We start from the raw sequence: 70,413 nt of genomic DNA on the forward strand, positions 1-70,413 counted from the left end.
CTGTAGTCCATCCACACTCATCTGGTTCAGCAAACGCTGTTTCCTGCAACACAGGCAGTGTTGCTGCCTCTGCTGGACTACTCCCCAACCCTTATTCTCAAGTACAGTTTGCAAGGCCAGCTCCTTCTCATCAAGTAGGTTTCAGTTTAAGTTTCACCTTAGGCCTTTTTGAACCACAGAACCTAAAATAGGTCTCTTGTTATTTCTTTCCTGATTGTTTCCTTCATGTCCCTAATCACACCATGCAATTGGGATTCATATACATATATGAACTTATACTTACAACTCAATAGGTAGCTCATCATCATTTAAATTTGCATTTGATAACTAGTTAGGATTAACCATGTTTCCAAGTAATAGTTCTTAGCATGATCTCTTTTCACTTAGAGTCCCTACGTCTCTGGCCAGCTGGAACCCCACCCTGTTCACCTGTTTGGGGGCAATTTATTTTCCCAAGTTTCCTCAGGGAGTCACTGATAGATCATGATGACTATCTCTTGGCAGGAATTATTCCAAAACCCAACCCCCTTTAGAGGAAACTTTGTTTCACTTTGACATCACCAAGCTGTGAAAATGCGCAAGAATGCCGCATTTGAGTGGTGCCACGTACTCCCGTTACGCAGTTATTATCGTGCAATTATTAATATCACTAAATCATGCGTACAATGTAATGATGAATTACATTGAATATATCTATATAATATAGATCTATATTCTATCTATAATATATAGTATATATAGGCAAGGGAGGCAAGAGGAGCCCTGCGCATCACCTGCCCCTCTGCCTTTTCCAGGGGCCTCTCTATACAGAGCCAGGCAGATGGTCTAACTGGCCCCTCGAGATTTCCCACACCCGAGGCTGGCGAACTCGCGCAGGGCTGGGGGGCCAGAGCTTCGAGGTTCGTAGGTGGGGAAGGAGCGAGGGGCGTTCCGAAGACTCCAGCCAGGCCTCTTTCCCGAGCCCAGCCGAGATTACAGCTCATCTCGCGAGAGCCTGAGCAAGGCCCGGCTGCGGGCGGCGGGGGCGGGATGTTGGGGGAACACTCTAGACCGCGCCCCCTCTGGCGCAGCTGGCAGAGGCGCTGGCGGGAGCGGCCGGCGGCGCGCACGCGCAGGTGAGCCGGGAAGGAGCGGGGGCAAGAGGGCGGGGGGCGGGGCCTTGCGTCGCGCCGCGGGCACGTCTCTGCGCGTCCTCAGTATTTAATGTCTCTGTGCTCCACGGGTCTGGGCGAGCACGTGGGGGAGCGGCCGGAGTGCAACGCTGTGGGGCCGGCCTGGCAGAGGGGCAGAGGCGGGGGGGGGGCCGAGGGGCCGGGGGGCGGCGGCGGCGGCGGCGGCGGCGCGAGGACTCTGCATCCCGACGGTCGCCGAGGAGCTGGTAAGTTGGGGCCGCAGGGAGCGGCTGAACTGGGGACCACCTGCCGGGGCCCCGAGGGCGGCGCCGCTGGGGTGATGGTGAGCCTAGGGTGCAGGTGCAGGGTGCGTCGCGTGCTCCAGGACTCACGGGGTGCGAGGCTCCCGACGCTGAGGGCGTGCAGAGGGGTTCCGGCCCGTCGCCTGCTGTCAAGCAGGCCTTTTCTCTTTCGTCGCCTGCGCGCTCCCTCGTCCTTCTCCGCCGGGCTCTTGCTGACAAATCGCGTGTGCTTGGCTGGGGCCGCGCTCTGCAGCCGCGCGGTGTTCCCCACGCGCGTCACCATCCTCGGGGGCGGGAGGCGAGGGCGCGACGCCCGGGATACCCCTCTGCGGCTTAACTTTCCCCGAGCGCGCACACTCTCCCGAGAGACGGACCTGAGTGTGTTCCACCCAAGGTCGCCCAACCCCACACGCGTTTACTTTTCAAAGGTCGTGTGTACCCAGTCTGAGCCGGGAGAGGCGCCGGCGGGCGGGCTGTGGGCAGGGCCAGGTGCTCACAAGGGCGAGGAAGTGTCCCAAGGCCTGCGGGCACTCCTTCCCCTCTCCTGAGGGATTGGAGTTGAATTGGTCACTTCAGGAACCTCGCCCAACTTATGGGCCCCTTCATCTCGCCCGGGGGTGCTCCCCACCGAGGCCGGCGGTGGCACACCGGAGCTGGTAGCTCTGCCCCTGTGAGTTCAGTGCGGCGAACCAGGGGAAGGGGCTCGGTTTGCAGAACCGGGAGGATGAGCTAGGAGATAGGTCGTGATTGGAACCGTGTTGCGGGCGGAGGGAAACCGTTTGAACCGAGTTGCGGTCCCGATGTAAAAGGCTTGGTGTCTCTCAAGAGGATTAGCTTTTGCAGCCCCTTAAAGGGTGTCGGAGAGGCAGAGGCTGTCCTGTCCCGTGTGCCCGCTGACTTAATGCCCGCGGGCTTGTGGGTCACGTGTCGGGCTCCGCCTGCACCCACCTCCGGTCCTCGGGCCGGAGGGACCACGCTAGTTTCGGGGTTCCGGATCAAAGTGTGTTTGGGCAGGCCTGGGTCTGGACGCCTTGGGGGCGGGCTTTCACCAGTTTTACTATTTTGTGCCCTTGGGTGCGGTTCCTCCCATTTCCCCTCCAAGGAAGGCATGAGAGACGGGTAGGAGCTTTTGGTGGTGGGTGGTGCCGAATCGACCTGGGACTGCTTGGAAGCCCTGGGAGTTTCGCGGTCTCCCTTCTCCGCGGAGATGCAGAGGTTGGCCGGCGCCTTCTTGCTCCTCGGCCTCCGCTAACACAAACCCGGTGCACTTAACTCCAGGTGTGAGAGGAGGCCTCTCAAGTCGGGTAGGGTGTGTGGGCAGGACAATTAAGTTAAACTAGCCATCTTTCCCCTATGAAGTTCAGGCTGCATGGTGTTTAAATTTATTTCCTGCAGGGAAATCTGGGTTGCTGGACCCTTGGTACAGTCATATCTGTTGGTTGGTTTGCTATCGAAGCCCCCCACCCCCTTTGTCGAAATTATTGATCAAGAAACACCATTCACAAGAAGCTATTAATTCTGGCAACTAGTAACCTTACCTTGCTACCCTGTTATTGTAACTAAGACCTTCCCAAATTAGTTTTTTTTCTTAAATTCTATTTAGAAGTTTGGGCTCTTAGTAAGCGCCACCCACCCTCTTTGCTCTTAAAGGTACAGAGCATCTTTGAAATGCAGAGAGGGCAGCATGATTTGACCATTTATCAGATTCCTCTTTTCTTGAAGTTCAGGTGGTTCACCTGCTGATTATTTAAGACTTTCTCAGCACTGGAAACAAGTGAAGTAATTTTGGGGGAGCTTTTCTGACTTGTGTTGAACCTTTCCTCTTGAACCGCAAAACTAGTTTTGTGGGTTCTGGGTAGTAATTCCTGGGTATATTCTCGGATGAAGAATGGCCCTAGGCTAGAGTAGGTTCTCTGGGTCCTACAGGTATGCAAATCTTTGAAGCCTTTGTGCCTACCTGTATTAAATAGGCCCTATTGTCATATGTATTGTCAGGTGATGGCCCAGAAGTTGCAGGTAACTGATCCCCTCCCAGCCTGTGAGTGAGACTGGTCTACTGTCTAGCTGGAGCCCAGCTGGAGGAATATCATTTCCTCCTCCCAGCTGTTTCTAGGAAGTACACTCAAACTTGGCCACTGCAGGGTGACAGTGAAGGTGTCTGTTGGAAGTGGCTGCTCAGGTGCCAAGGGGATGTGTCTCCAGTATAAGGTTGCTCAGCATCAATATTTTAAAGTAATTTGTTTTGCTCTACCTGGTAACCCAGATTATTCTTGGGCTTTGAACCCAGGCCAGGTTGTAACCATTGTTTGTGGGTGAAGGCTAGTTTTAGGCTTTTCAGTGTTCTCTCATCCTAAAGACAAATTAAGATAATATTTGTGGCGCATGGCACTGTGCCTGGTACATGATGGGTGCTCAAGCATTGATTTTTGCCCCCCCCCTTCCTAAAGAGTCTCTGAGACTGACTTTAAGTTTCCCTTGAATCTGTTAAGTGAGTTGAATTTTAATAAAAGTACCCTACTCCCCAACCCCTGACCTGGAAACTTGGTTGGAAGGAGGGGGAAAACAAATTGGCTTCCCCACAGTTTGCCAGCCAGCCTCCTGGCTCAAGCCTACAACACCCCATGTGCCTGGTGAGCTGGTGCCTTCCAGCCCGGTCTCCCCAGGCTCCTCCTTCCTAATCTTCCCTGTGAGTCTAGAATGAGTGGGCTTCTCTGCAGTTTGACTGCTGTGCTCTTGTGGGGAAGTTTTGGGTGTGAGTTAATACCTTCAGCTTGCCTTTCTAGGGAGTTTTCCTCTGCTCTGGGCAGGTGGTGGTGGGTCCTTATGGGGCTCTTATCCCACTGAAATCATTTCATACTGTTTGAGTTGCTAATCTTTGTGGGATGTATTTTAATCCTAAACCTTCATTTCTAGGGCAGGTTGTTTCTTCCACATCCCTTTCTGGTGTAATGTCTCACACAGGTTTCACCTTTGATCATTTAACATCAAGTACCCATTGTGTGTGGCATTTCCGCCGAGCAAACCTGCTGGCCCTCGTACCTAGTTTTAAACTTGGGCCGTGTAAAACAGTGACAGTGTTTCGGGTAGGACAGAGTAGCTGCAGAAGTAGCTGGTGGGGACAAGGAAACTAAAATTTAGGGGACACCTCTTCCTTGATAGTTACTGTGGGAGGTGAGTTACAAGCAAACGCCTCCCTAATCCTTTAATCCTGACACCTCTGAGTGCAGTTGAGGAGGGTGAAGCTAGAGTTCATTCGGGATCGTTTCAATGACTAATAAAAAATACAAATAGAGGGATAGAGAAACCGACAAGTGTGGGTTTGGACTTAAACTAGGTCCTCTGGAGGGCTTTCGTGAGAAGGACAAGGAGTCATCAAGTCCATGGGCTTTTCACCTAATCTTTCTTTTGCTTTCTAAGCAGCTTGTTGCAGTAAAGGAATGTGTGTTATCATTCAGCATTCTGAGGACTGGCTTTCAGTTATAAGGAACTTTCGAGGTGTCCTTTTCCTCCTCCTAAATGGTTCTACTAAGTGGTCTTCGTTCTGTCCAGTTCTTGCCATCTGAATGTTTCCACAGCTCGGTTTGATAAGTTTGCAGCAGTTGACAGTAAACATTCTGTCCCCATCTGGTAGTACAGCGTGGCTGCCTTCACTTAGCCGGTCCTCACTGAGGCCCATGTACTTAGAACAAAGCAGGGCCCCAGAAGAGTTCTGGAAGTAAAAGTATGCAGTGCTGAGGGCTGATGAGGCTTGTTTCACCCTGGGCTTAGCAAGAGCCCTGGATTGGGGGTTGTGGGTGGGGTGGAGGTTGAGATCTGGGTGCCGCTTTCAGGGTTGAAACCTGGCTGGGGTTCCAGGCAGGTCTGTTGGCCCTCAAGGTCTTAGTTTCTTCAGCTGGTGAAAGAAGGTTGCTCAACATCAAAGGCATTCAGATTGTGCCCCTAAGAGCCCTGGAGTTAGTCAGCCCCTTAGGGCTGCTGGGAGGTAGAGTTTGCCTGCAGGGTTGGGTATGGGAGGCAGGGTGTGTTTGGGCTGGGGATGCCTGGGTAGTACCAGCCAAAGTCTAAGAAAAAAATGACAATCCACTGTTTTAGGTGCATTTGAAGTTCACTTAAATCTAAGGTGCTACTGTACTAAATATTTTTATTTTTTACAATATCTTTATTCTCCTAAATCTGTCTTTAGGGTTGAGGGTCTAGAGCTGCCTTGTCCTATAGGGTAGCTACTAGTTATGTGTAGCTAGTTAAATATAAATTTTTTAAAGCATTAAGTAAAATTAAAAAATTAGTTCCTTGGTGACAGTAGTCGCATTTCAAGTGCTCAGTAGCTTCATGTGGCCAGTGGCTGCAGTACTGGACAGTGCAGGTTCTGGAACATTTTCATCATCACAGAAAGCTCTGTTGGACAGCACTGGACTTAGTTCTTTGCCCAACTCTAAAAGCTTCATTGTCTCGCCTTGTAAAGCATCATGTGTTTGGGCTTAGTCTTCCATATTCCACAAACCCAAGAGCTTTGGTAACAAGTTATTTATCAGCTCTCTCCATGGCATGTTCAGAACAAGTTCCGGTCTGCCAGCTTGGAGGGCAGTGATCAATTATGAAACAGTTTGAGAAAGGAGTGTAGTGAGGGGTCTCGGGATGGGAGTGTGAAGTGAAGGGGCCAGATGCTAAGCCTTTGGAAAGCTGTTTTGGCTTGAGAGCCTGTTTATCAGTGTAAAGGTCCTCGCTGGTTCTCCAAGGCATGTGCTCACTGGCCTTGGTCGTTACGTCAGGAGACTTGCTATTTGGTCCTTCACTCACCTGATGACTTCCTGCAGGTCTTATTGTGGGCCCTGTGCTGAACCAGGTTGCAGACACCTTACGGACAAGCGTCGTTTTCATTCTGCTCCTCCAATCCATCTCAGTGTTAGGAGGCCTGGCTTTACTGAAGGCCTCGGGGAGAGTTGGTCCCCAGTGGGGATCCCGAAGTGTTGGTGTGGGGCCGGCTCTGGGTAGTGGGCTTTATTTCCAGATGCCCCTCATCTAGTCCTGGGTGTGCTTAGTTTGAACCCTGCTAGACTGGCCTTTGGCATATAATGTGAATTCTGTTTTTGGACCCCCAACAGCAGAAGATGCATAACAGACACTTATTGAGCACCTACCGTATACCTGATAACTTAGCAGGGTTTTTGCACGTTATTCCCTTTTTATTCTCTCTCAGTCCTATGAGGTTAAGAATTCCTAGTTTGTGGACTTCCCTGGTGGCGCAGTGGTTAAGAATCCGCCTGTCAATGCAGGGGACCGGCTTCGAGCCCTTGTCCGGGAAGATTCCACATGCTGAGGAGCAACTAAGCCCGTGCGCCACAACTACTGAGCCTGCGCTCTAGAGCCCGAGAACCACAACTACTGAAGCCCTCGCGCCTAGAGGCCGTGCTCTGCAACCAGAGAAGCCACTGCAATGAGAAGCCCGGGCACCGCAACGAAGAGTAGCCCCCGCTCGCCACAACTAGAGAAAGCCCGCATGCAGCAGTGAAGACCCAATGCAGCCAAAAATAAATTAATTAATTAAAAAAAAAAAGAATTTCTAGTTTGTGTATGTGGAAACGGAGGCCCTGAGGAAGGTAAGCTGATCCTAGGGCACAGGACTGGGCTGTCTTGGGGCTTAGATCAGGGTTCAGTATCTCTAGCTCCATGCGTAGAGGCTGTTTCTTGTTAACTGCCCCATTACCCCTCCATCCTCATCCAGAAAGTGAAACTGGGTTTTTAAAAGAATAAAATCCCACAAACTGAGTCAAACTGTTAGGTCATTACAGCCTCATTCAGCCCTAGGAGGGAGGTATTTGTATCCCATTTCTTTGGATGTTATCATTTTACAGGAAACAGAAGTTAAGGATCTTTAAGGCAGGTGTTTTATCAGAATTATGCAACTGTCCAGTGCCTTCAAGCTGCACAAGTAGTGACACCTGCACAAGTAGTGATTGTGACCAAGGGCAGACAGCCTCCTAGGCTATGTAACCATGCCTTAGGGCCTGGAAAACTGCTCTGAAGACTCTGGCTTAGTTTGGTCACCTGGTTGAAAAGGCAGCCTTGAAGTCACTCATTCCCTGGCTAATAATAGTGTGGCCTCTCAGACCTCACAGTGTTGCGAGACCATCCCCTGGAGACCATCCCCTGGCCTCAATGGGCCGTCGCCTGAGAGTAGCTCGGCTTGCTCCCTGTTGGAGCAGGCAGCAGGATCCTTCAAGCCCAGCCCTCAGCCCTCAGCCCTCAGCACGCTGCCCTGCCCCCCCCCCCCCCCCCCCCCCCCCCCCCCCCCCCCGCCCCTTCCCTCCAGCCTTGGCCGGGAAGACAGATCTCCTGCCCCTCCCCCCTTCCTGACCCTCCTGAGAGATAGGAGTGGCTCGCCCTGAGCTGCACTGGGATGGGCGTGAGCTCGGTCTCTAGTGAGGAGAGATCATGCTGAGACTAACCTCCTTGCTTTGTCCTTTGACTTTGGTGAGGCCCGCCCAGCCAAGCATGTGCTGTCCTGCTATTTTTAGCAGGTGGTATCCTTTAGGAGGGCCAAGTGCATGTGGCTTCAGTGTACGGGGCAGGTCCTGGTGCCAGAGCTGCTGCCTCTCCTAATCAGGGGAGGAAGGAGAATAAAGCCACCCTAGAGACTGTCATGGGGGATGTGTATGTGTGTGCGGCCACTTATGAGGTCCCTGGGCTGCCCTTTCTATCTGGACCTGTGGCAAGGACCCACCCCTGCCTCCTGGGCCAGGCAGGCATGTGACCAAGGCAGCCCAGTGAGCGGGCACTCCTAGGTCAGGATTGCTGTCCTAGGTAGGGAAGGACGACCCAGCAGCTGATTTCTCAGGAAAATCACATTAGTTCTGTCTTCATGGGAAGTCACCCAACCTGAGGACAGGCCACTAAAAACTCTGTAAAACTGTGAATCCGCGGCAGCCTTATAACTGGCATCCCCTGACTTAAGCCAAAATAAAACCACGAGAGAAGGCAAACCCATGCCCTTCAGGAGGAATTCTTACTGGGAAGCCACTGAGGCTGAAGAGATACGAAAAAGGGGTTTGACAAACAAGTTTTGTTCCTCGCTGCCCTCCTTTCTCCCCCCTTTCTTGTCCCTTCTTTTCTCTCACTTGGAGCTGCCAGCTCCAGCCCATCTCTCTTGTTTCTGATTAAGAAAGCTTAGAGCCATATAAGGTCCTCTGTTGCCTGTGGTTTATGTTGGCTGGAGAACAAGGTTGTTTTCGCAGAGTCCGATTCAAAGAAGTGGCAAGGACTTCTGTGGGGCTGTGTGTGTGTGTCTGTCTGTCTCTGTCCTCCATCCGCAACTGCCCCCCCCCCGGAGGGGGGCTGGGCCACCTTACTGAGACAGATTCATTTGAGGGTGTGGAGGCGCTGTGGGTGAGGGCTTAGCTGCGGTCCTCCAAGGCTGATGACCCCAGGGCTTCCTGGCAGATGCATTCTCTGAGAACTCAGGGGACCTCTGTTGGCTCACACAGTATGTACCCGTCATGCTACCAGCCACAGAGGCACTCTGTCCTGGAGTGGATGCTGCAGTCAACTTCTGTTTATTCAGAAACTACAGTCCCCTGGCTCTTGGGGCAAGTTGGTCCCCCTCTCTGGAGGGAGTTGGGTGAACCTGTTCTTCCAGGTTCTTAACCTTCAGCGTGGCTTCTGCGCAGTGGTGCCGGGGAGCAGTGTCTCTGGCAGCAGCCCTCCAGCCTCGTCTTTGCCTCCCCTTCTTGCTGTCTCTTGAGTCAGCCAGGCTTGTTTCTGCCTTAGGTTGCTGGCACGTCTTCTCCCAGCTGGAACTTTCTCCCCCTCTCCTTTCCGTGTCCTCTCAAGATCTTGGCAGAGCTGCTCCTTGCTGTTCACTCTCCTGCCACCTCTGCAGAGAGACCTTCCCTGACCATTCTGTCTAAAGCTCCTCCTCTCCCAGGCACACTTTATCCAGCCCCTTCGTCAGCCTGGGTTCCTTGTTTAATCTACACCACACGGAAAGTGATTTGCTTTCTCAGCTCTCCCAACTAGTACCGTTCTGGATGCACAGGAGTATGGTTAATTCATTACATGCAGGGGATGCCCGGGGCTCAGCTGTCTGAATCTGTTGAGAGAGGCTGCAGGTTCCGCGTCTTTGCGGTATTATCTCGTCATCTGAAATGTGACTCCCTACCCCTCCCTCCACCTTTGCTTCCGGAGGGCTCCCCCACCTCCCCGCCCCCAACCCCAGTGGAACCTGGCTCGCTGTGGGTATTAAAATCTTTATTAAATGGCTAGCCCTGGGGGGTTCTGCTGCCTGATGCTGGCGAGACCTCAGCGGGGTGGGGAGATCATACGCCTTGTCTCTGAAAGGGTCTAGCTGTCAGTAAGCTTGTTCTCTTTCTGATTGTTACTGTACGTCAGCAGGGCAGTTGGGGGTTTCTGAAGGAAGATTGGTATCAGTTATTATGGGAAAATAAAGCAGTATAAGTTTGTACATAGATGAATTGGCACTAATACATGTTTGTTATAATGGTTAACAAGAAACAAAGTTGTATGGTAGTAGAGCATCCATTGTAGTTAATACTTAAGAATGTATTTTTCTATCAAGGCGTTGCTTGTAGACAGATTTGACTTTTGACTCTGCTAAGGTTTGAAAGAACAGCCCTTTGCCCGGAGTGCTTCCGCACCCTGTCCTGTTCTCTTCTAGAGGCAGCCGTCCTCCCTGCCATTTACCTCTACACAGTTGTCTCTTGGTCTCCTGGGGGATTTGTTCCAGGACCCCTGCAGATACCAAAGTCTGTGGATGCTCAAATCCCTTACAGTCTCTATCCTTGGGTTCTGCATCCATAGATAGGGAGGACTGACTGTATTTCTAAATAGTATACTACTCCTTTTTTTCCTTCCTTCCTTATTTTTTTTTAATTTACTTTTTAAATTTATTTATTTTTATTTATTTTATGGCTGTGTTGGGTCTTCGTTTCTGTGCGAGGGCTTTCTCTAGTTGTGGCAAGCGGGGGCCACTCTTCATCGCAGTGCACGGGCCTCTCACTATCGCGGCCTCTCTTATTGCGGAGCACAGGCTCCAGACGCGCAGGCTCAGCAGTCGTGTCTCACGGGCCCAGTTGCTCCGCGGCATGTGGGATCTTCCCAGACCAGGGCACGAACCCGTGTCCCCTGCATTGGCAGGCAGATTCTTAACCACTGCGCCACCAGGGAAGCCTTCCTTCCTTCCTTTTTAAAAATATTATGTTTTGTTTTTCTGCTCTGGAAGATAAGGACTTGGCCCATTCCTACACTTTTTCCCCCCTCATCCTCTCAGTATAGAGGTAACCCAACATTTGGTTACATTACAGTGTTGTGATCTAAATATTGCTATGGCTGCAATCCATATTTCTTCTCTTGTCTCCCCCCTCCCTTCTCTTCTCCTAGTTAATTTCCTTTGTTTCCTTAGCTTGGTTTTCTTTGTATGTCTCACCAGTTCTCTGACTCTCCCCTGGGCCTTGGCCACTGCAGTCGATTGCCGGGAAGCTCCTCTCGTGCTTAAACTTACCGCAGACTCAGCAGTTCCGAGTCGCTCCTGGGAAGCGTCCCCGGTCCCCTGGCTCTGCTTCCCCTGCATCCTGGGACTTCCTTCTCCCCTTCTCTTGTGTTGCTTCCTGGATTGGTGCCCCCCTCCTTTCTTGTTTTACTCCCTCGTCTTGGTGAGAAAGTGTGCGAGGGTGGGCAGCCAACCAGAGGCACGCTGATCTGTGCCCAAGGACAAGCGTCTTTGAAGGCAGGGGTCGGAGCTGTGCAGCTGAAGGCGGAGGGTTGGTAGAAAGACGGCAGAGACAACCAGGCCCCCAGGTCCCTTCTGCCACACCAGCAAAAGGCCGGGCTTTACTTCAGGAGTAGTTGAAATGAGAGGGGATCTGGACCTGGGTACCAAGTCGTGGTGAGAATGAAAGTCTGCATGCTAAATGGGACACCCCAGCCCCCTTGGCTCCCACGGCACTGCCATTAAGGCTAACATCCTTTCACCTCTCACCCCAGGACACTAGAACATCCTAATTTGGGGTGTCTGGCAGCCTGATTCCTACCCCCGCCCCCTGGCCCACCCAGCCAGGACACTTGCCTGACTTTTGGGCTGTGGCAGACTTTTGGGCTGGCTTTTGGTCAGTGGCAGAGGGTGGCAGTACCAGGCCCACTGGAGAAGAGGTCATTGGGGGGCTTTGCCCCCAAAGAAATTGAAAGGCTTGAAAGAGGGCAGTGCGTTTGTTAATTCCTGTCTGTGTCCCACCGAGCTTTGTACCCTGTTGGTACCAATAAATATTTGTTGAGTAGAAATTACCTTATGCCTTTATGTGATTTCTGAGTTGGTCATATTGCACTGTCTGCCATTTGGAAAGTCAGTGTCTTACCTCTTTGCTTTTCCCACCCGAGGCGGTGGTGGGAAGGGTCTTTCGCCTCATACCAGCATCTTTTCTGATTCCTTCTGAAGGCACATGCCGTCCTTGTTAGTTTTCAGGTGAGCTTGTTGTCAGAGCACACCTTCATACCTTTTGGGCAGTCTTGTGTTCTGTGGTCATGGGTGGGAACTCTATGTGCCTGGGAACAGTTTCCTGGCACCTGCTCTATCACTGTCCTCAGAAACCTGTCAGAATTCACTTGTAAAGCAAGAAGGTTGCCAGGAGCCAGGGATAAGGGGCAGGATGGATGTGACATAGTCGTTCACGTTTTTAAAAACCACATCCCTACCCCCAAGGGAAGCAATGGGAAGCCCTTTGTAGGAGATGCTGATTTTCCCATATCATCTGAAGCCTAGTGAGACTGGATGGCTGTGGGTTTGGTCAGAGGAGGAGGAGAGAGGTTGGGCAGTTAACCCTGTGTGGGTCCCTGATTTCTCGAGTTTTCCTAAGTGGAACTTTAATTTTCAATTGAGCTGGAGGAGAAAGAGCTCTTAATTTGAGACCATGTCCAGATGGGATTTTTTGCTTCTGACTCTTCTTACCTGGAGCTCAGGTACTGGACCCCGAGTTTCCGCTTTGGTTGGAGAAGGCTTCAGTGAGCAGGTTCTCCCACCCAGATGTTACTGGGGGAAGCCTCCGGTCTCCCGGAAAGCAGACTGGAAGTGTTCCGTGACTTTTGTGGGACAGCTGGTCCACCCAGAACGGGCAGTGTAGTTGGTCTGGCCGCACTGGCTCCCCTGGCCGCTGTGCTGGGCCATCACAATGGAGGGTGTGGGGAACAGTCCCCACTGTGAGCTAATTTGGAGTCTTTAGGGTGCCAACATGAGTCACAGCCCATCCAGGCCCCCTAAGGATGAAGGTAACAACCCTGTGAACATGGGCCGGGCGGGCGAGACCAACCGCCTGAGGCATGGCCCCAGCGCTGTGATTCCTGGGCCCCAGCCATGCCGCTGAGGGTCAGTGGCCCAGCTCACCATCGTCCCCCACCCCCAGGGGCAGGACCAAACTCTGCTCAGCAACGTAGGCGCTGGCCATTGCAGCATTTATCCAGCTCTTGTGTTTCCTTCAGGTCTTTGGGGACACCGCCTAGCACTGCGCTGTACACTGGGTAGCCACCAGCTGTATGTGGCTATTTAGATTTAAATTAACATCAAATAAAATTTAAGATTCAGTTCCTCAGTCACACCGGTCACATTTCCAGTGCTCAGGAGCCCCCTGTGACTTAAGTGGCCACCAGTCCTGGGCTGCAGTCGCCCCTCGGGGATGGCCCAGGCCTTTGCCTCTTGGCGACCTGCTCTGCTTTGGCTGTGTCACAGCTGCCACAGCCTCTTCCCGTTGTCCTGACAGTAAAGGTCAAACACCTTTTGTCCGGCCCCGCCAGCTATTCAGCTCCAGCTCCCACCCCGGGACTCATCCTGCTCTACTCTGCTGCCCCCTCCATCCCCCAAGGCACCTTGGATTTAGAACCTTAATTTATGCTGTTAACCCACCATTACAACCTAAGGAAATCATGGCCTTCTTTGAGACAGCCTCCTTGTGTTCTCTTTGCCCACTTCTGAAGTCTGGCTCAGCTTGGTGCATCTGTGTGTGAGAGACACACAGAGAGATTTCTCCATCGGGATTGTGAGCTTCTGGTGGCCAGAAGCGTTTTCTTGCAGCGACTTAAACGTATTTGTATGTGCGGAACCTCAGCCTGATGAGGAATTGGGTAAATGCATCCTGTACAAACCCAGAGACACCCTTGTAGTCTTGTAAAGACCTCTGTGTATGTGGCCTTCCTCTGGGGTGGGGAGCAGCTGGGGGACGACAGAGGCCTAGCCAGCAGCCTGCTGTTATTCTCTGAATGCAGTGGCAGCAAGTGCTAGGCTTTAGGTTCTGAGTCATGTAGCTGTTCCCTGTCCTTGGAAGGCCCCCTTCAAGAGGGGAAGCCCCTTAGCAAGAATTTGATGTGCTGGACACTCTAGAGATGGGCTGTCTTGCGCCCCCTGTTGGTGAACACCCAGGGACCGTCTTCAGCAAAAGTGAATATGTAACGCTGGAATAATGGAAGAAATGTTCAGATTTCTTGGAGAGTGTTTAAAAGTCCACTCAGAACACAGAGTAGGGACTTCCCTGGTGGCCCACTGGTAAGATTCTGCGCTCCCAGTGCAGGGGGCCTGGGTTCAATCCCTGGTCAGGGAACTAGATCCCTCATGCATGCCGCAACTAAGAGTCTGCATGCTGCAACTAAGACCCGGATCACAGAGTAGATCTGGCTTCACTGGCCAGGCCCAAGCCCACACTGGACTTGTAAGGCTCTTGGCACCCTAAGCTCTTGTTTTAGGATCGATTTTTTTTTTTTCCCCCATCATTAATCACATGCAGCTCTTTTTCCACAATAACCACAGCCAAATTGACTTAGTGGAACCAACACTCTTTGTTTTCTTGTTTAGTAAATCTCCCAGAGATTTGCCTTCTTATTTAGCAGAAGGCTCTAGACTGCAGTGACTGCACTGGTCATCATGCTTGGGTGTGAGACCGTTACTTCTCCAGAGGTAAGCTGTTCTGAGAAGCTGCCTGCTTCTCTGGGAGAAGGAAGAAATCTTTTTAGAACCTGGACAGACCAGGTGAATGCTGCAGCCTTGTGGGGCTGTGGCACGTGCCTGCCTTGAGCTCTGTGTGACCACTCGGCAGCCAGCCAGCCTGCATCTATTTCCCAGCAAATGGACCTGCTAAAAATAAGCAGGCAGCTATTCAGTGCCACCAGATTCAAAATAGCCAGGTCTCCTCCCCACCAATGCTAGGCCCGGCTCTGCATTCTTCTGTGAGGTTTTTCCTGCCGGCGCCTGAGTGTCCTGGGCCTGGGGTGGGAGGCCTTCTGGGGGAGGAGGCCGTCTTCGTTAGTGAGTGAGTGTGAAGGCCGTTAGACCTCCAGTGTTAAATGCCACTTACATCTTCAGAGGTTCAGGTTTAAAAAAGAAAAAAAAAAAACCACATGCACACAAAACCAGGGCAAAGAGAGCAGCTCATGAGTCTGTGCCCAGAGAAGGAAGGTAGCAGTGGGCCTCGTGAGGGCTGCAGCTGTGTGTGCGAGTGAAGGCCAGCCCCGTCAGGCTTCAGGGAAGGTGGGTGCGTCCTGCACCAGCTGTCCAGGCCCATCAGACCAGGTAAAGCAGGGAAAATGGCGCCATACCGATGCACAAGTCCGTCTGAGTGAATTGGCTCAGGTCGGGCCCTTCGAAGTTGAAGGGCCGAGGAAGTGAGGGACTCTTCTTGACTGGTGAGAAGCGGGGCTCTCCGTGAGGTGCCCCCGGGCCGCCGCGCCCTTGGTGAAACCCACTAGCCTCCTGAACCCGCCACCTTTGGGCGGGGTGTGTGCTGTTCCCGGCGGCTCCTGGCTCTGTTCTCGGTGGAGCTGGCTCCTGAGACGACTCACAGTCCCCTGGTTGCTAGGGAAAAGTGAACGAGCCCCGCGTTCTCCTTCTGTCTGGGGCTCTCACACCTCTTTTCTCAAGCGCCTGGAGCTCTCCCTGTCCCGGTGGGCGTGGAGAAGAGGGGCCGCCGCTGCTCCTCACGTAGAAGCAGCGGCTCCTGGTGCCTCAGCTCCAGTCCCTGGGGTGAGTGCTGGGCACCGGGATCAGGTGGGACATTCAGGGTTCTGTGGGGTGGGTGACACTGCTTCACGGTGGCAGTGTCACCCGCCTTCTCTGAGGCCCTTCTGGCACAACAACGGGGTATTTGTCTGGCTTGGAAATGCAGAAAGTGTTTCCTGAGCTGTCATTAGCTGAGTAGCCTGTTGGGGGGCTGGGGGGGCTATAGATGGTGGATCTGGGGGCTTGAGCCTCAGTCCCTTGGGGACCGAGCTCGGCTGGCAGGGTTAGTTGGGCAAGTGGCAGCGGTGTCCCTGGGCTACAGAGCAGCAGGCAGGGAGCACGTGTCATGGCCCCAGGCGGCTGGTTCTGTGCGTTCAGTCTGAACTAGGACTGGGAACGGAACAGATGAGGTGGCAGGAGGTGGCCCGGGAGGCCCGGGACACAGTGGGCTGTGGTCTGGGTCGCGGTGTGGATCTCCTGGAGTGCAGAACCAAAGCTAGACTGGTGGTTTGTGTTGGGCCTCTGCCTTATTGTACTGTAGCCAACTTCTGAGATCTTGGGGGTGGGATGGGGACACCTGCTGGAGAGCAGACCCCTGTGATCAGCTTTTAGTTCCAAAGTGGGGGGTGGGTGGGGGCTTCTTCCAGCTATTTTGAGGAGCAGTTTACATCTTGGTAACAACTCCCCCCTTACACACACACACACACACACACACACACACACACACACCAATGTAAGTCTGTGGCCTTGGGTCCTTGGTGTGTAAAGTGAGGAGACTGCCCCCTATGGGTAGTTAAGACATAGGATTCTTTTTCTTCCTCTCCATCCCATTCCATTTAATCTTTTACCTGAGAGCAGAGAATTGCTAGAATACTATGGGAATCACAACTCTAAGCCCTGCTGAAATGGGATTAGAATAATAAGGAATTAGAATATAACTTTACTGACGAGAAGAAAACCTGTGTTCAGACCCCAGCCCCACTTCCTGTTGCACGTGATCTGTTGGGTGGGACTTGATTTCCCGATAACGGGCCACGGACAGACTGCCTTATCCTGAGTGTGCCCGTCCCCCATAATCTCTTTTCCTTCTCAAATTTCTTTTTATTTATTTATTTATTTATTTAATGTGAAGGACATTGAACAGAAAGCAAATCTCTATAATCTACCACCACCTTTTTGCGGGTGTGTGCAGGTTGTTACAGAACAGTGATTTCCCCAACTTGACTGCACATTGGAATCACCCGGGTTGAAAAAAAAAAAAAAAAACCCAGTGCCCAGGTCTCACCCTCAGATTCTGATGTAATTGATCTGGGTGCCACTGTGAGATTTTTAAAAGCTTCCCAAGTGATGCTGATGGGCAGCCAAGTTGGAGAATCTCTGTTAAAGAAATTTAAAAATCTCTCTTTCCAAAAGGAAAAAGGGAAGACTATCTCTATTTGCAGATAAGGAAAAAAACAAGTTTGGGAAGGTTTGTAGGATACAAGATCAATGTACAAACCTTCCCCTCTTCCACAGCTGAAAGGCTTGGTATGGCTCCTTCCCAGTTTTTCCATGGGATTATGTGGACATAGACATCACATACCCACAGTGGTCTACAGCTTTTATTTTCTGTATCACGGCAATTTTTCCATGTCAGTACGTGAGAATCAGCTTCGTTCTCCAAAACTGGTATGACCATGGAGTCTACAATAGATTTAGCAGCCATTGCTTCGAGTCTTGTTTCAAATGATACCCCAGTGAGCACTCTTATATAGACCTCTGCCTGTGGTTTTTTTTTTAAGGAAAGATTCCAGGTGTGGGATTTTTGGGTCATAGGGTAGGGTCATCAAGGTGTTTTGTTTTGTTTTTTTAAATTGGGGTATAGTTGTTTTACAGTGTTGTGTTAGTTTCTGCTGTACAGCAAAGAGGAGTTAAGTTCCCTGTGCTATATAAGGCAGGTTCTCATTAGTTACCTATTTTGTACATAATAGTGTATATATGTCAATCCCAATCTCCCAATTCATGCCACCCCACTCCTTTCCCCCCTTGGTGTCCATTCATCTGTTCCCTACACCTGTGTCTCAATTTCTGCCTTGCAAACAGGTTCATCTGTACCGTTTTTCTAGATTCCACATATATGTGTTAATATGCGCTATTTGTTTTTCTCTTTCTGACTTACTTCACTCTGTATGACAGTCTCTAGGTCCACCCACGTCTCTACAAATGACCCAATTTTGTTCCTTTTTATGGCTGAGTAATATTCCATTGTATATATGTATCACATCTTCTTTATCCATTCGTCTGTCGATGGGCATTTAGGTTGCTTCCATGACCTGTAATTAGTGCTGCAGTGAACATTGGGGTGCATGTGTCTTTTTGAATTATGGTTTTCTCAGGGTATATGCCCAGTTGTGGGATTGTTGGGTCATATGGTAATTCTGTTTTTCTATTCTACTGTTCTCCATAGTGGCTGTATCAATTTACATTCCCACCAACAGTGCAAGAGGGTTGGTTTCCTTTTCTCCACACCCTCTCCAGCATTTATTGTTTGTAGATTTTTTGATGATGGCCATTTTGACTGGTGTGAGGTGATACCTCATTGTAGTTTTGATTTGCATTCTCTAATAATTAGTGATGTTGAGCATCTTTTCATGTGCCTCTTGGCCATCTGTATATCTTCTTTGGAGAAACGTCTATTTAGGTCTTCTACCCATTTTTTGATTGAGTTATTTGTTGTTTTGATATTGAGCTGCATGAGCTGTTTGTATATTTTGGAGAGTAATCCTTTATCCATTGATTCATTTGCAAATATTTTCTCCCATTCTGAGGGTTGTCTTTTCGTCTTGTTTATGGTTTCCTTTGCTGTGCAAAAGCTTTTAAGTTTCATTAGGTCCCATTTGTTTATTTTTGTTCTTATTTCCATTACTCGAGGAGGTGGGTCAAAAAATAGGGCCATCAAGTTTTAAGAGGGGTACAAGCTTCTCCTTTCCTTGGCCTGTACAATGCCTCGTCTGCACAGACTCATTAAAGTGGGTTCTAGATTTAATGTGGAGTAGAACCTGAGTTCAACCTCTTGGCTGGGTGACCTTGAGTTACTTTAACCTTTAGGATGGTAATACATATTCCAGACCCGGTGGTTGAGGATTAAGCGATGCAAGGGAAAGCATCTAGTGAGGTTCCGTGTTTGAATCTGAAGCTCTAAGGTAGCATCGTTGAAGTTTTCTGCCTGAAGGGATTAATACAGTCTTCTGAGCCCTGGCCATTGTTTAACTCTGCTTTGTATTTTCCAATCCCATTGCTTCATCTTCAAATATTAGCAAGAAGGTTTATCTTTACAGATGAAGGAGTTTCTGGAGATGACCCCTCCCACCCCTCCCCGACCCCCTCACTTTGGAGCAGAACACTTTTCCTCGATTCCTTCACAAGCGGTCATGTTGCTTGTGAATCCTTTGCTGGTCTTGTTCAGTGGTCTGGGGTAGGGCTGAGATACTGTATTTATAGCAGGTTCTCAGGTGATGCTCAGTGCTTCTGGTCCATAAACTGCACTTTGAGAAGCAAAGTCTCCAGGACTTTTTTTTTTTTTTTTTTTTTTGTTGCAGTGGTTGAACTTTTGTTGCCTTGCCTGAACATTAGAACCACCACCTGGGAAACTCTGTGCTCTGGTTTTTCCCGAGAACATTGATACAAGTAAATTAAACATTGACATAAGTAAATAAGAGTTGTTAAAGCATTTACATTCATCTCTGCAACAAAGCACAAACCAAATTGAGTAATTCACCATATCAGTGGAGGATTTTTGGTTTTAAGAAGACTTAACAGTTTTTGCAAACAATAAAATTTGCTGTATGGGAGGCAGAGGATACAAGTGTGTATTCTAGAATAAGTTTGTCACATACCTCTAATGAGAGCTAACCCTGCTTTACAAGGATTAACACGTATCTCAAGTGATCTTATACCAGCCATCCTTTACAAGGTGTGTCCCCATCTTACAGGTGAAAAAAACAGTTCCCTGTCTCCTTTACGTGTCTACCGCCTTCGTCTAGGCTCTTATTTCTGCTTACCTGGATCTAACGGACTAGGTCTTCAGCTTTCTTTCGCTTGATATACTCTTTGTCCTGCTCCCAGAATAAGCTAGAAACACAGTTCGGTGTGTGTGCCTTGCAGACCAAAGCTGGTTCTCTGTTGTCTACAGGAAAAAGTCCAGACTCTGCAGCGGGTGCAGGACCCTCATCGAGCCCACTAAATGACTTGACTCTCAAACATGACCCTGTCTCCACGCCACTGTGTGTTTTACTGGTCCCTCACCTTGGAGTATCCCCTGTCCTTTTTCTGGGAGGGCTGCGTTGTGTCTTTGTTGCTGCGTGTGGGCTTTCTCTAGTTGCAGTGAGAGGGGGCTACTCTTTGTTGCGGTGCGCAGGCTTCTCATTGCAGTGGCTTCTCTTGTTGCGGAGCACAAGCTCTAGGTGCACCAGCTTCAGTAGTTGCAGCATGTGGGCTCAGTAGTTGTGGCACATGGGCTTAGTTGCTCCGCGGCATGTGGGATCTTCCTGGACCAGGGCTCGAACCCACGTACCCTGCATTGGCAGGCAGATTCTTAACCACTGTGCCACCAGGGAAGTCCTCCCCTATCCTTTTAAAACTCTTACTCATCCTCTGTTCTGACTTTACTGCTGCGAAACTACTATTTCATTGACTCATGATTTTGGGGGTGCATGCGAGAGACATGTACATGTGGATTCCATTGGTATTTAAAAATGCTCCAACACCATCTGAATAGATAAGTGTTCTGGGAGTTTAGAGAACTAAAGCACTAAACATAACTAGTCCCTTGGGGGAACATAGGGAGAATTTGGCATCAAGAAGTGAGGCAGGAAGGGATTTGGTTTCCAGAGAAGGCTCAGCTTGTTCCAAGGGAGTGTGCGTGGATGAGGGAGCAGGAGTGGGGGGAGGTGTGTCTTCCTGCCCACCCACCTCCAAGGATCACCCAGGGTCAGGGAGAGTGGGGGAGCAGAGGCTCTGCCGTCACCTCTTGGCTGTCTTTGCTGTGCAGTCATATCAGGATCCTCTTACCTGGCTCTCATAGCATCCTCTTCTCTCTCCTGTTCTCGCAGATATAATTGCTTCAGGCCTCCAGGATGGCGATCCAGTTCCGCTCACTTTTCCCCTTGGCACTGCCTGGAGTGCTGGCGCTCCTTGGCTGGTGGTGGTTTTTCTCTCGTAAAAAAGAGCACATCAGAAGCCACAACAAACAGATGGGGACCAGCGCTGTGAAGCTGAGGGCTGGCCCTGCCGCGGAGGAAGCGGTCCCCGTGGAGGACCCGTCTCCCGGAGCAGCGGCCCCGCCCCCCGGTGCCGCCCAGCCGCCTGAGAGGGAGCTCCCCACCGCCAGCAAGCCCCCTGGGGAGCCGCCCGCCCTGCTGCGGGCACACCCGGCCTACCGGCGATCAGAGTCCTCGCGCGGCCTTCCCAGCACCGCGGACACGAGGTTTCGTCCAGGACCACGCAGAGAGGACAGTGCAAGGATGGAGCTCGCTCTGACGGGTGACGAAGCTACGTCTGCTCCTCTAGAGTGTCCCCTGCCGTCCCCAAAAGGCGTTCCGTTCCCCCACGAAGCGGCTGAGGTGTGTAATCGAGAGACCGTGATGGGCAGGCCGGCAGGGTGGCGCCGGCAGGGCCCGCCTGCAGCCCCCGCAGAGAAGGTGGGCCCCGGGGAGAAGACCAGGGAGATGGGTGGCGCCGAAGGCACAGGTGACGCGGTGATGGGAGAAAACATGCTGGAAGAAGGTCCCGTGTCCCGGGAGCAGGGCCCCGAGTTGCCGAGCAGCAGAGCCCCCAGCCTGGCTCCCTTGGGAGGAGGGGGAGAGAAGGGGAGGAGCAGCCTGCTGGCGGTGGGCGAGGACCCCGTGGGGCAGTTGCTGAGTAGCTTCGTGGAGTCGGCCCACGCGGAGCTGGTGACGCCCGATGAGACGCCAACGCCCCGGGTCAGGGGGAGCAGAGGCTGGGACGGAGACTTCAGCCGCGAGCTGGGCAAGGAAGAGACCTTGGACAAAAACGAGAAGGTCGAGCAGGCTGCCTTCCAGATCATCTCCAAAGTGATCTTGGAGGCCACTGAGGAGGTGCTGACCACCACGATGGGCAGGATCGCGGGTCGGATGTATCAGGCCTCGGCTGCTCAGCCCCAAGGGCCGAAGGAGGAGGAGAGCTGTGCCCGAGCCAACCAGAAAACTGCCCTGGGCCAGCGTGCCGCGGAGCCTGCTCTGGCCACAGCGGAGGCAGCCACGGGCCCGGTGGGCTCCGCCCTCCCCTCCGCAGACCTGCTGGCAGAGGATCTGCCGCCACCAAAGACCTACGTGAGCTGCCTGACCAGCCCTCTGTCCAGCCCCACCAAGGACAGGAAGCCAAAGAACTCCACACACCACATCTCCCTGGCCGCCCGCCCTCCACCGGCTGCCCCGCTTGGAGAGTCACTGGACGAGGCAAGCATCCTGGCAGAAGATGCCGCTTGTGTCACCTGCATGTCCAACAACGGCCAGGGTGTCCCCTCAGTGGCCTCCTCTGGGCAGTGCTCAGATTCTGTCAGCACTTTGGGGCTCGAAGACTCTTGTACAGAGACCACCTCCAGCCCCAGGGACGAGGCTACCACCCCGCTGCTGCCAGAAAGTACTGTGCCCTTCAGCAACGGGGTGCTGAAAGGGGAGCTGTCGGACCTGGGGGCTGAGGATGGATGGACCGTGGATGCGGAAGCAGATCATTCGGGAGGTAGGAGGGCCTGGGGTGTCCCTCAGAGGACCAGGGGGTCTCCCTTTATTTGGTCGGGAAAGGCAGCCGGCCTGCAGAAAGTCGGGGTACGGCATAGAGCTGGTGGGTAACTGCGAAGTTAAGCTGCCCTGAACCCCAAAGCCACGGGAGCTGTAACTTGGTTCTTCAGCCAGGGACCCTTCCCAGTCCTTCCGAAGGAACCAGCTCAAAGTTGGGTTCACCCGTTAACCTAAGTGTGTCTCTCTGTCCTAAACGCTAACCTCGTAAATAGCTTTTTTTAAAAAAAAAAGGAGAGGCCTCCTCAGCTTTAATTCCCTTGAGTACCAAGAATGGGTAAGCTTTTTTAATGATTTATTTCCTTTTAATCATGTGCTTGTTCCCATGTCTTCGCCTGCTTTCCTTCTCCAGAAGCTCTTTCGGGGTAAGTGCCCAGAGAATGGCCACAGCCTTGAATCCTTGCGGGAGGCTCGCGCCTTCTTGCGTGTTGCTGTCACCTATTCCTTCGCAGAGAACCTCAGCCCATTTCCTTTCTGTGCAGCTGCAGTTCCACCCCCGGGAAAGGGGCACTTTGGTAACGAAGTGTCCACTGGGTTTTTCGAGTGCTGACCCCAGCGTAGACAGTTCAGACCGCTAACTTACAGGTCAGCAGCTCCTGACCCTGGTTTTGCAGCTTCCCTGGGGTATTTTCATCTATCTCACGGAACGAGGCCATGGATTCCCTCTGTGGGTATCCAGCTTGCTTGTCCTGGAGCCACTCCCTGCCGTTTCAGCTCCAGGAAGGTTGGGACTCTTGGGAATTTTACTGCTTTCAGCAGCATCTGGTGTGTACCACACACCTGTAAGATGCTATTGTTGATTAAGACACTACTGTTTTGTGTGTACCTGTAAAGGAAAAAAAAATGCTACTGCTCATGAGTGTAGGAAGCCAGAGACCGTAAGATGCACCCAACTTCAGGGATGTTAAAATGTTTTAAAATTATTTTAAAGCATCTTAAAATGGGTGAAAATCTTTTAGGAATAAAGGAGTTTTTCCCTTTGCCTCTTGCCCCTCAGCCTCACCATGCTGACTCCAGTTTGATTGTAGTAGCTACTCAGATGTGTCCAGGCTGCAGGGGAGAGAGTGGTGAGCAGGGGGGCGTGGGCATGGCAGGTGGGAGCATGGTGGAGCCACCCACTGAGCACTAGCTGTGCCCGGCTCCAGGCTCGAGCCTTCCAGCATTCTCCCGCAGTAGCCCTGCCTTGGGCGCGAGGAAGTCAAAGCTTAGAGTGGCCCAGGGACCACCCAGCTGAGTGGAGCCGGCCTTGCCGGAGTCCTGGTGTGGTTGGAGCCGTCTCTAGGTGTCACTGGGGTGACCGGCCCGTCCTGTTCTGTCGGGCAGCGGCTGGGGGCTGTGTACGAGCCGAGCCCCGCGTCAGCCGCCTCCGGTTCTAGCAGGTCGGCTAAGCAGGCTTCTCTCCGAAGGGGTGGTGTTCCCTGCGTGAAGCCCGTCTGAGCCCCCGGGGTTGAAGGAGTCACTTTGCGGTGACTCGTCCTTAGCTGGCAGCAACGCCTGCCTCCTCGGCATCCAGGTAGAATGTGGATTGCTCGGCAGAGGATCATGTCCGTCCAGGGTTTGGAGAAACCATGTGGAAAATAACCTAGTTAGTAGACTCTCAGGGGTGATCTCCTTCTGGCAGTTGAGTCTTCCATATTTAAGCCAGAGCCACTTCTCTGAAGCTGGTCTGGCCCCCGTTTTCCTGTGATGGGCCCCTTGGCACACCCCGCATGGGAATAGGGTGGCCCCTGTCGGAGCCAGTCCTGCTCCCCGCTCTCTCCTCTCGGGACCGAGCTTTTGCTCCGGTTTTGAGCGGGGGTCCAAGACCCACCCTGAGCCCAGAAGAGCATTCAGAGGGGCACGAGTCAGGCCTAAGCAGAGGGAAGGGGGGCCTCCTTCAGTCACCTTCTCTGGCAGGGCCCTGTCCGGGATGAGGGCGATGGAGGACTGTCTCTAGCTCTGCTTGGCTGAAGGCCACCGCTTGTGTGCACAGGCCTGGGGCCTTGGGGACCAGGGGCCCTTCGTCTGAGGGGCTGCATAGTTGGAAGGGTGCGGACCAGCTGTGACGGGTTGGTCTCCATGGGGGCCTGAACCTCCTTCCAGCTGCTGAGACCGTGGGACCTGCTGGCCCCCCCTCCCCCCACACCGCCCCGTGGACCCCCCTTCCTGGGCCAGCGTCGGTCTCTTCCCAGTTCACCACTTGTCTCTGCTCCAGCAGCTGTGCTGGGCGCGGCTGCCAATTAAGCAAGTGGGACTGCAAGTGACAGGCTAAAATTAGGTGTCTCTACACCCCCAGGCCTCCTTTCATTGGGGCTGTTCTGAGCCTTCTAGACTGCGAGTTGACAGTCGCCTGCCAAGTTTGAGGGAGGGGGCATGGGGCGGGGGCCTCCCAGGAATGCGAGTTTGGAAGTTGGATGTTATTAACTGGTCTGGCTGGTGTCTGTGCGTGTTGCTTCCTCCCCTGCAGGTTCGGACGGGAACAGCATGGATTCGGTGGACAGCTGCTGTGGCCTCAGGAAGCCTGACGGTTTCCAAAATGCCCAGGCAGGCTCCCATCCCAAGAAGGTCGACCTCACCGTCTGGGAGATCGAGGTGCCTAAGGTAAGGGCTGCGAGCTCTCGGTGCCCCCAGGCGCAGCGTCATCGGGCTGGGGGCAGGGGTCTGAGGGAGGGGCCGTAAACCAGAAGAAGCCCCCGGGGAGCCAGAGGCTGAAGGGATGGGAGCGCTCCACTTCGCCAGGGTCCAGAGAGCTTCCTGCAGAGTGAAATCCCTCCAGCTGCCTTCAGGAGCATCCTCTTCAAACTCGCAGGCCTGCTCCCCTCCTCTGGGGCTTTTCTTTTGGTTCTGGGGCTGAGGTCTGTTTGGAGATGCCAGCAAGACCAGACTGAGGGCAGGGGCCGGCCAGGAGTCCCCTCACTGTGCCCTGCTCATGCTCTCCAACGCAGAGTGTGTTTTACAATTGAGCACAGCATACATCTGTATCTTAGAGGGCTTGAGAAGTATAGCAGTGTAGGAAGAAAATAAAAATCAGCTCTAATTCTACCCTTGAGAGTGACTGGGAAGACTTTTATTTCCTTCTCATCTTGCACCCTGTGGTTTTTAAACAAAACTAAGATTATGTTGCTTTAATTAATGCTTTTAAATATTTAACAATTTAGTTTTCCTGTGTTGTTCTTTGAAAATGTAATTTTAACTGCATTATACATTGTGTGAATGTCAATTTACTTCACCAGTCCCCCAGTTCCAGGCTGCTCGAGTGGTTTCTCTAGCTTCTTTTCTAACTTACATCTTACTAGCTTGATTGTGGTGTTTGTCTCTGGGGCTCAGAAATAATTGGCCAACTGCATTCTCCTGAGGCTCTTAGCCTCCCACCGAGGTGGAGACTTGGATTGGTTTGAACTCGGGGTCTAGGGGGCTGCTCTGCCCTGCGGTTCTGGCTCCCTCAGCTGTTTCTTCCCCTGGTGACCCTCATGGCAGTCCTGCCCTCTTCTCCTTCAGTGGTTGCAAAGGGCACACCCAGGCAGCTCTGGGTGAGGAGTGACCACGTCCCTAGCAGCTCCTCGGGGTGGGGTCGTTGGGGAATGTTTCAGGGCTTGTCTTACACTGTGGCTAAGTTTGGCTCCTCTGGCCTGCGGGGCACCTGTGTTCTGGAGTTGGCAGCAGGAGCCCAAGGGTTCTTTCATAGACCTGTATTTTCAAATCGAGCCTCTTCTTCGGACCTGAGCAGACTTGGAGAGGTGGATGACTTGTAAATCAAACTTTGTGCTAGTGAAACATCTATCTCACAGTGTGGATCTGGGAGGAGAAAATAACTGCCTTTGCAGCTTCTGAATATGGGCCCCACTGTCGGGGATGAAATGGAAACTGCCGAGGCCTGGAACCATACTGCCTAGTTCAGCCGCTTAGTAGCTGTGTGAGCTTGGGCGAGTTACTTAACCTCTCTGGGTTTGTTCCCTCAACTGTAAAATGGTGATAAACACATGCTGTTTGTTTCATACATTTACTCTGAGTAAATGTAAGTGCTTAGAACCGTGCCTGGCAAGTGAGTGCTGACGTGTTAACAGATACTATGTTCGAGTCTGACCTGGTATAAAACAAAGGCAGGTCTTGGGGATGCAGGGAATTGATTTCTCATTAAGTTCTCATCTTTCTTTCTCTCTGGAAGCACCTAGTTGGTCGGCTGATTGGCAAGCAGGGACGGTATGTGAGTTTTCTGAAGCAGACATCTGGTGCCAAGATTTACATCTCAACCCTGCCATACACCCAGAACATCCAGATCTGCCACATAGAAGGTCAGTGGCAGCTGCTGCCCTGTGTTTAGTTTTCTTACCTGAAATGTAAGTAACTTGAAGCATTTGAGTCCCAGTTGCTCCCCTTTTGGAATTTAAGCCTCTGAATGGAAAGCCCTGCTTCTCACCCTAGGTGAAGGGAGTGGGGCTTCCCTTTACCCTCATCTCCACTTCTGGTGCTTGAAGGAGACTCGGGTCCCCCCCAAGTCTGGTCTTCTGGTCAGGAAAGGTGTGGGCACTCGGGCAGGCCAGGGGTCCTGGGTTGATGGTGGATGAAGGCCGGGCCTCCCTGTCTGCTAGGCTTCTGTTACCTTGAGTGTAGTCACAACAACAGAGGTCTCGTTTGAAAGGTCAACAGGCGTCAAGCTTCTTTAGATGCCTTTCATCCTAAGGCGAGGCCGGGCTTTTTTTTTTTTTTTTATAAATTTATTTATTTATTTATAGATGTGTTGGGTCTTCGTTTCCGTGCGAGGGCTTTCTCTAGTTGTGGCAAGTGGAGGCCACTCTTCATCGTGGTGCGTGGGCCTCTCACTATCACGGCCTCTCTTGTTGCGGAGCACAGGCTCCAGACGCGCAGGCTCAGTAGCTGTGGCTCACGGGCCCAGTTGCTCCGCGGCATGTGGGATCTTCCCAGAGCAGGGCTCGAACCCGTGTCCCCTGCATTGGCAGGCAGATTCTCAACCACTGCGCCACCAGGGAAGCCCAGGCCGGGCATTTTGGCACATTAAAGATGTACCTGAACTCTAGGAAAAGTCCCGTGCAGTGGGAGGTGTGCCTGAGTTCACTTTTGCTGTTTGTCTTACCCCTGTGACTGTGTCCTGCTCCCCACACCCCACTCAGGCTCTCAGCATCATGTGGACAAGGCACTGAGCTTGATTGGGAAGAAGTTCAAGGAACTGAACCTCACCAACATCTACGCTCCGCCACTGCCTTCTCTGGCACTGCCTTCTCTTCCAATGACTTCCTGGGTGAGCATGCTCCTGGGGGCCGGGGCTGCCTGTGCCCCTTTCCCCCGACCTGCCCCAAACAGGAGACTCCCAGGACCGTGGGCCAGGAAGGCCGGGAGCGCACTGGTGCCTGTGCCCTCTCACCTCTGCCCTCCACCAGTCAGTTCTGCTTCTAGCCTGTGTTCTCTGGATCGGGTTGAGGGCCGGAGTGCTGGTAGGAAGCCACAGGCCTCTCGGTCCCTGCTTGGAAGGACCACTCTCCCCTGGCTCTGCCGCCTGGGCACCCTTTGTGTTTTCAGGGCATTTGCCTAGAAAGGATTATAAGTCTGTCCAGACTGGGTGTGTGCAGGCTGGCTCGGGACTCCTTAAAGCTGGTGCTGTGTCCTGGGTCACCTCTGAGACCTGGTTGGGACCCACCGTTTTGGGCTCGAACGGGCTCTTGCTGTGTCGTTGTTCCTTCCTCCTAGTTGAGCCAGGTCTAGCGGTGGCCCTGGCGAAGGATCCCCTTCGCCTTCCTGCCTCGCGGGAGGTTCCTGGGTCATAAAGGAGAAGAACCCCTGCCTCCGCCCGCACCCCGGAAGCCCTGGCAGAGGGGGAGCGGGCGCATCGGGGGCCCGCGTGCTGGGGCTGCAGGCTCTCTGGGGCCTGTCCCCCTTCTCTGCTGTGTGCCCCCAGCCCTGTTGAGCCCTGTCTCACCGGGAGTGGAGCTGTAGGGTTCTGAAGGCCGAGAACACTGCATTTCACAGGTGGAGTGAATGTGCAGCTCCAAGCAAATGGCCTCTCTGGATTTTGTTTAGGGGAGGGTATCTTCCTCCTTCCAAAGACCCTTGTGCTTTGCGGGAAGAGGTGAATGTCCCTTTCCTTTCCCATGGGTATTTGGGAATGGGCTGAACCCCACTCCATGCTTCACTTCTGAATCATAGGGTTTTTCCCACGAGGTTCAACCCCAGACCCACTCTTTTTTTAAGTAATTGAGTGGTTGGTGAGGCTTCCTCCCCTCCCTTGTGCTCTGTGGCTGGGTGGGACCGGAGAGGTGCCTCTCAGCCAGCAGCACTGAGAGGACGGGGGCGGGAGCAGGGGGGAGGCACAGAACTCCCAGCCAGTGGCTCTTTTTGTGGCCACCTGGCTGGGAGGTGGAGTAGATGCCCTACTGTGTCCAGCGCACCTGGATGTTGCCTTAGTATCAGGGAAGCTAGTGCCTTAGGGACAGTTTTTTTTTTTTTTGAGAGACCGATCTTGGCCTCTTCTAGGGTCTTTAACATGGGACCTCGCACCGAGCAAACCTACATTCCGAATCCCAGAGTGGGAATGAGTTGGGAGGACGTCTGTTGAGAGTCGAGAAGAACAAATGACTCGGACTATGCAGACCTTGACAGTGGACCTGACCTCAGGCCGCTGCTTGCTGGTAGAAAGGCAGAGCAGAGAGATGCTGTCAAACCGGAACTCCTGGGGTCAGCTGCCGGTCCCAGTGAGCTAGCTGGCTAAGGGGTCCGAGGGCCGGTCTACCTCTTACTCTTGTTCTCAGTGGCCATCTCATTCCTGTTTGCCTTCCCTGGCTCTTATAGACTCTTGAAGAGGCGAGGGAGGGAAGTTGTGCCCAGGCCAGTGGGAGACGGGACGTTCCATCCACAGCTGGCTCCTGGGAGCCTCTCTGCCCAGCTGAGCTGAGGCCGCCTCTAGTGGTTACCTGTGGTATTGCAGGGCAAGGGCCACAGTGGAGCCAAACACTGACTGCACGGCTAAAATAGTTTTCCTTGAACCTCTGTCATCTGGGTGCCATGTTGCTTTGGGTAGTCATGCCTTTTTCAAAGATGTGCCAGTTCAGAGACTTGCCCTGGGGCCTCAGTGCTTATCCCAGACATGAGAAGAGTTGCCGCAGTGCTCACTACCCCTCTCCTCTCTGCAGCTCATGCTCCCGGATGGCATCACTGTGGAGGTGATCGTGGTCAACCAGGTCAATGCTGGGCACCTGTTTGTGCAGCAGCACACACACCCTACCTTCCATGCGCTGCGCAGCCTGGACCAGCAGATGTACCTCTGCTACTCTCAGCCTGGAATCCCCACCTTGCCCACCCCAGTGGAAAGTAAGTGCTGCCCTGGGGGTCAGAGGGGAACCTGGGCTCTGGCCAGGCTTGGGGAGAAGCGTTGGGGGTCTCCTGTTGTTCTGCCCTTGGTCTTGACCGGGAGGAGGCTGCTCTGGACCCTTCATGGGAACAGCATCCCTGGGTTCTTGCTGTTGGCATGGAGTGTGCTGGGCTGAGTTTCCTGGCGAGCCCAATATGGCGTTTCCATCGGCTGATGGAGGAAAGGGGTCAGAGTAGAGTGTTGGCACCTGGGTTTGGATCCAGCTCTGCTACTTACCTGTTGAGTGGGGCTGATGCCCACTTGATCTAGGAATTGCAGTTGGCTACTGTGTGTGTTAAACATGCACAGTACCTGATGCAGATGCAGGTCCCATAGAAGATCCCCAAGTGCAACAAAGTCCTGTGGTGGGTTGGGTCATCTCTAGTCGACAGGTGAGAAAGTCAGTGACTTGCCCAGGTGGTCCCTGTGCAGGAGCTTCAAGTCAGTGAAGTCAGTGACTTGCCTAGGTGGTCCCTGCACAGGAGCCCTCGTTAGCGGGAATTGAATGTCGAAACGTGTCTAACCCACCCCATCAGGGAGTCCTAACCTGGAGCCCCCAGAGGGCTTTAAGGCGTAAAGAAAACCTTTGAAATTTCGGTAGCACTTTTTTTTTGGTTTTTCTTTTAGAGGAATAAGGATTTCACTTTTGTCAGATTCTCTGATGTTGCTTCAACCCAGAAGTAAAGACCAAACTGGAGGCCAGGAGGTGACTGCGGCAGGGGCTGCCTTTAAGGGTTAGGACACAGTGTGGCCAGCTGTGTCACAGGCCCCCACCCCTGCTACCCCAGGGTGCAGTTGGTGACACTTGGGGGCACTTGCTCTCTGGCCTGGTTGGCTGCCCCGGGCATTAGTGCTCTCAGTACCTTCCTGAAGCAAAGGCCAGAAGAAGTGGGGTTTAGGCCTGGGAGCCTTCTGATGAGCCCTCCATCTGAGCTGTCGTGGGCCAGAGCAGGTGCTAGCAACCAGCCACTGAGATCTGCACTTGGAGGCTCTCTTTTCTTCTGGGACATTCCCTTAAGAGTATAAGGCAGATTTGCTGGTCCATTCCCTGAAGTTTGGAATTTACTTGGTTTATTCCAATTATCTGTGTCTACCTCTGGCTTCAGTAAGTCTCAGAGTAAACAGATGTGGATGAACACTTCTTGGTCTGCGTAGCTTTTTGGGTGGCACAGATGCAAGGCGGGCCAAGTCCCTCCCTTGGGGGATGCTTGCTGTCGCCCTGCCCTGCGCCAGGCCTTTGCATGTGCTCTCGTCCTGCCCTGCAGTAACGGTCATCTGCGCTGCCCCTGGCATGGACGGTGCCTGGTGGCGAGCCCAAGTGGTGGCCTCCTACGAGGAGACCAATGAAGTCGAGATTCGCTACGTTGACTACGGTGGATACAAGAGAGTGAAAGTAGACGTGCTCCGGCAGATCCGGTGAGTCGGGTGTGGTTTCTGCAGAGCTGGAGCCTGGGACGTGGGTTGATTCTTCCCTGCTGCTGCCTACTCTGTTTTAGCAGAGTATGATATAAACAAACTCCATGCTCGCCTCAGCCAGACGGAGCTAGAAAGGCCCGTCTGGTAGAAGAATTCCCCCAAGTGTCATTCGGCGAAAGTGAGGCGGCTTCTCTTTGGGAGCTGGATGCAAGCAGCGCCTCTGAGGCCAGGCCTGCGGCAGGGCGAGCTGGGCGCTGTGGCCTGCTGCCTGCCGTGTGTACCTCCGTGTGGCTTCACCCGGGGTTGTGGGGGTCACGGCGCTAAGCAGAAGGTGACCGTCAGCCCAGAGTGAGTCAGCCGTGAAGTCCGTGTTCAGCTTGTGCCCTTCTTGCCTTTCTAGGTCTGACTTTGTGACCCTGCCGTTCCAGGGAGCAGAGGTCCTTCTGGACAGCGTGATGCCCCTCTCAGGTAACAGGTGGGGCCTCTGGCTTGGGGGGGTGCAGGCAGGTGTTGAAAGTAGGTCTTTCTCTTTGAGACCCTTGTTCTCACCTACAGGGCTTAAGCAAACACAGATGGCTGCCACTCTTCTGATGGACTAGGTCTGGGCGGAAGCCCGAGAACTTGCATTTCTAACAAGTTCTCCAGTGATGTCAGTGCTGCTGGCCCGTGGACCACCCTTCCAGGGCCCGTGGACTCTCCTTCTTCTGTTCTAGACTCTACCCAGGCCTCCAGCTTTGAGAGGCTTCCAACAGAGGCACCTCCCAGAACGTAGTTCATGAGCCGTTCCCGGACCTTAATCCTGCCCCTCCCGTCCTCACTGCCTCTCGCCTTGGGTATGTCCTTGTACAAGGACGTGACCTGTATAATCTGACAAAGAATGTGGTCTGCGTGCCCTGCCCACTTAGAGTCACTGCCTGAATTGGGCTGTGTGGCCAGCTGCCTGGATCTGAGTTCCACCTACATCGCTCTGGGAGCTGGTTGACCTCTGGCCACTGGCCTGTGTCTCCGTGTTCTCGCCTGTAAAGCGTGTTCTTTTTTTTTTTAGAAATTCACGTTCTTTTATTTATTTATTTATGACTGTGTTGGGTCTTCGTTTCTGTGTGAGGGCTTTCTCTAGTTGTGGCAAGTGGGGACCACTCTTCATCGCGGTGCGCGGGCCTCTCACCATCGCGGCCTCTCTTGTTGCGGAGCACAGGCTCCAGACGCGCAGGCTCAGTAATTGTGGCTCACGGGCCCAGTTGCTCCGTGGCATGTGGGATCTTCCCAGACCAGGGCTCGAACCCGTGTCCCCTGCATTGGCAGGCAGATTCTCAACCACTGCGCCACCAGGGAAGCCCTAAAGCGTGTTCTTGATTCGGTGTGAGAGCACATACAACCTTCTCAGTCCACTCGGCCCCCAAATAAGTGGTGGTGGTGGTGGTGATATTTCCGCTGAAGGCAGAGTTTCTGTCCCTTTGGCCCTCCGTCCCCCAGTGGTTGACATGCAGCAGGCACCCCGAGTGTATCCACTTGGAGCCCTGGGGAGGCTTGGGGCTCTGAACCTGGCGTAGGTGTGGCTACGCCCCGTGGAGTTCTTAAGTCCGCGGGAGCGTGTGAAGTCTTCTGCTTGGAAAACACCTGCCAGCTGTGTGAGTGACGAGTACCTCGCCTCAGTGAGAGTCTAAATGCTGCTTTTCCTTCTCCTAAAGATGATGACCACTTCTCACCTGAGGCGGATGCAGCTGTGAGCGAGATGACGGGCAATACAGCACTGCTGGCTCAGGTGTGTGGCTGGGGGGCGCGGGGCAGGCTGGACAGGGTCTGTCTCGGGAGCCTCCGGCCTGGCATCTGCAGTCCCTCCCGGCCTCGCCTAACTCTCTGGGCTTCTTGGGAACCGACTCTTCGGTGCCTGCTTTCCTGTGGCTCACGCCGCGGCTTGGCCGGCAGTCTTTAAGGAGAGGTGCGTGGCGTAGCTCTTAGACGTGCTGTGGAGGGTTTTGTTTTTGTTTTTTTCAGGTGACGAGTTACAGTCCAGCCGGCCTTCCTCTGATTCAGCTCTGGAGCGTGATTGGAGACGAGGTGAGTTCTGTCCTCCTTCCCCTTTTAACGTCCAGAGACGCGGTTGGTGGCCACAGTTGGGAGTAATGCTAGTGTCATCTTAGTGGGTAGAGGCCGGAGATGCTGCTAAACATCCCACAGGGCACGTGACAGTCCCCACAACAGAATGTCCGTGAGCCTTCCTGGACCTTGTCCATTTGGGTTTTCCCCTTCATCTCCTGGTCCTAAAGCCTAGATTTCCTCAGCCTATTGGAAAGGCTGTTTGCATGCTGACAGAACCTGTAAGTGAATCCCCTGTTGGCCCAGAAGATGAATCAAATTTCCACCCCATGACTCAGGCGCCTGCAGGGGCAGCCTGGGCTGTGAGGGGGGAACCCACGCTGGCTTGGGAAGTGGTCCCTGGTGCCGTGGCCATGCTCTCAAGGGACCTCTCTCTCCTAGGTGGTGTTGATAAACCGGTCGCTGGTGGAGCGAGGACTTGCTCAGTGGGTGGACAGCTATTACTCGAGCCTCTGACCCCGTCCCCACGCCGCTACTGGAGTCTTTTTTGCACTGTTGAAATTGGGCTTGGTACTCAAGGCAAAGACTTTACATCAGAATTATAAACATTTGTCCTCCCCAGAAATCCTTTCTTTCTGTACTGTAGTCATGTTGAGATGTTTCGTCTCTGAGGCAAGGAAAGAACTGTGGGTTCTTTTCAAAGCCATAGATAGCATGGCGTGTAACAAGCCAGTCTGCTTAACCTGGTTACAAGCTGTTTATTTAAAAAAAAAGTGGAAGGAAAACTGTCTCAACTAGGTTGTCCGGCCCCCCTCCATTCCGTTCCTCCCTTATTCCTATTTCCTCCCCTCCCCAAACCCAAACCCCTGTAGCAGACAGGCCAAGGGAGGTGTTGCTTGTGGGGAAGGGTTTCTTTTACCTTTAGAGTCTCTCTTCAGGGAGCAAGACATGAACTGACTGATGGGCATCGATCACTTGTACAGCTTACAAATGAATTTATGATATTTAACCGTTTTTTATAAATTCCATCTAGGTCTCTAAGAAGGCAGACTTTTTAATGCATCTGTAAATACAAAGCAATCATACCTCCAGCCTCGGTCAGTGGGAGAGGGGGGAACTGTTGTCTTGCCAAGCCCGGTTGTAATTTGTAACCATTTTCTATTTGTGCAAACTCTGTAAATATGTTTAAAAAATGTAATTATTTTGTACAAGATACACTGGAGAACAAAGGGAACCCACGGTTTTTCCACATCCCATGTTGTCTGTGAGCAGAAGTTACTTGTGCCGGCTACCGCTGCCCGTCCCAGCTCCCATCGCGTCCTGCGTACCTGACAGCGTGACCGTATGGTATAGGTGTGATCCGGGGATTTTTTTTTTTTTTTTTCTGTACAAATTTGTTTAAAAAAAAAAGAAAAGAAAAAAAAGCAGCTCATTGAATTACCTTGCAGTGGTCTGTGTTTGATTCTTTTTTAGACTGCATTCAGCATTGTGCAGTTTAAATAACTTAAACTTATAAACTTATATAAATCTCAAATTGTATACACTATAACTTTGAGTCCTTTTTTTCCATGGTGAAAAAGGGGAGTGAAGGATGGTTGTAAGTGTGATGGGCTGTAGGATCCCAACTAAACTAGGAGACCCATGGCTCTTTGAAGACAGTTTAGCCAGAAATTTCCATCTGGTGTTTTCCCCGCCTTTGCCCCACACGGTGGCAGCCAAGCTTCCTCTGGCTTCCTCCAGTGATGGTCTCAAATAGCCAGGCTTGAGTTTAAAGCACTGGTTTCCCAAATTCTCTGTGCATTCTTAATAGATCTGTGAAGTTATTTAAGGTACTGCAGTGCTAAGAATGATATAAAAAAATACATTTCCATGGTGAGAGCAGAGCTAAGTCTTGATCCAGGGGCCCCTCCTCTTAAAGGTAGGCCCAGGCCTCTGTGCCTCTGGGCTTGCCCACCCCTCCAGGGGTCTCTGGAGAGCTGAGCTGGCCCCGGGGTCCTTCACACTGAAGGCATTCTCCTGCAGAGCTGCAGCCACTCTCCCGGGCTGTGGGTACCAAGTGGTTAAAATAAAAGCCTCACTTTCCCTCATCTGTGGGATCAGGTAATGGTACCAACCTCGTAAGGCAATGAAATGAAATGGAAATGTTGGGTTGGCCAAAAAGTTCATTTGGGTTTTTCCTGTAAGGTGTTGCGGGAAAACCCGAATGAACTTTTTGGCCAACCCAATATCTCTGCTTGTACAGAGCTTGGCCCACTGCCCGCTCTCATGTGGTCTTACCCGCCAACAGCCCTAAGTCCCAGCGGCAATTGGGTGTGACTTCGGCCAAGGTGGATGATACTCTGGTCTAAGCTTTTTCCCTACACTTTGCATCACTGGAGCAGGAAAGGGTGTGTGGGAGCCTTCAAGCTAGTTTGAGGAAGGCTCACAAAGCTGGGTGTGCAGGTTTGGTCTCTATCTTTGCGAGCCGTGGAGGGGTTTTGATGGTGGGAACCACATGATTCTGGTGCAGGGAGGAGGATGGGCGAGGTGAAGGAGCAGAGACCAAAGCCAGGGTGGTCCAGCCGAGACAGGCTTACTCTGGGATGGCTCTTGGTCTGACAAATGAGGGGGTCAGGATCCTTGGATAAGGCCCCACCCAGGACGCGGGAGGGGAGGGGAGGCTGTGGGGATGCGGAGGTGGGCTGTGCTTGGTGTCTCGGGTTTTAACCTTCAGGGTTGGAATACTGGAGGAAAAGTGAGTTGGAAGTTGCTGAAAGGCATGTACTTTTCGGATAAACACTTCTTAGATTGCTGTGGGCCTTTGATTAATCTCCAGAGTTCTGAAAAAGTTTGAGTTTGACCATTTTGCCGGTAATCTTGCTGCTTTTACAGAGGAGTGGGTTTACGGTTTTACAGAGGTGCTTATTCCACCCGGCCAGATGGCGACCCTCCGGGCCAGTACATTTTTGATATGTTCTTTGAATTACCTGTGGGCCATCCAGTGGCCAGCTTAAGTGTGAACTTGACCTCTTGGGAGAAGCTGGGGCTGGAGAGGGTGTAAGGGAGAGGTGGATGGCTGAGTCCAGGAGCTAGAGCATCCAGCCTGTTCTCATTGCAGGTGTTTGTGTGGACTGTAGCCCCTCTCTGGTTCTGGGGGCCCTGCTGGGTACGGGAGGAGTGACCAGACTTAGTGGGGTGTCAGCGTGGAGGCTGGGTTCTGGGGTTACTGCTGCACCTTGTACAACTTAGAGGTGGCACCGAACCACTGCAGGCTGAAGATCGAACAAGGTTTCGCTGGAGAACTTCCTGTCAGACGCCGTGCTCTTTTACAGGTAATGCTTAGTCCTCATGACAACCCAGTGAGGCAGGGCCTGATGCCAGAGGTAGAAGATGGGGACTAGACCAGTTTGCAGATGGAGTGGAGCTGAGACTCAAAGCCAGGTTCTCAACCACGACTGCTCTGCAGCAACATGAGGATGATGGTGCCTCGTTCCGTGTCCCCGAACACACGCCGCAGTGGCTAATTGACCAGCCCACAGGAAAGCTTTGGAACTGAGAATTGGAAAAACACTGGCGGGAGAGATCCATCATTTTGCCTGTTTGAAAAATTAAAATTTATGTAAACAAATCCAGGAGAAACTTGGCAGCATCTAGGCCAGAGAGTGAACATTCTTAACTCTATGATGATCAAAAAGGAAGACTAAGACTCCGTGAACAAGTGTCATAAAGGATGTGGACAGAAAATTGAAAACCCAGGCCCGTTTCAGGACCAGTGCCGTCCAGTAGACATAGTTTAAATTTTCTAGGAGCCTCAATAGAAAGGAAAAAGCAGATGAAATTAATAATAGTTTAACCCATTTTTTCAACATGTAATGGACATTAGAAGTATTGAGATATTTTACAGTGTTTTTATACTAAGTTTGGAATCCCATGTGTGTATTTTACACTCCAGCCTGTGGGTTCAGACTCACGGTAGCTCAGGTGCTCCACAGCTACAGGTGGTTGGAGACTGCCAGTCTGGACAGCTCAGGACTGGACTATTCCGTTGGTCACCATCACACCAGTACTAACAGCCTCATGGATATGTTCTTACTCAAAAAGTGCTAGATTCTTTTGTGCATTTTTTTTCTCCAGATGAACTTTAGAATGATTTTTTGGGGGAGGGGATCATGGAAAACGTTCTATCACATTTGAAAACAATGCATATTGTTGGTTTGGTATAAAGTTTTATGTAATCTGTTAAATTCAGCTTGTAAATTATTTAAATCTGTTTTTCTTTTTTGCTATCTCCCTCCACCCCCCCTTTTTTTTGGCCTGTACTATCTGTCCATTTCTAAGAAAAGTACATTAAAGGATTGTATATTGGTATTATCATGTTTTCCTGTTTTTCCTCAACAGCTGCTTTTTCTAAGTTTTGGTTGAAGCTTAGTTTTAAAAAGCTCGTGGGAATTCCCAGGTGGTCCAGTGGTTAAGATTCTGGGCTTTCGCTGCTGTGACCCAGGTTCAGTCCCTGGTCAGGGAACTGAGATCCCACAAGCCACGTGGTGCAGCCGAAAAAAAAACAAAACTTGTGAATGGTATTTTCTCATCAACATAAAATGTCTTCCTGTTTGGTGCTTTTTGTTTTGAACTTATATTCAAAAGCATCTTTTCTCCATCACTTTACAGGAGGTAGGTGGTTTGTAAACAGCACATTGCTAGAATTTTTTCTTTTTTGGTGAAATCTGGAAAGTCAATAGGTGAATTTAACTTGTTGATTGTGATCACTGTTGCAATATTATTTGTTATTTAGTTCATTTTCCTATTATGTTTTCTAATTGGCTCTTTTTTGCTTTCATCATTATTTGTTTGGTCAAAAATTTTCCCTGTAGTAAGTTAGCATTCAATGTCTTGATTCTATGTTATCAGTGGATTTCAGTTATCCACTTTCTCCCTGAACAAGAAGAAACTCAGCAGAATGTTAGATTTCTGCCCTTCCTACAAGTGCACGTGCGCACGCACACACACACACAAACACACACACACTGTGTCTCCTGGGTTGTTTTGAAATCATCCAGAATTCAGTTCAGGATTACAAACTTCTCACATATGCCTGTATCTCAGGAATCTTTTAATGGTGATATTGAACTTCAATCATGTTATCAAGAAAGTTTTTGGTCCAGCTCCCTATTGGGAGCTCTGTTTGCTCACCTGTTTCTTATATACGTGTTCCCAAGTTCTTTATTTTGATTCACTTTTGTCTGTTGTATTTCTTTTGAGTTTTTTTGTTTTCTGAACAGGTATGAATCCTTGCATGTATGAATCCTGTCTGTTTGTCCTGACACACCAGTGTTTGTCAAGCTGAGCATCTCTGCTGGAGTGGACATCTTGCCAAAAAATTCACCCTCTCTCCCCCTCTGCACAGTAGGATTGCACATCTTGGCACTCGGGCATCTCAGCAAAAGGTGGGTTGAGGTGGCCTTTGCCCAGGACAGATGCTTCAAGAGCCAGCGTGTGACTCACTGGGCCTCTCCCTCTGGCCCAGCATCCACCGAGTTCCCGGTGGAGACTAGTCCATGTGCCTGGGTCCCGGCATGAAGATGGTGTAGGACAGAGCTGCAGCCAACCCAAGACACCTCGTGTGGTGTACGAAGCAGGTCTGGCATGAGTCACGAGGTCTGGGGGTCACATGTGGCCTATCCTAGCCTGTCCTGATCAACAGAACCATTCTGGGTCCCAAACTTTCCTCTGAGGACTCAGAGCTCTGGCCATGGCCTTGGGGCAAGTTCCTTGCCCTCTCTGTCCCCTTAACCGAATTAGTACACAGAGGTACTTGCCAGGTTTGATTTTAGACTGATCTGTAAGGGCCTTCCTGGAGATTCCTCTTAATGAGGCTGACTTATTTTGTATTTTTACAAAGCAGATTATCTAGGAGAGATCTTGGCTGTTTGTTGCTAGCAGTAGGCCCAGCTGACATCTGGTGGCGACAGGCGGCGTGTGAGAAGCTGGGGAAGGCGACCACCTCCTACCTCGACCAGGGATGGGTTTCTCATCTCTCCCGGCCCCCCTGACTTGGTGAAGGGCAGGAGCTGTGCCTACTCCCACTGATCTCTTCCTCTCCATTGAGTGCCTGCTGTATGCCAAGCATCCTGCTTAGAGGGCTGCAAGGATGGGGCGCACTCTGGCCCTTTAAGAAGCATCTCTAATTGGGAGGTGGGCTCCGTGAGGTCTGCACAGATGGTGCTTTGCTGTGGAGCTGCCTTCCCTCACTTCCTATGGGATCCTGGCAACCACTGGTTGAGGTGGGCACCCGGGGCTCAGAATCAGCAGAGCTGGACTTGAACCCAAGCCTTCCAGACTTGACTGTGCTTTTCCCTGCATGCAGTGCCTCTGCTTCACTTCATGGAGCCAAAGGAGCCGTGTGGACAAGGACGAGTGAGGCCCACCTTCCTGTGCTGCTGCGGGGGCTCCCGGCAGGAGGTGGCTTCCACCAGGCTCCGCTGAAGGAAGGGGAGGCCGAGGAAGGTGGGGGGAGGGGAGGAGAAGCAAGGCCCTCCTCCTGCTGAGATGGGGCTTGTCCCGTGGGTCTGCCTCACGGCACTTGGACAAGGGCCTGGTAGAAGAGCAGACACAGCTTCACAGCAGGCTGTCTGCAAATGCGTCCTGTGGGCAAGTTCTGTCTCTGTTTTTGGTTTTTTAAAAGGCGATGAATGTACACAGTACACAGTTCCAAAGATACGTGAAGATAACAATGCAAGGCTGCCTCCTTTCCTGTCCCCCAGACATACATTTCCTCTCCGGGGAGACTATTATGAGGTTCTCATGTTCCTCTTCAGCCGCGTGCATGATAGTGTGACATAAACACGGTCACAGCCAGCCCTGTGATTGTAAATAGTTTTACTCTCACACAGCGATGGCCATTGTTTACCTGTTGTCTAGGGCTGCGTTTGTGTTGCAGCCACTAAGTTGAGAACCTATGATAGAAGCTGCCCTGCAAAGCCCCAAATACCTAGTCCTTTACGGAGAAAGTTGGCTGAGCCACCCCCCACTGTAAACTCTTGTGCACTTGTCCCCCCAATTTAAAAATCCAACTCAATATGTCCTGCCTCTTCCAACCGTGAAGTCTTCAGACGTTGAGAATTACAGAATCTTGAGGTTCCTTGGGATTCTCTGTAGGGGCAGCTCTGTGTCTTGTAGACTGCCCCCTGCTGGAGGCCTTGTTCCTGGCTGGGTGACCAGGCCAGAGCCCTGGGTGGACCAGGAAGGCCCTCACTGGGGCAGCAAAGTGTGGTCCACAAGCCCAGTGCACCGGCAGCACCTGGAGAGACTCTCAGGCCCCCCACTGACCCACATCTTCATCTTAACAAGACTCCCGGTGATTCGTGTGCACATCAGGGTTTGAGAAGCACTGGTCCAGGGGGATTGGTTGTGTCCAACCCTGGCTGCATATTGGAACTGCTTCTAAAACTACCAATGCCTGGGACCTGTTCTCAGAGATGCAGATTTAACTGAGCTGGGCTGCAGCCTGGGCATTCAGGTAAATATATGTACATGTGTGTATATATATTATTACCTTTGAGGTACAGTGTATACTCTATATTTGTGTATAAAGTGCACAAATCTTGAGTGTAGAATGTATACATTTTTGCATATAATGACACCTTGGGTAACCATGCTCTGGTGAAGAAAGAGGAACATTTCCCGGAGTTTCTCTCATGGAGTTTTCTAGTCAATACTCCCTCCCCAGGTAATCATCATTCTTTTATCACCTCAAGATTAGTTTCACCTATTCTGGAACTTCATATGAATGGAATCATCCAGTAAGTACATGAGCATCTTGTAACATCTTGTAACCTCCAAAAGTAACAGGAGGTTACTTTTTCAGACAGTCTTTCTCAAATCAGGGGCTCGTGCTATCTGCTTCAGAGTTTACCTGGAGTGACTGTTAAAAATGCAAAGTGGGGCTTCCCTGGTGGCGCAGTGGTTGAGAATCTGCCTGCCAATGCAGGGGACACGGGTTCGAGCCCTGCTCTGGGAAGATCCCATATGCCGCGGAGCAACTGGGCCCGTGAGCCACAACTACTGAGCCTGCGCGTCTGGAGCCTGTGCTCCGCAATGAGAGGCCGCGACAGTGAGAGGCCCGCGCGCACCGCGATGAAGAGTGGCCCCCGCTTGCCACAACTAGGGAAAGTCCTCACACAGAAACGAAGACCCAACACAGCCATAAATAAATAAATAAATAAATGTATTAAAAAAAAAAAAAAAAAAAGCAAAGTGCTGAGTCCTACCAGAAACTCTTAAGAATGGGACTGGGGAATCTGCATTTTCAATAAATCCCCCAGCTAAACTCCTGCCCTCTTAAATTTGAGATCTACTGCTTCTAGAACTTGGGGCAATTTGATTTTCCTCTTTAACAGTTATGCCCCCTTGCTTCAGATTGTGAAAAGATGGCACACTTATTTCCTTCTTTAACCTGGCTGCCAGGAAGTGTTGAGGACTGTTTTGGGTTAAATTAAATTAGCAATTAAATATTGTGTAACCTGGGTGGCTGTTTTGCTGTCTGCCAGTGTGTCAGAGTTGTCATGCTTTAGGTTAGAAGAATCTGGGGGACAAACACCAAAGTCTGTACAGTTGAATTTCTGGCTTCAAAAGACTTGTCCTCCAGTCTCAGTTCTGCCTGTGGTTGCTCAGAGGATGAAGAGAAATCATTTAACTTCGATAAAAAGCTTACCTAGGGCTTCCCTTGTGGCGCAGTGGTTGAGAATCTGCCTGCCAATGCAGGGGACACGGGTTCGAGCCCTGGTCTGGGAGGATCCCACATGCCGCGGAGCAACTAGGCCCGTGAGCCACAATTGCTGAGCCTGCGCGTCTGGAGCCTGTGCTCCGCAACATGAGAGGCCGCGATAATGAGAGGCCCACGCGCCGCGATGAAGAGTGGCCCCCGCTTGCCGCAACTAGAGAAAGCCCTCGCACAGAAACGAAGACCCAACACAGCCAAAAATAAATAAATAAATAAACCCAAAGTTGAAAAAAAAAAAAAAAAGTTAAAAAAAAAAAAAAGCTTACCTAAAAAAAAAAAAGTAGAGATAACAAAGGTAAACGCACTCCCCGCAAGCCAAGAATTTCTTGGATAATCTTCAGGGTCTGCAATTCGCCCAGCACAGATTGCTGCCACTGTGGTCTTAGACCACTAGATGGCGCCATAGCACAAGTTTCTGGAGGTATTGACTCTACCAACCGATTTGTCTTCGAACAGTGGTTCTTCAAGTAAGGTCTCAATCTCAGAATTTATTAGAAATGCAAATTCTCAGGCTCTACCCCAGATCTACTGAATCAGAAACCGTTTTAACGTGCCATCCAGGTGGTTCTGCTGCACGCTTAAGTTTGAGAATCACTGTCCTAGAATCTACCTTGGGGTAGCTTGGGTAAATGTGAGTGGAAGTGGATAGAGGTCTTGCTGGAGAGGGGTGAGCAGGGTCAGGGGGGAAGGCTGGGGAGGGGGACAGTGAAGGTCGCTGGTGCAGGGACATCCACGTTGTCCATATTTGGACAGGGCTCGTCCAAATAGGGGAGCAGTTAAGGAACAAGAGACTGGGTGGCAACTTTTTATTTTTCTTTTTAGGTTAGGCATGTCAAATGGTGTCAGCTGGATGGAGGGGAAAAAGGGGGGGTCACTAGGGAACCCCCACTTTAGATGAAAGGTCCTGGACCAGGAGCAGAAACACAGAGGCTGGCCAGCCTATGTCCCTACTATTTTATCTACCCGTTCTGAAATTTCACCAAAGCAACCACTGTGTTAATGGACTAAAATCTTGCAACCCTCCCAAGATGATCCAGGAAGATGGATGCTCAGAAATAAAAAAGAACCTTGAGACTAGGTGGAAAAATCACTAGTGTATTAAAATCGTATTCTATCTTTTCAATCCTATCTGTGTCCTAAGGGGAGGCCAGTGCCAGAATGAATTCATATCTTTTGTTTTTTTTTTTGACACAGACAAAAATTCCTTTTGCAGGTGGCTCCGCCCACAAAGGGGCAATGCATCGTGCAAATAATTTTTTTCAGCTATGACGTGTACAGTTTAGTTTGATTTATTTTTGATGTCAGAAACAAAATGGAAAGTTAGCGCTTTAAAAATCAGTGTGGCTGGCTGAATAAATAAATAATACGCTCTTGGCCAGAATCTGCCAGTGCCTCCTTAATTGCCCATTGATTCTTTAATTCTCTGCACTTTAACATCTACGGAAGTTAAGAGGCCACAGAGCATGGAGATGTCTTTTGTTAAACAAATGAATGAAGCCGGGTTTTAGAGGGTATAGTTCTTCCTCGGCTCTGACCTGGCATTTAAAGGCAGGATGACAAAAGCCAGGTGTCCTGGGTGGTTTCTTCCGGAGCACGGAGGGACCTCACTTGTATTTCCAGCTATGAATATTTATGGTGTGTCCTCGGACCTGAGAACATATAGAACATGAAGCAACTTAGCAACAGGGACACTGTGTGTCCCTCCTGCGGCTTCCTGGGCGTCCGGAGGCGGCATGGCGTGATGTTCCTCTGAAAGGGTCACGGTTTGATGTTTGGATCCTTGCCCACTAACCTGAGTGGACTGGTCACAGGTCCTAGGGAGCCGCCTCCATTTCTCTCAGGGAGGGAAACACTCCCAGAAGATTTCTTTATCCTCATTTCCAGGCTGGATGGGGGCTCCGGCCATTCTCACCACCCTCAGGGGAGACCCCTGGTGTGTCCAGAAAGGCTTCCAGAACGCTGTGGGCCTTCAGAGCCTCCGGACTCACCACCCCCCCTCAACCTCCAACTCCAGTCATTCCAAACTTTGGAAAGTCGAGTTCTCTTGCTCTTTGCCTCTGCTAAAGCTGTCTCTGCTTCTGGTTGTCCCTTCTTCCTCTAACACGTTGAGGGTCCCTCTTCTAGGAAGTACTTCTGAATTCTCCCCCCCAGGTGAGAAACGGTACCCCCAACCCATCCCTCACGGCCACCCGGGCCATCACAGCACGTGGAGCACCCTTCTACTGAGACATCGCCTCCTAGCATTTGTGAGTCTCTTGAGAGCAGGACATGTCTTCTCTTTCTGTAACTAGTATATGAAACAGGACCCAGAGCATCACAGGCCCGCAAAAATATTTTGTTGACAGAATAAACGATTAAGTGCATTTGCCTTCAAGCAGATACTACAGAAACTCAGTTAAAAGAGGATGAAATGCCGCAAAGGGAATTCCGTGACTATTTCCTTGTTTTTTGGCTGTGACTGGCTAAGAGCTGTGTGATCTCAGGGAAGTTACTTAACCTCTCTGGGCCTCAGTTTGCTCATCTGTGAACTAGGGTCAATAATAATAGTGCCATCTCAAATTGTGGAACTCTAACCTAAAGTTTCAGACATCTAGGATGCACTTGATAAATATTTTGTTTATTATTTATGCCCTTCAGCTGCTGAACGGGGTAGGTGTGAGGGCAACATTGGCTGAATGCTTCTTTCAAGAAGTCTCTCAAACAGACCATCTTTATCTGTTTCTGTGGGTTCTTCCAGGGTGGGGTCTACCCCCTTCCCCTGGATCCTTTCCTCCACATTGAGGACCCAACTGCTGGTCCCCTCTCCTCTGTCCCCTTGAACCACCGTGGGTTGCCTCCTTGGCCATAATTATGGCTCCAGGGGGATGACACCATCAAAACGCCTGCTGCCCAGGCCCCTGCTGCCAGATGCCCTTTCCTTCCCAGCTGGGCTGGGCAGTGAGGCTGGGACCCCCCCATCCGGGCACACATCCTCAACTGGCTGCCTGCAGAAGCCCTCTCCTTTCTCAGTCCCAATTCCCCTTTCCATCAGCATCTCCATTACATTAGAATTCTCCCCCTTCTACTTATCAAATCAGCATCGCACCTGCCTGTCTCTGCCACTGTCAACACCCCTGCTTCTGTGTCTCCTGTAGCCCGGAGCCCGCGGCTCCTGTCTCTCTGGCAATTATGATTCCCACCCCGGCTCATGTGAAAGTCTTTGTTCTTCTCCCTGAACGTTCAAGTTAATTTCTACCGACTGTTTATTCAGCCTTTGTACTGGCGGGCTTGCTACTTACTCAGGAAACGAAGCCCCGGAGGGAGAGAGCAGGGATGCGGAGTAGCACTTTAGGACAGGAAGGAAAGACACTTCAGAGAGTGAGGGGGTGAGGCAGCAGCTCTGAGGGCCCCCGGGACGTGGGCGTGGGGAGGGGAAAGGAACCCAGGGGGTGGGGTGGCCGGCCAGTCCTCGGGAGCTGCTTTTTGGGTTAGCATCTCGGTAGTTGTTTGGGGGGTAAGCCTGTGTGTGTGTACACCTGAATACATATGCATGTGCAGTTACAAACCTGTATATATATATACGTAGGAGGCTGGAAAAAAATAGCTGTCAGTGGCCACAACTATCCTCTGTTGGTCTTTTGTTCTGTCGAACATTTTGAGAGTTTGGGAGGAGGCTCTGGGCAGGCAGAATGCCCTGCTCTGAAGAGAAGAATCTGAGGTGGTCCAACAGGGCGGGGCATAGAGGAAAGTGGGGAGCCGGGAGGGAGGAGGGCTGGGCGGTGGGGCGGAGGAGAAGCCCCAACCAGGGTGGCCCGAGGAATAAGATGCCCTTGTAAGTTGCTTGCTGTGAGGTGCTGCTGTGAATCCCTAGCATTCACAGAAAATTCAGTTTTTAGGCAGCAGCTTTGTATTCGAGGTTACTTGGGGAGTAGCAGGGTTGTGGTGTGATAGCAGAAGTGATGTGTGTCTCGTTTATAAACTAATACTGGGGTGCAGATAAAGCCACAGCCAGGAGACAGAGGCTGGAAGTCTAGAACTTCAAACAGTTGGGAATTTGGAGAAATCTTGGAGAGAGCTTTGGCTGATGGAATGAGGCGATTGAATCAACCACCCCTCAGGCAGCCTGGGATTTTCTTTATAAACACACATACACACACAAGAATATGTTCATGGGCTTCCCTGGTGGTGCAGTGGTTAAGAATCTGCCTGCCAATGTGGGGGACACGGGTTCGGGCTCTGGTCCGGGAAGATCCCACATGCCGTGGAGCAACTAAGCCCATGTAGTAGTGCCACAACTACTGAGCCTGTGCTCTAGAGCCCGTGAGACACAAATACTGAGCCCGCGTGCCACAACTACTGAAGCCCGCGTGCCTAGAGCTCGCAACAAGGGAAGCCACCGCAATGAGAAGCCCGCGCACCGCAAGGAAGAGTAGCCCCCGCTCACCACAACTAGAGAAAGCCCACGCACAGCAACGAAGACCCAACGCAGCCAAAAATAAATAAATTAAATAAATAAATTTAAAAAATATATATGTTCACAATATATAAAATGAATAAATGCAAAATTTTATATAACACACGATATGTATAAATTATATACAGTATGTTAAATATATTTATAAACATGTAAACTCGTAAGATAAAATATAAGATACATAAAAATCAAATATATTTATATCATACAAGTACAATACATAGAAGCATACATTATAGTATATAATCATGTATAAAATTGTAACATACATGAAATATAGAACATGTAATCATGTTTTCAACATATATAAATGTACATATATACATAAAGTATAAGTAAAATCTTGGAAAATAAAGTCACACCTTTTGTTTTTCCCATTCTATCTCTAACTTTTACTTGGAGTGTTTACTCCATTTACATTTTTCAAATTTATTGATGTATAATTGGCATACCATAAGTTGCACGTATTTGAAGCACACAACTTGATAAATTCTGACATATGTACACAACTGGGAACCCCTTTCTAGAGTCAAGATCATGAACGTATTCATCGTCCCCCCAATTTACTCCAGTCCCTTTGAAGTCCCTCCTGTCCCTCCCTGCTGCCCTCCCATCCCCAGGCAATCAGCAATCCGCTTTATGTCACTGTAGATTAGATTGTGTTTTCTGGAACTTTGTATACATGGAATCGTACAGTATGTGTTCTTTTCTGGCTGGCTTCTTTCTTTTTCTTTTTTAATGGCTGAGTTGGGTCTTCGTTGCTGCGTGCGGGCTTTCTCTAGTTGTGGTGAGCGGGGGCTACTCTTCGTTGCGGTGCGCAGGCTTCTCATTGCGGTGGCTTCTCTTTGTTGCGGAGCACGGGCTCTAGGTGCGCGGGCTTCAGTAGTTGTGGCACGTGGGCTCAGTAGTTGTGGCTCACGGGCTCTAGAGCGCAGGCTCAGGAGTTGTGGATCGCAGGCTCTAGAGCGCAGGCTCAGTAGTTGTGGTGCACGGGCTTAGTTGCTCCGCGGCATGTGGGAATCTTCCCGGACCAGGGCTCGAACCCGTGACCCCTGCATTGGCAGGTGGATTCTTAACCACTGCGCCACCAGGGAAGTCCCTCTGGCTGGCTTCTTTCACTCAGCATCCTTTGTGGAGACACATCCATGTTGGTGCCAATATCAATGGCTCTTTCCTTTTTACTGCTGAGTTCCATTGAATGGATGGACCACACTTTGTAGATTTATCCATGTGTAGAAGGACATTTCAGTTTAATATTCACATGAAAATATCTCTAACCGCCCCCCCACCCATGCCATGCATTGCAGGAAGTTCCTCTTGCTTCCCAAGTTTCTCCTAATTTCTCAAGAGCCCCAAGAGCTGCAGGGTTCATTTCTCCGTGGGTTGTTAAGTTCAGGGCCTGCTGCCAGCACAGGGAGACCTGCCTGGGCAGTGCCCTGCCTCACTCCACCCCCATGGGCCCCATCCGAGGGCAGGCTGGGCGTGGGGGGCTGGCTAACACCCATTCCTTGCGTCTGTGGCTCCTCAGGGAGCTGGGTCAGGAGAGGTGCCAGCAGCCGCCCTAGCATGGTACCCAGGCCAGCCCTACTCTACCAGTTCGCTCCACGTAGGGACACATCTGAGATGCTCCACTGTCTGTCAGGGTGTATTCCTGCTGCCCCAGGGACGCACACGTGGTCACACTCGTATATAAGCTCAGACTATGAGTGCTCAGCCCCTGCTGCTCACCTAGAGCCTCAGGGCTGCCCGAAAGTCTCCAGCTATCGTTTCTGGAAGGCTCTGGGCAGCCCCTCAGGTTCCATCCAGCCTCCTAACTGGTCTCTCCCCCACAGCCTCACCGGCCCTCTTGCTGTTCCTCAAGCACACAGGTGTGTTCCTGCCTCAGGGCCTTTGCACTTGCCAATCCCTCTGCTAGGATGCTCTTCCCCAGGATGTGTGCTCCTTCCTTATCTAAAATTTCACCTCCCACCAACCTTTCATGTCCCTTTCCCACTATGTTTTTTCTTTAGGCACCACCATCTAACACATCGTATAGTTTACTTCTCTCTCGTTTATCATTATCTCCTCCACTAGAATATAAGCTCCGCGAGGGCAGTAATTTGTCTACTTGACCCATCGGTAGCCCCAGCTCCTAGACTGCCAGGCACATGGCAGGTGCTTAAATATTTAATGCACCTGAATGAATAAATGAACGCCTGGTTCATGTTCGTTCTATTGGAGAAGAGCATCCCAGTCCCTTCAGGATGAATAGCCAGAGGCAATTTCAACCTAAAGAGGGCATGAAACTTCCGCACTGAGAGCTGGAGACTTAGCTCTCTTTAGCAAGTCCTGGTAGACCCAACAGTGTTGGAACTGTGCCCCACGGGCTGTTGGGATCACACCGACCTCAAGGATCAGCTCCTCCAGGTGTTTGCAAACTGTTTAAAAAAACAGTGTATCCCTGCTCTTTTCCCCTAGAGAGTCTTCCTGGAATTTCATTACACAAAATAGATAAAATTTTATTAGTATAAAACTACGGGCTCGGGCTTCCCTGGTGGTGCAGTGGTTAAGAATCCGTCTGCCCTGGATGCAGGGGACACGGGTTCGAGCCCCGGGCTGGGAAGATCCCACATGCCACGGAGCAACAAAGCCCGTGAGCCACAACTACTGAGCCGAGCTCTAGAGCCCACGAGCCACAACTACTGAAGCCCGCATGCCACAACTACCGAAGCCCGTGAGCCTAGAGCCTGTGCCCTGCAACAAGAGAAGCCACCGCAATGAGAACCCCATGAAGCCCGTGCACTACAATGAAGAGTAGCCCCTGCTCGACAGAACTAGAGAAAGCTCGCGTGCAGCAATGAAGACCCGATGCAGCCAAAAATAAATAAATAAATAAATAAATATTTAAATAAAAAGAACTACGGGCTTACATTTAGCACATTTATTTGTTAAAGGAGGATATTGAGATTGAGGAAAATACAAATTTTACTAAATGTAATGTGGTATCCTGGATTGATTGGATCTTAGAACAGAAAAAGGACATTAGTGGGGAAAAAAACCGGTGAAATCCAAATAAAATCTAGGGTTTACTTAATAGTAATATACCCAGGTTGGTTTCTTAGTTTTGACAAATATACCACCGTAATGTATGATGGCAAATATTAGAGGAAACTGAAATTGTATGAGGGTATTCAGGAACTCTTGGGACTACAAGTCTCCTGTGAATATAAAATTTGCGAAGGAAAAAGGTTATTTTAACAATTTTATTGCATTAGTAAATAAAATTTAACAAAAAGTACAAATTTGAAATTATGGATGACCATTATCATCTTCTAAAACACAGAAATTATTGCTATGTTTTGCTTTGGTTACACGACATTGAAACAAAACCTTGACTTTCTCAGCTGAGCAGTTGAAAATGGCAACAGATTTTAACAGCTGCTGCCTTGCCGTCTCAGGATGCGCTCCGATGAAACAGGGAAGGCGGGGAGCTCACTCTGAGTTCTGTAGAATAGGAGTGGAGCAGTCTTCACACTGCCCTGGCACCACCAGTCTGCGAGGGGTTAACATTTGTACAAAGCACATTGGAGTGTGCATGCTGTTTCCTACAGTTTTAAAATAGTTTAAAATCTTTTTGAAAGGTGACATTTGCATCTAAATTTGCAGAACCTGTGAAGCCTCTCTAGGGCTTTGCCAAGCACAGTTTGAAAACCACTGGTCTAATCACACGTTCCCATTTTACAGATGAAGAAACTGAGGCCTGGAGAGGAGAAGGGACTAAGGCCTCACAACAGGTCCAGCGCCAGCCCAGGTTGTCCTGTTTCCAGCCATGAGATTTATTCCTGTGAATGGATATAACTGGATTATTCTTTCTAACCACTGGAAAGAAAGTTTTCGAATGCTTCAACTTATGTTTTCCTCTTGATGGTCATTTACTTTATTCCATTTTTTAAAGCTCCAGTGAACCGTCTTGAGCATATTTCCTTATTCATGTGTCTAGAGCTTCTCTAGGACACAATCCTAAATCACAGGGTGTATATACCCCAACTTCACCGGAAAATGCTAAATCATCTCCAAGGCTTATAAGAGTTGCATTCCCCTCCAGAGCAGAGCACACCCCCCTGTAACTCCCCATCCTCACCTGTGTTGGAATTGTCAGAAAGGAAGGGGACTGTGCCCCCCACCATCCCGCTAGTGTGTGATACCCTTGCCCTCCGGAAACCTTGATGGTCCCGGGACTGAGTTCTAGCCCTGAGCCTGTCCTAACTCACCGTGTGGCCTTGGGTGAGTCACTTCCTGGGCCCCCACCCCAGCCTGAGTCTCATCTGTGACATGAGGAGGTAGCGCTAGCTCAGAGGTTCCTAATCTGAGTGTTTTCACTCAAAATTAAAATTTCACCACCTTCTCCGTAAAAAACAGATGTACTCAGAGTATTCTGTGATTGAGAAAATACAATACCATCCTAGGCTACTGTGAGTTCATGAGTGATTTACAATGAATTTGTACTTCATTAAACACTGTAACATGTAATATATTTTGAAATGGTCATAAATGTATCTGTGATCAACATATTTCTTCAACACCATGTTTTATACACATACGGACATGCGCTCCACATCCTGGATTTATACACATTCCTCCACCTCTCCATCCATGGTTGGAAACTACTGGACTAGAGATGTCGGTGATGGGGAAGGTAGCATTGTGGCTTCAGAAAGCTCTCGATCTGAATCCTGCTTTTGCCATTCACCACGTTGCCTAACTTCCGGGGACCCTAGTTTATTCTTATGTGTGGGTGCGTGCACCAGGCACTATTGTAAGCACACTTCACATACTAAATTACATGCTTAGAACAGTTCCTGGCAAGTAAGCGCTCTCTAAATGTTAGTTATTTTTATCTCAATTAATCCTCCCAACAACCCTACAAGGGAGTTATCCTCCATTCATTTAAATAGAGGTTTAGATGTTATTTATGTATTTAGAGATTTATTGAACATGACCGTGTTCCAGGCTCTGATTAGGCACTGGAGATGCAACAGTTGCAAATGTCTGCCTTTATGGAGCACACCACAATTCTGATGTTACACTTAAGGATGCTGGAGCACAGAGAGGTTAAGTGCCTTTTCTGAGTTTACACAGCGAATGGAACAAATGAACAGAATAAGCAATCTGGTGGCTTTGTCTACTGGCACTTCTTCACCAAAATCCCTTCACTTGCATCTGGGGAACTGCTTCTTCTCACACCCAGTCTGTCCATATGTTGCCTGCAGTAGCTGCTCTGGTCTCTCATGACCCTGCTTATGGCCCTTGGACCAAGCAGGGGACAGGAGTTCAAGTCCATGGGTTTCTTGTACTCGGGATCAGAGAAAAGGCAAAGTCAGCCTGTGGAAGCAGTTAAGAGGAGAACTTGGGAGTGTCTTCTTCCATATGGACAATGTCACTCTGGAGGGGGCAGGAGGACTGGAAGCAAGGCATGGAGAGAAGCAGAGGTGTGAGGGGGAGAGACAGACAGACAGACAGACAGACACACTGGTGTTCATCTCTCCAAACCCAGCCATTCCTGATACCCAGCCACGTTCCTCTCTGGGTTCCCGGAGACACCCAGTATCTTTATACCAAACTCCCCCTTTTTGCTTAAATTTGCAACCAAAGCGCTCCTAGTTAATGGACCAGGGCATGGCAGGCGTCTGTGAGCAGGTGCTCTAAGCCTCTTTGAGCTCCTGCCACGCCCCAGCCTTGCCTTTTGGTGTCTGGAGCTGAGAGCGTCCTGGTCTTAGATAACTTTGCAATAGATTCTCTACCTCCAGAGCATGTGGCTGCCACCTAACTCTTAATAAATCAGATGGGAGCTTTCTGCATGGAAAAGAGCCTCAGCCATACATCATTTTTGTTTTCCTCTTGGGGAGAACAGCTATGCTACAGCAATAACTTGCCACGTATATGTCTCAAAGCCCTATTTATATAGCCATATGGATAAATATATATAAATAGGACTGTGGAATAATAGATTAAAGGATGTGCTCATCCACAGAAGACTTATGGGGCTTTCAGGACCTAATGGCGGCCTGATTCAGTAAGAAAAATGGGTCTTCAGCAGGATGTGGCCAAGAATTAGATGAGCCCATAACCTGATAGAGAGCCCACCCGGGAGATGGTGAGGTGGGAGGACTGTGTGAGGTGCCAGAAGCTCTGGCAGAACGAGCTGTGGGAGGGAAGGAGCAGGGCAGGGCTATGGCAAGTCATGAGCCCTGAGCCGGCTTCCCAGCTCAGGTCACATACTCTGCTATGTGACCTTGGGCGGGTCGCTTGCCTTCTCTGAGCCTTGGTTCCTCACATATAAATGAGGAATGTGGACTCGCTGTCCACTAAGGCCAGCTTTCTTCACTCTGACATTAAAATGCCTTTGAGCTCTATGGTCACTGCCCTCGGAAGGTTGGGAGGATCTCAGGTAGGCAGAGGTTGTCTCCCAGGCCGTGAACCATCACTGGTGTGACCTTCTTGAAGGCTTCCTCAAAAGGGACCTGCAGCCACAAGACCAGAGGTCCTGGGGCCGTCTAAATAGCAATAACGATGGTCGCTACTACTGCTCCCTCCTTATTCTGCACGACAGTGTCTGGGTGCAGTGTGCTTGTGGCCGGCAGCTAACATCTATTGAGTGCATCCTATGCCAGGCACCGTTCTGTATACCAAACATGTGTTGTCATCCTCACAAGAACCCCAGGAGGCAGGTATCATTATTTCTTCCATTTAGAGGTGAAGAAGCAGAAGCACAGGGAGCCCCGCGACTGGTCCCAGACCAAGCAACTGGAAAGTGATGGTGTGAAGACACCCCCTGGAGTCTGACTCCAGAATCTGCATTCCTAGTCTCCACTGTGTGCATCCCATGTACAAGGGCAGAAACAGAGGCTACGAGAGGTTAACTAATGTGTGAACAGCCAGACTCCTCAGACCTGTCAATTTCCTGGGAAGGGATAGAGAGAAAAAGTATTTCTCCCTGCTCCTCGTATTTCTTTCCATCTTTCCAAGTCAGTCAATTTTTTTTTTTTAATGAAAGTCTATTTACAGAAGCGACACATAGGACCCAAGATAACCACGCGTCAGCCATGCTTCAGTGAACCCCCAAATCAAAGATGGACTGGATAATGTGTACCTGAAGCTATTGGCTTTTTCAGGATTTCAGACTATTTTTGTTGTGTTGTTGTTCCCTCTGTGGGTTGAAACCAGCCTTTTGTGACTTGATGAGGACACATTTCTCCTGGGGTGTAACAATGCAGCTGGTGTTAGACCTAATGCCAAAGAGAAAACATTTGCTATTTTGGAAGAGTTAATCCTAAATCTTCTTTCTTTGGCTCCTGCCTTTAGAAAAGGCATTTCTGAGGCAGGTCCAGGCGAGACTACAGCCGCAATAATCCTCCCTCGATCATCTTAACACTAATCACGAAACTTTATTGAGCACTTGTAATGTGCCAGGCCCGGTGCCAAAGGCAGATTTAATTCTCCTGACATCTTCTCTAGGAGTTTTGCTGTTACCCTCACATTGCAGCCAAAGGGCTGAAGCACAGAGGTTTATAGCTCGGCTCAGATGTCCCAGCCAGCAAGAGACCTAGCTGGGACTAGAGCCTGGACTGGGCCCCCAAGGCCACCCTCCTGCCCCATCAGGGCCCCCAGTGTGGGCACTTTCTCAGACCCTGTCCCATCTCCCACCTCCCACAGACCCCACCCGTCTTCACCTGTCCTGTGGCTGCGCTCAGGACGGGGCCTCCCGGAGGTTCAGAGGGGGCCAGAGAGGCCCTTTCTTCAAGCTTCGGTTTATTACCCAATGAAGACATGCCAAAATGGCTTGCAAACATTGTAGTGTATTTCAAATGTGAACATGTTTAAAATTAAGGCCATTAGCGCAAAAAATAATATAAAGTAATTTAAGTGTGCTTTTTCCAAGATAGTTAGTGGATTTATTTGTTCACAGCTCACACAGACAATAGAATCTGGTAAAGGAATATAAGTATTCTTTCGTTTTTATTGGGATAGAACACATACAGCAAAGTATGTGTAAAGTACTCTAATCCTAGGTATACAACTTGGTGGCTTTTACATTCTTACATGCATCCCTGTAACCCTACCCAGATCAGGATATTTACAGCACCTGGAAGGTTCTCTTATGCCCCTTTGCAGTCAATACCCCCTAAGAGGTAACCACCATCATGACTTCTATCACCATGGGTTGATTTTGCCTGTTCTTGAATTTCATGTAAGTTGAGTAATACAATGTATATTCTCTTGTGCCTGGCTTCTTTCGCTGAACGTAATATGTGAGATCATCCATGCTTTTGCATTTAGTGGTGGTTTATTCTTTTTACTGTTATGTAGCATTCCATTGTATGAATATGCACGATTTATTTACCCATTCTCTTATAGATGGGCGTCTGGGTTATTTCCATTTTGGAACTATCACGAATAAACTATTATGAGTACTTACTATAGACCGAATGTTTGTTTCCCCCCAAGATTCTATGTTGGAACCTAATCCCCAGTGTCATGGTGTATAGAGGTGGGGCCTTTGGCAGGTGATTAGGTCGTGGGATTAGTGACCTTATAAAAGAGACCCCAGAGAGGCCCCTTGCCCCTTCCACCGTGTGAGGACACAGCAAGAAGACAGCTGTCCATGAGCCAGGAGGCAGGTCCTCACCAGGCACCATCTCTGCCCGTGCCTTGATCTTAGACTTCCCAGCCTCCACAACTGGGAGAAATAAATTTCTGTTGTTTATGAGCCACGCAGTCTGTGGCATTTCTGTTATAGCGGCCTGAACAGATTAAGACAATGTTCTTGCACGCTTTTTTCATGGCCATATTCACTCGTTTCCCTTGGACAGGGTATGTGTATGTTCAGATTTCAAAGATATGGCCAAAGAGTTTTCCCAAGTGGTTGTACCAATTACCACTCTCACAGCAGCACATGAGTATGGAATAGACATTTAGAGATGGAGGACAAATGTCATGTCCTTAGTCCTTTCAGTGTCACGCTGTGAATGGAGTATTTTGGAGAGATGTCAAAGTTTACACAGGACCTCCTTGAGGCCTGGGCAGCCTCCTGGTGCCCCACTGGGTTCCTATCTGTTAAGAAAACGCCACAGAGGCACTGCTTTGTCTTAGGAATTGCCTGTATTACGGTTCTCCAGAGAAACAGAACCAGTAGGCTATATAACAGAAACAGAGACCGATTGGTCTCTATAAGAGGATATTTGTTATAGGAATTGGCTCATGTGAAGTCCCACTATCTGCTGTCTGCCAGCTGGAGGCCCAGGGAAGCAGGTGGTGTAGTTCAGTCTGACTCTGAAGGCCTGAGACCAGGAGCGCTGATGTCTGGGGGCAGGAGAAGATGGATGTCCCAGCTCAAGCAAAGAGAGCAGTCCACTCTTTCTCTGCCTTTTTGCTCTACTAGGGCCCTCAATGGATTGGATGATACCCACCTGGATCCGGGAGGGCGATCTTCTTTACTCCATCTCCTGATTCAAATGCTAATCTTCTCCAGAGACACCCGCAGAGACACACCCAGACATAATATTTTACCAGTTACCTGGGCCTCCCTCAGCCCAGGCAAATTGAGCCATAAAATTAACCATCACCTTGCTGTACTTCAGCCTTTCCTCATCCTCCAGCCACCCAAGCGATGGGGGTGGGGGAAGTGTTCTCCCAATCAATGAGGTCGGGAAAGGGCAACTAACCCGAGAAGGAGACGGCCCGATGGGAGAAAGGAGAGGAAGTGATCCCGAGTTGCCATTTCTCACTGTGGGATCAGGCAAAGCCACGTGGACCCTAACTCAGGGTCCTTGACTCCTTTCAGCTGACATTTTTTGGGCAGCTCCCACATGCCAGGTGCATTTGTTACTTCGTGCGACCATTCCACCAGCCTTGCAAATTTGGCATGATTGGCTATTACCCTGTGTCAGGCACCTCGTTAATGTTCATTATCACCCATCTTCACGACTGCTCCACGTACAAAAGAGAAAAAGGCAAAGCAGAAAGACAAGGAACTCATGCAGGGTCACAGAGCAAGGAAGCACCAACACAGGACCTGCCCCAGCCCGCCCGGCACAGTGGGGAGGCCACATGGTTCCTGGGCCAGCAGAGCCCCTGTGACTGTGAGTTACACGTGTGCACATGTGTGCACATACACACAGACGTGTGCGTGTGAACACTACCTCCTGTGACAGGCATGGCTCTTTCTGAAAGACGAAGCACAAAGGGATGTTTTGTGAATTGCATTACATTATTTACCAGGAGAGGTGACTTTTAAACAAAAGATCTAATAGGAGATATAGGGTGAGGCCATTGGAAAATGTGACCCTGTCTTTTCTTGGGTGTGAATCTATAGGTTTTTATCATTGACACTTGCTTAAAGCAGGGGTGCATGGACCCCCTCCCCCTCCCACCCACCCCATCTGCCGCCATCACATGTACATTGCGGGAAGCTCGGCGTCCTGCCTTGGTCTGCAGTGGCCTGAAGTGGGCAAGGCCCCCGACTGGCTCTCTGCCTTGGCCTGGTTGGGTAGGAGGCGTCCACAGCCTGCAGGATTCGGAGTGGTGCGTGAGGGCCAGGGTCTTGCTTTCTCCACCCCTTACCACCACCTTTGCCAGCTCAGCATCCACAGAGGGGCTGGTCATTTCTGCCAGGTCTGATTATTTCAGAGTCTGTGAGGTAAGCTAGCGCAGTAAAGCTATAGAAAGTGATGCTATGGGACTTCCCCGGTGGCGCATTGATTAAGAATCCACCTGCCAACTCAGGGGACACAGGTTCGAGCCCTGGTCCAGGAAGATTCCCGCATGCCGCGGAGCAACTAAGCCCGTGTGCCACAACTACTGAGGCCTGCGGGCCTAGAGCCCTTGCTCTGCAACAAGAGAAGCCACCGCAATGAGAAGCCCACACACCGCCACAAAGAGTAGCCCCCTCTCGCCACAACTAGAGGAAGCCTGCACGCAGCAACGAAGACCCAACGCAGCCAAAAATAAATACATAAATAAATAAAAATTAAAAAAAAAAAAAAAAGAAAGAAAGTGATGCTTTCCAGGTCCCGAAATAACCGTCCCTCTGCTTGTTCCCTCGGATGGGTAGGAGGAGCAAGTCGCCAGCCCTGTGTGGGGCTCAGTCATTCTGTGGGACGTCGACGGCCTCTCAGGGGGCACAGCGGTGCCCTCCCCACCTGTGATCTCTCGTTCATTCCAGGGGAGCAGCTCCGGGGCCAGCTGCACAGCTGTGGGCTGGCCTTTGCTCACTCCTGCAGCCCAGCCTGCTCCTCCCAGAACTTGCCCCTTGAACTACCCAGGCAACAAAGGGTTGCTGGAAGGGGGTCCCTCCCTCACTTCCCAGGGGCAGCAGAGATAGCAGCCGGCAGCCACAGCAGGGCAAGGCCAAGTCCTGGGCAGGGGAGGGCTTTGCTGTGCGTTCCCAGCAGGACCAAGCTCAAGGGTGAGGACTGGAGCCGTGGAGCCAAGAAGGCTTATTCTGAGGGGTAACAGACGGGTGGAAGAGGAAGGTAAGATGCAAGGAGGGAAATTCGTGTTCTTTAAGCAGCTACTATATGCCACGCACTGTATAAGGTCTTCCACATACCTAATCCTGTTTGGTCTTCACAACAACCCAATGGACCAGATACTATTTATTATCACACCCAGGCCCAGCGGCTTGGGTACACACGCAAGCGTAGTCACGCAAGTCCCTGGGCTCAGAAGGAGCCCTGCACTCAGTTTAATGCTCTGCTGTCAACACCTGGAAATTCTTCATAACTTTTTAGCAAAGGGTTCCGTGTTTCCGTGTTGCACTGGGCCCTGCAAATTCGGTACCAGTCCTGATTATACTCAATTTACAAACGAGCAAACCAAGGCCCATACATAATCTGCCCAAGGTCACACCTGGGAAGTGGTGGACTTAGTACTTGGACTCAGGGCTGTCCTACTCCCAAGACCATACACTCCAACCCGTCACGGGGTTGTATCCCGGCAGGGTATGTGGTATGTCAGCACGGTGGTTCTCAAAGCCAGGTCCCTGGATGGGCAACGTCAGTATCACTTGAGGACTTGCTAGAATCAGACCCTCTGGGGGTGGGGCCCAGCAGCCTGTGTTTTAACAAGCCCGCCAGATGATTCTGATGCAACTCAAGTTAGAGATTCTCTGAGCTAAAAGATGGTAGATGACAGACAACGAAAAGAAGAGCCCAGTGAGGGAGGGAGGGTGGGAGGGAGATGGAGAGCGTGTGTGTGTGTGTGTGTGTGTGTGTGTGTGTGTGTTTTGGGGGGGTTGGTCTGCAGCTGTAAATAGGTTGGTCACAGTGGGCTCGGTGAGAGGTGATGATTGAACCCAAGTGTGAAGGAGATGGGGCGGTGCTCTCTGGGCTTGTGAGGGGAAGCAAGAGCCAGGAAGAAGCAAGGACCAGCCCCGAGGCCCGAGGGTGGGAATGTGCCTGGTGAGCCTGAGGGACAGTAAGGAGGCCACTGGGGCCCAGACAAGTACGGCAATGGTGAAGTCACATTCCCTGTGTCACCAAGGCTCTGGATCCCAATCCCCTTTTCTTGCTTATTCCATCCACGTGACAGTTACCTGGGGAGGCAGTTTGGGAACATTACCCAAGAAGGACAAATTAGGGGCTGTTTCTCTCGATGAGCAATCGTGCCCTTCAGGGAGAAGGCGTGAGGACCCACCTGAAAGTGGGCTTTGTGGATAAATTGATCGGGCCTCATTTAGAACTGAGGCCCCTTGGCCAATATCTTCGACGTGGCTTTCTCACTTCCTGGGGGGTAGCTGCTGAGAACAGAGCAGTAGGTCTCAAGGATGCCTTGAGCTCCAATAAATAACACGGGAAGTTCTGGAAATGACTCTGCTGCAGGGGCAACAGTACTGCAGTCTTAAGGGTTTTCTTAAAATTTCAGGGCCGGTTTAAAGCTTAGGGATACAAATGACTTTGGATCAATATGCCATAAGCTATGTAAATTAGCTAATATGAGATTTCTAATTTTGCAATTTTAGAATTTCCCCAACTCCACAGGGCTTCTTCTCCAAGCTTCTAGATTCCGCTGAAAGGGTTCTGGAGAAACCTTTCCTTGGTTCTCCCAGATTTAGAAATAATAGCTGCCTCTTATACTTATTATTTCTGTTTTGCCGAGCTGCTTTTTCAGTTCTCCAATATCTATTTAACAAATTATTTGTATTAAATCTTGTCTGTTGATTGAAAAAAAAAAAATTTCAGGCCGAACTTGCCACTCAGCATGAAATCCCAAGAGGAGAGGATTGGCACAGTTGGCCAGCATTGGCTCATCCTCTTCCTCAGAAGTGACCCTGCCCCTGATGACCTTGTGAACTTGTGTCAGGGAGGGGCCCTGAGCTCCTTTGTCTCTTTTCCTTTGTCATCTCATTCCTAGTCTCAGCCCTTGTGCAGAATCTGCATTTCACTCCAATGGGGGGTGATGAGAACTTGGACTCCAAGGCAGTAGTGGAAGGAGAGGAGATGAAGGGAAGAAATATTGAGTAAAAGATGGATAGACTTGGTCAAGGACTGGATGGGGGGCATGGTGGGGAAGGGAAACGGGGGATAACTTCCAATTTGGACACCTGGATAATATTAGCTGACATTTAATTGAGTGCTGATTCTGTATCGGATAGTATATTAAGTGCATTCTGTGCTTTGTTACATTTAATTCCTCATTATGCCCATTTTATAGATGTGAAAACTGAGCCTCAGCTAGGAAAGCACTCAGGTCACAAAGTTAGTAAGTGGTGGTTTGGTATGGAAACCCAAGCCTGACTGAATCCATGATACCAGTGGCCCTCAAACCTTAGCATGTATTAGAATCACCTGGAATGCTTGTTCAACTAGAGATGACTGGGACCTACACCAGAGTTTCTAGTTCAGTAGGTCTGGGGTGAGGCCCGAGAATCTGCATTTCTTTTTTAAAAAAATTTATTTATTTATTTTTGGCTGTGTTGGGTCTTCGTTGCTGTGCGCGGGCTTTCTCTAGTTGCGGCGAGCGGGGTCTACTCTTCATGGCGGTGCGCAGGCTTCTCATTTCGGTGGCTTCTCGTGTTGTGGAGCACGGGCTCTAGATGCACGGGCTTCAGTAGTTGTGGTGCACGGGCTTAGTTGCTTCGCAGCATGTGGGATCTTCCCGGACCAGGGCTCGAACCCGTGTCCCCTGCATTGGCAGGCGGATTCGTAACCTCTGCGCCACCAGGGAAGTCCCAGAATCTGCATTTCTAATGCGTTCCTGAGTGATGCTGATGCGGTTGATCCAAGGACCACATGTTGGGTACCACTGCATCCCAATAACAAGGCCGTGCCTTGGAATCATCTGAGCACTTACACATTCTGATGCCAGCTGGCTCCCCTCTCTGAAAGTCTGACTGAATTGGTCATCAGTGGTGTCCGAATTTTGGCATTTTTAAAAAAGCCCCCTGGGTGTTTCTAATGTACAGCCAGGGTTGAGAACTGCTGCTCTAAACTCTGTCAATAGGGAATACAGGAGAAATAGCGGGTTTCTGGAGGAAAGAATGGTCCCTTTTCACTAATATATAGAAACATAATGACTTCTGCTTTCAAGCTGAAAATCCCCAGCATTATGAGCCAATCTACTCAGGGCCCAGCTAGATGCTAATTGAGTTTCCTCTTTGGGCTGGGTGCTTGTTCTGGGCAGCTTTTCCAACGACCTGAGTGTGGACTGATTGGGACCAGCCGGTTGGTGGGAAATGAAGGATGGAAATTCACTGAGGAGCTGATGACAGGTATCCTTGTAACTGGGCATTTTTCTTACGAATAACATTTGTGGTGATTTCACTTAAGTTTGCAGCAGCGTGTTTTATGACCAAAGCCCTTGCATAATTATGCAACGGAAATGTATTTGAAATTGCTTAAATGGTTATATATAGGTAGGATTTGTTCAAGCATTTGAGGTACTTTTAAGAATTCTGTATTCAGTTGGATTACCTTTGAAATGTGCTTTGGAAATTGGAGTTTGCTATTCCCAGTTCAGTGCTGGGAAAGAGGAGGGTTCTCTGTATAACCTAAAAGCCACAGTGCTTTTTAGAGGGCTGGCATTGTTTCCAAGGATGATTAACTCGTATCTGGTGATTAATTTTTAGGAAATAACTGGGGAGGCTTGTGACTACTGCCTTAAAGTACAAGGAAAGTAAACAAACAAACAAACAATCAAACAAAACAAGGGGACTTCCCTGGTGGCACAGTGGTTAAGAATCCTCCTGCCAATGCAGGGGACACGGGTTCGAGGCTCTGGTCCAGGAAGATCCCACATGCCGCGGAACACCTAAGCCCGTGCGCCACAACTACTGAGCCTGTGCTCTAGAGCCCACGAGCCACAACTACTGAAGCCCGCATGCCTAGAGCCCGTGCTCCACCACAAGAGAAGCCACCGCAATGAGAAGCCCACGCACCACAACGAAGCGTAGCCCCCGCTATCCGTAGCTAGAGAAAAGCCCTCGTGCAGCAACAAATACCCAATGCAGCCAAAAATTAATTAATTAATTAATTATTTTAAAAAAACAAGGAAAGTTGAATGTCTCAGTTCATTGGCTCTCACCAAGATTAAAAAAAAATAGTGATAATGTTGACTGGATGGGGGAGGAAGAAGAGAAATTGGAATCAGGGGGTGGTAGAGCCTCAGATCTGGAGCTGCAGAAGGCATCTGGACCAGGGACTCAAGCTCAATGCCTTCAGAAGCCTAAAGGAGTGAGGGACCAGCGTGCACCCCACCTAAAGAGGCAGCTGACTGCTCCATGCACGAATGGGGGCCCAATGCTGCCAAATTGCCTGAGTTTTCAAGACAAGGCAGAGATCAAGATTTTAATATAAACTTTCCCAATTTTAAAAGGCTTGTTTAAATGCAATAAATATTGTGTTGGCCAAATAGGTCTGTGGGCTGTATTCAGACCATATCAATGATCTTGTCCAACCCCATTATTTCACAGAGGAGGAAATGTGCCCTAGAGGGTTTACTTGGTTATCGATTTAAATAACGGCAGTCAACTCAGAGCTCTTTGCCTTCAAGGCACTCACAGTCTGGTGAGGAAAAGGCAGGAAACAGGGGTGGGCTCTGATGGAATGGTCCAGGAGGCTGTGAGGACGGAGGAGACGGGGTGGTCTCATCCGGCCTGCGATCAGGAAGCACTTCCCTCTGGAGAGGAAATCTCAGCTGAGTCTTGACAGAAGAATAAGGGTCAGCCACTTGGAACGATGGTGTTAGAAGAGAGGACAGCTTCAGCCAAGACCTAGGGACATGTATGGTTGGAGAAATGCAGAGGCTGTAAGACTGAACCCAGGTAAGAACCTGAACGGGCAACTGGGAGATTTTGACGTGGCTGAAACTCTAGTCCACACTCAAAGATGTGCCTTCACTGTGGTGCAGGAAAAAGATGAGTCAAGTGTCTGAGAATCTGAGAGTGGGGCTTAGCCATGCCCGGAGAGGAGGGTGAAAATGTCAGGTGATAAAGTATAGTTTTAGCTTTTACTTTCTTCCTACTTGCTCTGAAACAAGCATTCTAGCACTGCCATCATAACCCCTGAAAGGCTGCCTGATTCTTCCATGGAGATGGCTCATTCTGCTTTTAACAGCTCCTGGTGCTTTGAGTGGATAGATCTTCACATTTCAATAATCAACGTGATTTCCCTTCGGTAACCTTAGCATTCATTGCAATAGATGCTTTCTTTTTCAGCCCTGATGCCTTAGAATTTGGAGGAAGGGAAGTAGAAGAGGAAATTCAGATTGTTCTTCTGTGCTATCACATGTTTTACGGGAGTTTCTTTTTTTCTGTTCGTACTGTTACTCTAAGAGGGACCACTAGATTTGGACAAGAATAAAGGTTGTCCTATTTCCTCCCCGGGTCAATTATTGATCGGCTGTCTCTGTGGCATCTCTAAGTTTTCGAGGTCTCACTGTTTTCTTGGCACTGAGAAAGACTTCTGGGATCCAGACTCCATCCCTACCCTCATTAAGCTTACAGTCTTGTGGAGAGCTGCGTGTGATCAAAGTCATAACAGGGTTAAAAGCAGGGACCTCAAATTGTACATGCAGGGACTGAAGAGTTTGATTCCCTTTATTGTATTCCATCAGCAAACATCTTGACTTGCCATACATTTTTTCTTTTAAACTATAATTTAAAAGTCATCATTTAGGGACTTCCCTGGAGGTCCAGTGGCTAAGACTCTGTGCTCTCAATGCGGGGGGCCTGGGTTCGATCCCTGGTCAGGGAACCAGATCCCGCATGCTGCAACTAAGACCCGGTGCAGCTAAATAAATATTTTTAAAAAGTAAAATAAAAGTGACCATTTAAACCACTTTCAAGTGTACAATTCAGTGATTTTTAGTATCAATATTGTGCAACCATCGCCACTATCTAATTCTAGAACATAGTCATTACCTGCCAAAGAAATCCCCCACTCAAACTGTCACCCCCGTTTCACCTTCTCCCAACCCTTGGCTAACAGTAATCTGCTTTCTGTCTCTATGGATTTTCCTATTCTGGAATTTCGTCTATATGGAATCACACACTATGTGGCTTGTTTTGTCTGGCTTCTTTCACTCAGCAGTTTTCAAGTTTCATCCATGTTGTAGCATGAATCAGTACTTATTGCTTTTTATGACTGAATAATATTCCACTGTATAGATACATCACATTTTGACTATCCATTCATCAGTGATGGACATATGGCTTGTTTCCACATTTTGGCTATTGTGAACAGCACTGCTATGAACATTTGTGTACAAATTTTTGTTTGAACATCTGTTCTCAGTTCTTTGGGTTATATACCGAAGAGTGGAATTGCTGGGACATATGGAAATTCTATGTTTAACTTTTTGAGGAAAAGCCAAATCATTTTCCACAGTTGTTGCATCGTCTTATATTCCCACAAGCAAATTATGAGGGTTCCAATTTCTTCACATCCTCATCAACACTTGTTACTGTTTGCCTTTTTGATTATAACCATTCTAGTGTGTGTGAAGTGATATCTCACTGTAGTTTTGATTTTCATCTCCCTAATGACTGATGATGTTGAGCATCTTTTCATGTGCTTATTGGCCATTTGTATATGCTCTTTGGAGAAATAGCTATTCAAGTCCTTTGTTCACTTAAAAATTGGGTTGTTTGTCCTTTTGTTGCTGAGTTGTAAGAGTTATGGATATATTCTAGATACTAGACTTTTATCAGATGTATGATTTACAAGTATTTTCTCCCATTTTTAAAAAAAAATTAATTTTATTTATTTTTTACTTTTTGGCCGTGAGGCATGCGGGATCTTAGTTGCCTGACCAGGGATGGAACCTGTGCCCCCTGCAGTAGAAGCACAGAGTCCTAACCACTGGACCACCAGGGAAGTCCCAAGTATTTTCTCCCATTTTTTGTGTTGTCTTTTTACTTTCTCAATAATGTCCTTTGATACACGAGTGTAAAATTTTTATTGAAGTATAACTGACTTACAGTATTGTATTATTTTCAGGTATAAAACATAGTGGTTCAGTATTTTTATACATTACAAAATGATCACTATGATAAGTCTAGTTACCATCTGTCACCATACAAAGTTATTACAATATTATTGACTATATTCCCTATGTTGTACATTACATTGCAGTGCCTTATTTATTTTATAACAGGAATTTTGCACCTCTTAATCTCCCCCATCTATTTTCACTTATCTGCCCAATCCCTTCCCCTCTGGTAACCACCAGTTTGTTCTCTGTATCTTTGAGTATGTTTCTGCTTTATGTTTGTTCATTTTGTTTTTTAGATTCCACACATAAGTGAAATCATATGGTGTCTGTCTTTCTTGAAGTTTTTAATCTTGATGAAGTTTAATTTGTGTTTTCTTTTATTGGCTTGTGCTGTTGGTGTTATATTTAAGAAACTGTTGCCTAATCCAAGGTCACAAAGATTTACATTTATGTTTTCTTCTAAGAGTTCAGTAGTTTTAACTCTTACATTTAGGTCTTGGGTTGATTTTGAATTAATTTTTGTTTATGGTGTGAGATAGGGATCCAACGTCATCCTTTTGCATGTGGATATCCAATTCCCAGCAACATTTGTTGATAAGACTATTCTTTTACCATTGAATGGTCTTGGCATCCTGTCACAAACAATTGATCACACATAGATGTATGGGTTTATTTCTGGATTCTCAATTTTATTCCATTGATCTATATATCTATCCTTATGAGTACCACAATGTTTGGATTACTGTAGCTTCGTAGTAAGTGTTGAAATTGGAAAGTACAAGATCCCCACTTTTGTTCTTCTTTTTCAAGATCGTTTAAGCTATTTGGGGCCCCCTGCAATTTCATATGAATTTAAGGATAAACTTGTCCATTTCTGCAAAGAAAGCAGTTAGATTTTTGATACAGATTGAATTGAAGCTGTGGATCATTTTGGAGAATTTTGCATCTTAACAATATTAAGTCTTCCAATCCATGAACACATGACATCTTTCCATTTATTTGCTTTATTTAATTTTTTCAATTAACTCAAAATCAGTCCAAGATATAAACATAAGAGTTAAAACTATTGAACTCTTAGAAGAAAACATAAATCTTTGTGACCTTGGATTAGGCAACAGTTTCTTAAATATAACACCAACAGCACAACATTTTGTAGTTTTCAGAGTACAAGTCTTGCACTTCTTTGGTTAGATTTACTCCTAAATAGTTTATTCTCTTTGATGCTATCGTGAAAGGAATTGTTTTAATTTCATTTTTGGATTGCTCACTGCTGGTATATAGAAATACAAGTGATTTGTGTGTACTGATCCTGCAACGTTGCTGAACTTGTTTATTAGCTTTAATAGTTTGTTTTGTTTTGGTGTGTGTGAATTCTTTAGTGGTTTCCATATGTAAGATCACATCATCTATGAATAGAGATAGTTTTACTTCTGCCTTTCCAACCTGGATCACTTCCCCCCCTGCCTAATTGCCCTGGTGAGGACTTCTAGTACAATGTTGAATAGAAGGGGCAAAAGTGGACTTCCTTGTCTACTTCCTGATCTTAGGGGGAAAGCATCAGTATAAGTGTGACGTTAACAGAGAGTTTTTTTTTTTTTTTAATTTTTATTTATTATTTATTTTTGGCTGTGTTGGGTCTTCGTTTCTGTGCGAGGGCTTTCTCTAGTTGCGGCGAGCGGGGGGCACTCTTCATCGCGGTGCGCGGGCCTCTCACTGTCGCGGCCTCTCTTGTTGCGGAGCACAGGCTCCAGACGCGCAGGCTCAGTAGTTGTGGCTCACGGGCCCAGTTGCTCCGCGGCATGTGGGATCTTCCCAGACCAGGGCTCGAACCCGTGTCCCCTGCATTGGCAGGCGGATTCTCAACCACTGTGCCACCAGGGAAGCCCGCAGAGAGTTTTTCATAGATGCCTTTATAAAGGTTGAGGAATGTTCCCTTCTACGCCTAGTTTGTTGATTGTATTTATCATGAAAAGGTGTTGGATTTTTTTTCCCCAAGGGATTTGTCTGTATCTACTATAGGTTTTTTTTTTCTATTAATATGGTACTGGGTGCATGATAAAGATTCAGTAAATATTTATTGAGTTAATGATATAAGTGCCACTGCCCTGACAACAGCAGAGTGGTGTTGCTGCACAGTTTAGTTGTGTTTTTCTGTGTTGCTGGTCTGTTGTTGTTTTTATGGCATCTAAGTTGGATTGCCCCCAGTCATCACCGTCCGCTCTCTCCCAGCGTCCTTTTGACCTACAATGACATCTTGGAAGTGGCTGTCTAGGGGTTCAGGTAGTTGAACCTCCTCAGGTCAACCAGAACTGACAACTATACAGAAATCCTATGACCTTGGCCTTTGTAACATTTGGGCTAGCTAAACCAGACAACAGATCTTTGCCTTCCAAATGTGCAGGTCTAAAATGTTAATGTCAAATCCTAAGTGCATTGTACGTTAGAAAGCTACAAAGAGTTAATTCCAAGAAGTCATTCCTATTAATCTTGGTGTCTGGATAAAAACTGAATTGGGGACCTCAATTACCTGATCCCGTTCCCCGTAGACTTAGGCGGCAGTAATATTGATGAGGATGGCAATCATTTCTCCCACTTGGAGACCCGATTGCAATCCCATCCTAAGCAATCTGTCCTTCAAGTGCATCTGGAAGTGGGCATTATTTTTCTCTTTTCTTCTATCGTAGAGGGAGTTTTTGGCTCCTGAATCCTTAACCCCTTATGCTCCACGACACAGCCCTACTTGACTGAAGAAGGTAAATAACATCACGTATTAGAATTGTCTTTCATGGTTCAGGAAGCACTTTGATGTTGTCCCGTCTCAACCAATCCTCATCACTGCCCGGTTAGTAGGTATGACCGAGCCCGTTTGTCAGGTGAGGAAACTTGAGGTTTGAAAAGGTTAAGTCACCTACCCACCTGCATCCTCCAGCTGGTAATGGGCAGAGAGATGGGACTCAGAAACTTCTTGACCTTCTGGCTCCCGTTGTGCTTGTTCTCTATACTACAGAAGGCGTCATCATACAGGTGCAGATGTTTTCAAAGGACCACAGACAGAAAAGTCCAAGCCTTCTCCTTGGTTCAGTGGTTCATGCGGGTGTGAAGAGCAAAGTCTCAGTGAAAGGCTGTGTGGGAGGACAGAGAAGGGTTTCAAAGTGGGCACCGGAATGGACACATTTAGCGTCGAAAATCAGACCTCTCTATCTTGCAAGCAGCAGTTTGTGTCCTGGACCTCTGTTTATCCATAATTCCCCTAGGCTGACCCTTGTCAGTTGTCTCCCTGGTGAATGATTGGTAGCATGTTTTTGATCTGGTCACCTCCCTCGACAGTGAACATGTGGTCAGAGGGCATGAATTCCTCTGAACAAGTGTCTAAGCAAAATGAGTCGTGGAAGCAAATCCTCACCCAAAGTAGTTAAGCATTGGTGGCAAAGGCCATACACCTAAGAAAAGAGTAGGAGCCTTTGCTGGGCTGTGTTCCGAGAGCAGGTTTATACTTTCTTTCCTCCTTTGCCTTCTGTCATTGAACAGAGGGCAAGAGGATGTGAATGAATGTGATGGAAAGAAAATGATGAAAGCCATTCATTCACTTATTCTTTTGCATTTAATCCTACATTTCTTCACTCAGTAAATGTGTATGAAGCATATCCTGTGTGTTGGGGTCTGTGCTGGGCAATGCGGGTACAGAAGTGAGCAAGGCAGACATGGTCTTTGCCTTCGTGGAACTTGGAGTCTAGCAGAGGAAGAAAAACAAAATTAAATAAACAAATAATTACAAATCAAGGTAAAGTACCAGGAGGAAAATAAACAAGACCCTAGAGAACAAAAGAGGAAGACTTAATTGGATTCGGTGATCAGAAAGACATCTCTTTTAGGACATGCCATGTAAATTCTATTTTATTTATTTATTTTTAAAAAAATTTGTATTTCAGCATAGTTGATTTACAACGTTGTGTTAGTTTCAGGTGTACAGCAAAGTGAATCAGTTATACATATATCCACTTTTTTTTTTTGGTTCTTTTCCCATATAGGCCATTACAGAGTAGGGTTCCCTGTGCTATGCAGCAGGTCCTTATTAGTCATCTATTTTATACGTAGTAGTGTGTATATGTCAATCCCAATCCCCAGTTTATCCCTCCCCGCCTTATCCCTGCGTAACAATACGTTTGTTTCTACATCCGTGATTCTACGTCTGTTTTGTAAATTCTATTTTAAATATAAGAAGAAAGCCATCTTGGAGCAGAGGAAGAGGTTAGGAGAAACAGAGTTTTCCACACAAAGCATAAGGCACAGCACTGCAAAGGCCCTGAGGTGGCAAAGAAATTAGTGTCTTCAAGAAAATGAAAGGAACCCAGTGTGGCTAATGAGTGGAGAGCAAGGAGGAGAGTGATAGGAGGTGAGGTCAGAGAGGTAGGTAGGGGACAGATCATGCAAGGTCTTGTTTTTCCTCCCTAGCCTCCTACTCCCCACATCCCAGTGACCTCTTAGAAAAATGTGTCCAACGGAAATAGGTCAAGGTCAATGGAAATAAGACAAAGGGAAAGTGAGCAGTGGAAAGATTGAATTACTGGCCTCAATTCTTCACTCCTCCATATTCTACATCCATACCCTTGCCATGGCCTCTTGAGTTTGGGCTTCATCTTGTGACTTGCTTTGGCCAATGATATGTGAAGGCAACAAAGGCTGGAAATATGCAGGCATAAATGAATATAACGCCTTACACTTCTGCCTTTTGTTATTAAAAGAACAAGCCTTGGGGAGTCCAAGGAAGATGAGAGACACCTGGAGCAGACCTGGACCCATCTTGAATCCTGGAGTCAAACCCCACTAAGCCTAGCTTATGCCATTGAGTTGTTTGTTTTGCCTTTGAGTTTTTGGAGAGGTTTGTTATACAACATTATTCTGGCAATAGCTGACCAATAAGAGCAGGGTGGTGAGGACTTCTCTAAGGAATGATTGACAGAGACAGGATACTTATCTGGAGAACAGAAGATTAAAAAGAAACTAAGGTCTGTCACATGACAGAAGGATTAAGTTTATTGCATGTGATCCTAAAGTACATGTAGGAGATCAGTGGGTGGATATACAGGGAGGCGTGTTTAGCTTTACCTGGGGAAGATCTTTTCATCCAGTGAAGTGCCAGGAAAATGGCATGAATTACCTCAGACTAATTTTCATCACCAGAGGGCATGGAACTAACAATGTAGTGCCTACTCTGTGCCAAGGACTCTCCTATTTTTTTCTTTTACTGTGAGACAATTTCCACCAAAAAGTCTGTGAGGCAAGGATTATTTTAAAGATAAGAGAATTGAGGCTCAGAGAAAGTAAGAAACTTGCAGACGTCTATACATAGCCAGTAAATTGCAAGGCAGGATTTGAACCCAGGTCTGCCTGACACTAAACTCCTGCTGTTGGAGAAGCATGTGTCCAGAGGTGGTTTCAAGAGGATTCAAGTACTGATTGGGGAGTGGACCTGGGCCCCCAAACCATTCCTTCTCCAGGATTTGGTAACTTTCTTCTACTTGGGGGTAGGGGCGAGGTAGGGAGGGGAAAGGAGAAATGCAGCAAGTTTTTCAAAAAGCTCAATTTATTCCATTTAAATGGCTTCTCTTTATTCTGATGTTCTATCTTGTCAACTGTTCTTTTTGAAATCAAATAATGATGTTAGTTTTTAAATTTTTCTTAATTTAGCAAAAGAAAAAGTTGTCAACCTTGTCTGTCTCCCCAGATATTTGGGGATGATATAGGCTATG

At 49.4% G+C, this 70,413-nt stretch overlaps 1 protein-coding gene across 2 annotated transcripts; it reads left to right on the forward strand.

The window, feature by feature from the left end:
* The first annotated feature begins 1,084 nt into the window (after positions 1-1,084).
* AKAP1 (A-kinase anchoring protein 1) lies at positions 1,085-33,984 on the forward strand. Of its 2 annotated transcripts, none has more exons than XM_036837281.1 (11): positions 1,085-1,115; positions 20,489-22,136; positions 24,639-24,772; positions 26,337-26,463; positions 27,301-27,428; positions 29,314-29,491; positions 30,797-30,947; positions 31,348-31,415; positions 32,636-32,709; positions 32,943-33,005; positions 33,426-33,984. In XM_036837281.1, the coding sequence occupies exons 2-11, from the start codon at positions 20,513-20,515 to the stop codon at positions 33,498-33,500; spliced, it is 2,622 nt and encodes an 873-aa protein (XP_036693176.1). In that variant the 5' UTR covers positions 1,085-1,115; positions 20,489-20,512; the 3' UTR covers positions 33,501-33,984. The 2 variants fall into 2 exon arrangements, with proteins under 2 accessions (XP_036693176.1, XP_036693175.1); XM_036837280.1 differs by lacking the exon at positions 1,085-1,115 and adding an exon at positions 1,157-1,378.
* The last annotated feature ends 36,429 nt before the right edge of the window (positions 33,985-70,413 follow it).

Source organism: Balaenoptera musculus, chromosome 20 (assembly GCF_009873245.2).
Source record: "Balaenoptera musculus isolate JJ_BM4_2016_0621 chromosome 20, mBalMus1.pri.v3, whole genome shotgun sequence".
In the NCBI taxonomy this organism is placed as follows: domain Eukaryota; kingdom Metazoa; phylum Chordata; class Mammalia; order Artiodactyla; family Balaenopteridae; genus Balaenoptera; species Balaenoptera musculus.

Bases quoted from the DNA above. Each gene is read 5' to 3' on its own strand.
- AKAP1 (XM_036837281.1), top strand. From the start codon at position 20,513: ATGGCGATCCAGTTCCGCTCACTTTTCCCCTTGGCACTGCCTGGAGTG. The intron at 27,429-29,313 runs GTGAGCATGCTC...TCCTCTCTGCAG, and splicing joins CTCTTCCAATGACTTCCTGG to CTCATGCTCCCGGATGGCAT. The intron at 29,492-30,796 runs GTAAGTGCTGCC...CCTGCCCTGCAG, and splicing joins CTTGCCCACCCCAGTGGAAA to TAACGGTCATCTGCGCTGCC.